We start from the raw sequence: 51,970 nt of genomic DNA, 5'->3' as shown, positions 1-51,970 counted from the left end.
TAGGGGCAGGAAGACCACTGGAACAACAGCAATAACAAAGGAGGCCAGAACAGACCTCTGTGCCTATGGAAACTTCGTACGTGGTGGAGGATGCATTGCCATTTGGTGAGGAAGGGGTGGACCATCTAAAAAGAATGCTGGAAGATGATGATCAGTACGCGCACTGTGGCAGGCAGTCTTCGAGGTGGCCACCATGATTCCTGTCTCCCGGTATTCACGCCCTTGTATGATCCCCTTCCCTTGAGTGTAGGCGGGACCTGTGACCTGCTTCTATCCAATAAAACATGGCAAAGGGAATGGCTGTCACTGCATTTATTATGTTACATTATTATAGTCTGTTTTTTTTCTGTTGATCTTTATTTTCTCATTACTAGTTTTAAAGAAATAAACTTTCATGGATCATACAGCTGCAAGGGAATGAACTCTGTGAACAAGCTGAGGAGCTTGAAAGAGGATCCTTCCCTAGTCAAGCCTCTGATGAGAACCCAGCTCCAGCCAACACCTTGATTGTTGCATTGTGACACCATAAGCGAGGCTCCAGCTAAGCTGTGCCAGGCTCCTGACCCACAGAAACTGGGATAATAAACGTGTGTGTGTTGTTTTAATCCACCAATTATGGTAATTTGCCATCAGCATAGACAACTAATGATTACTGGCCATTTGGATGTTCTCTTTCAGGAACTGTCTGTCTGGTTATGCTCATTGCTTATTTGCCTACTGGGAAGTTAGTGTCTTACCGATTTGCCAGAGCTCTTTACATATTATGGATTCAATCCTGTCTCAGTTTTATGTGTTCAGATATCTTTTTCTAGTCTTGCCTTACATTACATAAACAATACCTTTTTCTAGTCTTGCCTTATATTATATAAACAATATTATGTTAGATTCCAAATTCATACAGCACACATACACACAAACAAATAGTCTCAAGATTCATTAAAGATCTAAATACAAAAAGGAAAACTTGGAAAGTTCTATATGGAAATATAGGATGTCTTTATAACCCTGGGGTAAGAGAAGTTTCCTTATTCATAGTACAAAAAAAAATTAAAGAAAAATATTGACACATTGACTACCTTAAAATTAAAACCTTATTTTCAAAGTAACTCATCCTGAATAAGTTAAAAGAGAAGGCAAGACTCAGAAAAGATACCTGAACACATATAACTGAAAAAGGATTGAATCCATAATATGTAAAGAGCTCTGACAAATCAATGACACTAACTTCCGAATAGGCAAATAGGAAATGAGCATGACCAGACAGTTCTCAAAAGAGAAAATTCACATGGCCAATAATTATGAAAGATGTTTAAATTCACTGATAAACGGGGAACGCAAATGAAAACAACCACACCATCCTACCCATCTGTTTGACAGAAATTTAAAACTTGAGAATACCAAGCATCAATGAGCCTGTGGGGAAGCAGGGCCTCTTCTCTGGCATTGGTTGGAGGGTATATTGGCACAGCCATGTTGTAGAGCCATCTTGGGGCAGCTAGTAAAGTTAAAGCTGTGCAACCTGACACAGCAATTCTATTTCTTGGTGAATAGGTTTCAGAAATGTTAACCCATTGCTCTAAGTGACATGTTCAAAGATGTTCACTGCAGCATTAAGTAACACAAGTTCCCCAATAGAAGGAGGAGAGATACACTGAAACATGCTCTTATAGTAGAATATTACACGATGGTGAAAATGAGCTAGTTCTGTGTTAATTGGGAAAACAAAGCTTAGCCAAAAAGAAAAAAATTGCAAAATGATGCATAAAATAGGTTACTATGCATGTAAGTTACTAAAATGTGAAAAATAATACTATATATTGCTTGTGGACACATTCTTACCTAGTAACAGTATACAAACATGAGTGGAAAAGATAAAGACCAACTTTAAGATAGTAATTACATCAGTAGAGAAAAAAAAAGGAAACAGGTCTGTAAGGTTTTGTTACTTTAAAAATCCTGAAACCTATATGACAAAGTGTAGATATTTGATAATGCTAGTGGGTGTTGGGGATCCACAGACCCACTGTATAATCCTTTAGAGCCATACATGGCTACTTAAATCTAGATATAAATTCATTAAAATTAAATAACATTACAAATCTGGTTCCTCCAGCCTGGACAACATGGTGAAACCCCATCTCTACAAAAAAAATACAAAAATTACCCAGGTGTGGTGCGTATGCGTGTGGTTCCACCTACCTGGGAGGGTGAGGTAGGAGGATCACCTGAGCCCAGGAGGTCCGGGCTGCAGTGAGTCCTGATTGTATCACTGCACTCCAACCTGGATGGCAGAGCAAGGCTGGGTCTCAAAAAAAAAAAAAAAAAAAAAAAAAAAGGGAGGCTGAGCCTGATGTATCACGAGGTCAGGAGATCGAGAGCATCCTGGCTAACATGGTGAAACCCCGTCTCTACTAAAAATACAAAAAAAATTAGCCGGGCATGGTGGCAGGCTCCTGTAGTCCCAGCTACTCGGGAAGCTGAGGCAGGAGAATTGCTTGAACCCGGGAGGTGGAGCTTGCAGTGAGCCGAGATCGCGCCACTGTACTCCAGCCTGGGCAACAGAGTGAGACTCCGTCTCAAAAAAAAAAAAAAAAAAAAATTCTGATTCCTCAGTTGTACTAGCCACATTTCAAGAGCTCAAAAGCCACATGCAGTTGGCAGTTTCTGTATTGGACAATGCAGACATAGAATGTTTCCATGACTGCAGAAAGTTTTTTTGGGTGTTGCTGTTCTAGAGCATCCTGGATGCTGCTTTTAAATTTTTTTTTTTTTTTGAGATGGAGTTTCACCCTTGTCACCCAGGCTGGAGTGCAATGGTGTGATCTTGGCTCACTGCAACCTCTGCCTCCCAGGTTCAAGCAATTCTCCTGCCTCAGCCTCCTGAGTAGCTGGGATTACAGGCACCAGCTACCACACCCTGCTAATTTTTGTATTTTTAATAGAGACAGGGTTTCACCATGTTGGCCAGGCTGGTCTCGAACTCCTGACCTCAGGTTATTCCCTCCCGCCTTGGCCTCCAAAAGTACTGGGATTACAGGTGTGAGCCACCGCGCCCAGCCACTTTTAATTTTTTGTAATGATTTTTAAAAAGCAGAGACTGGAAGATGAGCAAAGGAGGTAGGGAGGGAAAAGAGTTCTTTTGAAGAGTTTGGCTATGGAGGGAAGGAGGAAGATGGCAGAATGGCTGGGGATGAGGGGGTCCAGGAAGGAGCAGGGGGACAGGGCATCCTGGGAGGTCTCTATTTGTCATGGTGGGAGATGTCTCAGAATGCCGATGGGAACGGTCAGTAGAGGGGGAAGTTGAAGGTGGAGGAGAGGAGACAGGGGAAGTTGAAGGTGGAGGAGACAGGGGAAGATGGAAGGCAGGAGGCCCGAGCAGGAAAGGGGCCCCAGAGGAGGACACGGTCCCCTGAGGCCCCAAGGCCCCTACCTGCCGCCCCTCTCTAAGTGACTCCCACCCCTCACCCTTTCAGGCTCTCGAGGGAGGAGATCAGTAATTCCTGCCACGCCTGTCACAGATATTTGAAAAACATATTAATCACTTTAATAAATATTAGCTCAGAACAGCAATAAACAGTCTCCAGCATCTCCTCTCTGCGGCTGTATTACAATGACAAATATGCTAATATGGGTGTCTAATTGATTGTGTTTGAGTAACTTCCTGTATGACAGTAAGTGTTTGAGGCGGCATCACTCAGAGTCAAAGCCGACATCTCCCAAACTCTGGAACGACTCCCTCCTCCTTTCCTGCAGGATTACCCTTTCCAGGGAGTGGAATCTCTCCAAACAAAGAAATGGTAGCTCTCTTGGCTGCCAACCTGCGGAGACTTTTTGGGGACCCAATGCGGAGCTGCCTTTCGTGCCCTGGCTCCTATGGGCCGGCATCTCACATGCGATGTCTCCTTTCATCTTTGAAGCAGTTCTACAAGGTTTGGATTGTGGTCCCATTTCCAGGAAGGGAAAACTGAGGCTGTGAGGGGTAAAGAGACTCACCCAGGGTTCCTGAGTGGTGCAGCCAGGACTGTCCTGCAGGCTTGAATCCGAAACCTGTGTGTGCCCTCTCCATCTCCAAGCCAGGAGACCTCATGACAGAAACTCTGGAAACATTGGCATTGCCATTCATCCCTCATGGACAACTCACAGTTCAGTTCCACAGACAACTGGACGAGGCGATCCTCAAATTTCCTGGGTACTTCCCTTCCGATGCCAAACAGATTCTGACCATGCAGATTCTTCTCTCATCTCATCCATCACCTCCTGCAATCCACAATATTGCTTCCTCTCACTTCGCTCCTTGCCTTGGTTAAATGTATGTTCCAGACCCTCGCACCATGCACAGGCAAGATAATTTCTGCGGTGATGGAGGCTAATCAGTGTATAATCCCTGGCTCTTGCACCCTCCTCTCCTTGCACTGGAACACTCGTCAGCTGCTCACAGCTGCTGGTGTGACCCTAAGTCTAGTTCAAGTCTGTTCTCTCTTCTCCATCCTCCTGCCTTACCTGTAGCATCTCCCTCCTGGACTCCTCTGCAGCCTGTGACAGCCCCTACCACAGGCCTTGGAGGCAGAAGACGCAGGGTCCCGTTGAAGCTCCCGCCTCTGAATGGGACAGCTTCCAGGTTCCTTCCCAACCCTCTGAGAGATGATGCTTTAGGTCATGGGTTGGCAAACATTTTCTGTGAATGGCCAGGAAGTAAATATTTTCAGCTTTGCAGGCTGCGGGGTCTCTCCCGCAGCTTCTCGATTCCGCTGCTGCAGCAAGAACTGGGCCGTAGATAATACACAAATGAAGAACGTGCCTGCGTGCCAAGAAAACGTTATTTATGGACACTGAGATTTGAATTTGATAAAATGTTTATGTGTCCTGATCTATTCTTCTTTTGATTTTTTTTCCCAATCATTTAAAAAATGACTATAATTTTTAGCATGTGGGCCACACGTAAAAGGACTGCAAAATGGATTTGGCCCGTGGGGAATAGTTTGGGGACCCTTGTCCTTACTGATTTATTTTTCCTTTAAAAAAATCAAAACATTTTAGTTTTTCAGTTTCCTGGCATATGGTTTGGGCGGCACTGACATGGTCTATGCAGACAGGGGAATTTGGAAAGGGAAGGGGGATTTTAGTGAACAAAAAAGACTGACAATAGATCAAGTTTATGTTGGGAGGGGAGTGACAAGCAGGCTTCAGGGACTGGGGACCTTCCCGTCTTGATCCAAGTGCTGGTTTCATGGAGGCGTGGATGCTGTGAAAATCCAGCGAGCTGGGCTCTGATGACAGGCGCACTTTTTTGTATGTATATTTCCCTTCAGTGAAAAGTAAAAGGCCAGGTGTGATGGCTCATGCCTGTAATCCCAGTACTTTGGGAGGCTGAGGCAGACAGAACACCTGAGGTCAGGAGCTCCAGACAAGGCTGGCCAACATTGCAAAAGCCCATCTCTACTGAAAATACAAAAATTAGCCCGGCGTGGTGGTGCTTGCCTCTAGTCCCAGCTACTTGGAAGGGTAAGGCTGAAGAATCGCTGGAACCCAGGAGGCGGAGGCTGCAGGTGAGCTGAGATCATGCCACTGCATCCAGTCTGGGTGACAGAGCAAGACTCTGTCTCAAAAAGAAAGTAAAGAAAAATGAAAGAGCTGATGCTATCCTATTAGTGAGATCATGGGCATACAGGCACTCCCGGGCCATGCTGGGGACGGATAATCGAGGCCACCCCCATGGAAGACAATTTGCTTGTGTTTGTCACATGCAAAAACAAAAACACACCTCCCAAGACCCAGTGATACCACTGGTAAGAATGTGCTCGCAGCACACACTCACACGCATGTGCAAATACTTGTGTGCAGAAGATGGGGAACACCTGAGATGTAGACTAGCTGAGTAAAAGATGGCACATCCAGAGACGGAAGACGATGTAGTTCCTAGAAGGAGGATGCTGTCATCGTACTGCTATAGAATAATCTTCCGAGGGCTTCGTGCAGTGAAAGACGGGAGTGGATACGGAAAGTCACCATTTCTTGACCTCCTGGGACCACATATATTGGCCCTGCTTGGTGGGGTCTCCCCTGTCGCAGTAAAATCTATTTAAATCTTAAGGAAAAAAGAAAGTCGCCATTTATATGTAAAAAAGAAGCACACTCACACACGTGTTCATTTTCATATATAAGCATAAAAACTTTCTGGAAAGACACACAAGAGGCATGGACATGGCTGCTGGGCTCAGGGTGGGCAGAGGAGTACAACCATACCCTTGGGGCTGTTTCATCCTTTTTATGCATATGCCTGGTGACTTTACAACCAAGGACAAAAGACTCCTTTAAAAAGTCTAGGGGATGATTTCCCATACGCTGAGTGCCTACTAAGCTCCCAATATTTTCCATATCCCCTCTGCCTCCGCCCCAATGAATCCTCTGGTTTATCCCAGGGGGCCCCCCGGAGAACCTGAGACAGCCCAGCTGCTCTGCAGACCCAGCGTGCCCCGTGCTGGTCTGAGGGGCACAGCAAGGCTGGCTGCAAGTGCAAACAATGGGCAGGACAAAGAACCCTTTGTGCTTTTCCTCCAGCCTCAGCAGAGCCTCAGGACTGGGCCTCTCCAGTTACAGCACCCGAGGGCTTTCCCACTCGGCAGACGGAGCCCTAGGGTAAATATTCCTCCCAGGATCACCTGTCAGGCATGGGGGAGGGTCTCCTTGGAGCAGGAGTCGCCACAGGCCCAGTGGTTCATCCCAGCCTCCCAAACAGCGGCCCCACTGGGGATGGAGGGATGGCCCCAGTGGCGTGGTTGGAAGCAGGGCAGCTGATCGGGATCCTGGAACACCAACCGGCCAAGTGACCCAGGCAAGCAGCCTTGTGTCTCTCAGCCTCAGTTTATCTGGAAGATGAGGTGATGGTCATGCCTAGATATCCCGTGGGTAGACTGTGGTGAGGATTCAAAGAGATGATGCCCATGAGTGCCTGGCTCAATATACGGTACTTTTGAAAAGTAGGGGAGAGTGGGAATAAAAAAGGTCCAGCCACTTTGGAAAACAGTGGGGCAGATCCTCAAAGGAATAAACATGCGGTTACCCTGTGACCAGGCAATTCCACTCCTAGGTATCTACTCAAGAGAAGTGAGAACACATGGCCACACAGAGACTTGTACAGGAATGTTCACAGCAGCGTTATTCATAAGAGCCAAAGTGTGGACGTAACCCAAATGTTCATCAATAGTCAAAGTATGGTCCACCCATACAATGGGGTATTATTCAGCCTCAAGAAGGAATGTCACATTGACACATGCCACAACATGGATGAACCTTGAAGACATTATTCTAAGTGAAGGAAGCCAGACACAAAACATCATGTACTATATGATTCCATTTCTATGAAACATTCAGATCAGTGCAATCCATAGAGACAGAAGGTAGATTTGTGGTTTTCAGGGGCTGGGGGTGTGGTGGGAGGATGGGGTGATAGCTGAGAGGAACTGAGTTTCTTTGTGGGGTGGTGGAAGTGTTCTAAGCCTGACTGTGGTGACGGTTTCGCTCATATTGTGAATAGACTAAAAATGATTGAATTGTGTGCTGTAAACGGGCAAATTAAATAGTAAGTGAATTATATCTCAGTAAAGCTGTTTTTCTTTTTCTTTTCTTTTTTTTTAAAAAAGCTTTTAAAAAGCTGTTATTTAAAAATAAAAACTTAAGAAGAGGCTCCTGGCAGAGCCAAGACCAGAAGAGTATAAGCGGAACGAGAAAGGAAAAAGGAGGTTAGGAAGAGAGGGAGGAGATAGAGAAACGTCAGGATGGTGACAGGGGGCTGGGGAGTCAGGCCCCATTTCTCTGTGGGCCCAGCCCCTGTGCCTGTCTCCTGGGGGGCAGACAGACTCCCAGTACCGCTGCTGCCAGGGGAGTTCAGTAGTTCCTGCAAGGAGGGAGTCGGGGGGACTCCGCAAGGATGGCTCGGCCACCTGCTTGGTGTGGGCCTCTGGTTAAGCGCCTGAAACACACTCAGCCTCAGCTCCTCACCTGGAAACGGGGGCTTGTGACCACTGCTTCACACAATAATGGTGAGGCTTGAAAGAGGTGGAGGGGGTCAGTGTGCCTGACATGTAGTAAGTGCTCATTAAATGATGGGGGGAGGGAGAGGGAGAGAGAGAGAATTTTATTGACTTTATTTCAGCAGCATCAATTATCTTTTCCCGTACGTTCCACCCAAAGTCTAAAGAAGCAATGAGGATAAAAGGCTGAGAATTAGGGAACCTAAATTCCTGGCTGTCACCTTACGGCCTTGGGCCTCAGTTTGCCTCCCTGCTGTTTTCTTCTTCCTTCTTCCTCCCTCTCCTCCTCCCCACCGTCCTCCTCCTGGTCCATTGTGCCATGCACTTGGCAGTCAATACCAGGTTCTCGCCCTCCCCTCTGCCTTCCTGGGTGTTGCTCCAGGTGTGTCACAGGTGCTTAGACATAGTCATATGAGGCCCTGGACTCAAGTCAGGAGGACCTCCCCAGTCAGGGAGACACCTGGCCTCCGAGCAGTGCCCTTGTCTTCAACTTGGCATCTGTCAGGGGCTGGGACCATCCTATCCCTGGAAAATCTACCCACCCTCTAGGCAGAGTTCCCCAAGTAGAGGAATCCCCATTGCCTTCCTTTCTGGACCCCCTGATACAGCTGCAAAAAAAAAAAAAAAAAAAAATTTCCCATCCAAACCAATCCAAACCAAACCAATCCAAACCAAACCAAACCAAACCAAACCAATCCAAACCAAACCAAACCAAACCAAACCAAACCAAACCAAACCAAACCAAACCAATCCAAACCAAACCAAACCAATGCAAACCAAACCAAACCAAACCAAACCAACCCAAACCAAACCAAACCAATCCAAACCAAACCAAACCAAACCAATCCAAACCAAACCAATCCAAACCAAACCAAACCAAACCAAACCCATCCAAACCAAACCAATCCAAACCAAACCAAACCACACCAAACCAAACCAATCCAAACCAAACCAAACCAAACCAAACCAAACCAAACCAAACCAAACCAATCCAAACCAAACCAAACCAAACCAATCTGAACCAAACCGAACCGAACTGAACCAAACCAAACCAAAATGGCCCAACACCAAAAAAACAGTGACTGTTGCTTTGAATGCTGCCATTGTGTTGTGTATTTTGAAGCCACCTCTCAAGTGTTGTCTTCTTCTTTGCTGGAGCCACATTCCGACTTGGGACACTCCAACCATCCCCTGTTGATCTGAATGAGATGGAGTCTCACTCTGTTGCCCAGGCTGGACTGCAGTGGTGCGATCTCGGCTCACTGCAACCTCCACCTCCTGGGTTCAAGTGATTCTCCTGCCTCAGCCTTTCGAGTAGCTGGGATTACAGGCATGTGCCACCACGCCCGGCTGATTTTTTTTTTTTTTTGTATTTTTAGTAGAGATGGGGTTTCACTGTGTTAGCGAGGATGGTCTTGATCTCCTGACCTCGTGATCCACCCGCCTCGGCCTCCCAAAGTGCTGGGATTACAGGCATGAGAGACCGTGCCCGGCTGCTTGTGAGTTTAAAACTCATCCCTGCCCACAGGCAAGAGAGGGCACAGAGAGGCAGATGAAGCCCTTTGAGGATCAGGTCAAGGAGAAAGTGGCTCCTGGCATTGAATTCAACCCCAGGGGCTGGGTGGGTGTGTTTTCAAAAAAGCTCCTTCCCAGCACTCTTTATCTATATTTTTACCTGGCTTAGATTCAGCGCCTGGACCTTTGAGTTTTTCCCGATAGGTGCTGGGTCTCAGAGCTTCCCCCGGAGGGGCACTGTCTGCTGATGGAAGAAATGTGTGGAGCCCAGGTTAGCCATGATGTTGCCGAGGGCGGTGGACAGGCCTGAGGGCCATGGTCGCAGCTCTGAAGGGCAGCAGGGGTGGGACCACAGGGGGAGCTTTGGATGTGGGGACAGCCTGGGCTAGGATGGCAAAGACTGGTATGTCCAGGAGTCACACACCGGAGGTCCTGGGATGGCTGGACTCAGCCCCAGCCTCCCATTCAGAGGCCATCCTTGGCTCCTCTGGCTGCCTCATGAAAGACAGCCCCCAGCCCAGGCAGCATCTCCTCTCCCCTTCCCCCACCCCTAATTCCCCTGCCCCAGGTCAGCCGTTGTCTTTGCTCATCTCTGTTTTAAGAGGTGGCCTTCTAAGTGACCCTCCTGGGCCAGCTTCTGCCTTGCATCCACACGGCAGTGGAGGAAGTTTCAGAAACCTGATCCCACCACCCCTAGCTTACAGCCCTCCGGACTGTGTCTGTCGTCCCTGCTTCTGTCTGCTGTCTCTGACCTTCCCACGGGACAACGCCATGGGGCCTCGCCCCACCTCCCGTCTCAGGTGATTCACTGCTGACTTGGATGTGGCCAGCCTGACTCACATGCAGCCACAACCATGGAACATTCAGAGGCTCTGAAAATGTTCACTGAATTGAACAGAGGACTGGCCCAAAGTCCCAGAGGGACTTGGTGGCAGAATGAGGCCGAGAAGAGGGTGGGAGGGGAATGATTATGGAGCACATAAAGTGTGCTAGGCCCGGTCCACAACACGTGTGCACGCATTATCTTGTATCTTCGCATCAGCCTTGCGAGGGGGGACGATCCTGTCCCCACTTTGCGGAGGAAAACAATGAGGCTAAAAGGAAGTGAAATCTACAGCCCAGAAAAATAAAGCCGAGAGGAGGCAGGCGAGGGTTTGGACTCTGGGCCTGAGATCACACAGAGCAGGTTCTCTTAGATATAGATGCCAAAGACCTGGATCTCTGACCCTCTCTGCCTTTATCAGTGAGGCACTTACGTAAGCGAGGCCTCAACTGCCTCATTTGTAAGATGGGGGTAGCACTGGTGTGTGCAGGTCATGCTGCTAGCATACATGAGCATATGAACTACCCCCATATGCAAATGAGAATATTTGTACCCCCATATTACACATGTGAATGTAGCAGAGGCTGTTGGTGCCCACCCATTCCTCCTGGGCTCTCACCATCCCCATGTGGGCCCACTCCATGGCTTCCAACACAATGAAGTGCCAGGGAGTTAATGCCCCGGGCAGTACCCCTCAGCCCATGGCAGAGCCTACGGGGGCTGCAGGATAAACACCCCAGCTCCTTTGATCCTTGGGTGAGACAACTCCCAGCCATGTCCCATGTTGGCTCCCAGAGGAGAGACAGGGTTTCACTGTGTTAGCCAGGATGGTTTTGATCTCCTGACCTCGTGATTGGCCCACCTCCACCTCCTAAAGTGCCAGGATTACAGGTGTGAGCTGCTGTGCCGGGCCGCTTGTGAGTTTAAAACTCATTCCTGCTCGCAGGCGAGAGAGGGCACAGAGAGGCAGATGAAGCCCTTTGAGGAACAGGTCAAGGAGAAAGGGGTTCCTGGCATTCAATTCAACCCCAGGAACTGGGACATAGTCATATGAGGCCCTGGACTCAGGTGCCCCAGCTGCCCACATTGGAACCTTGCTTGCTAATGAAGCTTCCCTTCCGGGCTTCACTCCCTCACCCTCTCACCTCCCCACACACTGCAGTTCTTTTTGCAGGATGTGCTTTGGGGCAACCCACACCCCAATCAGGAAGGGAATTCTCCTTGAAGAATCCTTGAAACATGAAGCAAAGTTGTTCCTTCCTATATAACCCCTGTCCTTCCCCCCATCAGGGCGGGAAGTAGTTTGCATTTATCACCTCGAGGAGGGAATAATCAACTTCAAAAAGCAGAAGCTTGGATATAAACAACAGGCGGGGAAGAACCGGGGATGAGAGACCCCTCTCCCACCTCTGAACCAGAGACAGACTTCCCAGGAGGGGCAGGCAGAGGAAGGCACAGAAGGAGGCTGCGTGTCACAGTCGCTCTAAGAGGCCAGGTGAACGGCAGGTGGGATCAGAACTTAGCTAGTGAGGCTACGGTGCTGCAAGTTCAGTTACAGGAAACTAACATTCATGTCCTGCATACTTGAGTTCGGGCCAATAGATTCTTGGTATTATCCGGAGAGAGGCTTCTTTTTCTGACTCATTTACAAAGAACTCCCTCCATCTGCGCCCCCAGCCTCCTTCTCCCTGAGCTTCTCCCACCTGGCCCTGAGTCATCTCACTCCTTCCAGCCTGAAGCCCTGAGGATATTTTCCATCGGAGGAGCCCAGCCCACTTAGGGAAGAGATACCTGAGGGAGCACCTGGCTTGGGGGTTGGTGTTGTCTGCAGACAGGAAGAGGCACCCCGTGTTGGGACTGGCCCCAGGTGAAGAGGAGGGGGGAGAGGGCTGGGCAGGTAAAGCAGGCCCCAATGCCTGGGAGTTAGAGACAGGCTGCAAGGGAGCTGAAGGAAGCACTCTTTTCTGGAGCCTGTCCCATCACACCCTGCTGTGTGTCCCTGGGGAAGTCACGTGGCCTCTCTGGGCTCCATCTCTGCAGAGTGAAGGGCTTCAAGCTGGTCTTGAGTCTCCCATTTTGAACACTCTTTGATGCTGGAGTAGCTGGGCTTTCCAGCATCATCAGGAGACTTGTGGTTTTTCAGCTGGGCACAGTGGCTCATGCTTGTAATCCCAGCACTTTGGGAGGCCAAGGTGGGTGGATCACCTGAGGTCACGAGTTTCAGACCAGCCTGGCCAACATGGTGAAACCCTGTCTCTACTAAAAATAAAAAATTAGCCGGGTGTGGTGGCACACGTCTGTAGTCCCAGCTACTCAGGAGGGTGAGACAGGAGAATCACTTGAACCTGGGAGACAGAGGATGCAGAGCGCCAAGATCCGCACCATTGCACTCCAGCCTGGGCGAGACAGAGTGAGACTCCGTCTCAAGAAAAAAAAAAAAAAGAGAGAGACTTGTGGTTTTTCTCTTTGTCTCTCCCTTCCTCTGCCCTCCCTCCTGCTGTTCGTTCATTCATTCCTTCCCACTCCATGTCTAGCCTTGCACAGTATGCTACGGACACAATGATGAGCAAACCCATCCCTACCTTAGAAGCCTAGTCTGGCAGAAGACAGACGTTTCACAGCCAGTTACAACAGAAGGCAGTGACGGGCATGTTATTCACAGCTAGCATCTCTTCTGGAGCCCCACCTTTGTGCCAGCCCCGGGCATACCTGACTCCACTGAATTCCCAGAACCTTCCAAGGCCCAGGTTCCTTAGTCATCTTCATTTTCCAGGTGAAGAAACTGAGAAGCGGGAGGTGAGGGCCAGGGGCCCATAGCTAGGAAGAAACAGATGGGTTTGCCAGACTCAAGGCCCATTCTTAGAATCACCCAGTTTACTTCATCTCAGAACAGTAGCAAGCCAAGGGGGAATTCCAGGAGCTGAGAGAGAGAGGGCATGTAACCCAACCTTGCTGGAAAAGGCAAGATCTGTCCAAGGAACCCAAATCTCTCCTAGTCCATCATTTCACCCTCTCCCTACCAAGACCCGGCTGTGGGTGGGGGATGGAGTTAACATTTGCCACAATAATGGAGCAGTAACACTAGCTAATATTCATTGATGATTAATCTCATTAGCTGTGACTGGTTGGTTTCAGTCAAGGGCTTGATTCTGACCAATCATTGTAGCCGGAGGAATGGACTCAGCTGATTGGCCAGTTGTAGGGGCTGTGCCTAACTAAGTCCCTGAGCTGGTGGGTGGGTCCCGTGCCACCCAATCCACATTAAGAGCCAGGGAGGGCAGTGCAAGTCAAGGTGCTCTTAGCAGAGGAGGTAAGAATAGCAGATATCCCTTAATCCAGCATTTAGGCAAATCAACCCATTAATCCCCCCAGCAACCCTGAGGCACAGAGAAGCTAAGAGACTCACCCAAGGGTCACACAGCTTGTGAACCACAGTGCTGAACCCTGAAAGTCTGGCTTCTAAGTCCATACTTTTTATCTGCAGTACTACACTGCCTCTTAGAATAATGCCTGAAGATGAAATCAATAGATCCTGTTTGGAGTTGAAATGAGGGAGGAAGGGGAGAGGAAGAGGAAGTGATGATGTTTTACATTCACCAACCTCCTCCTATGATTTAGACAGCTCCCCCTAACCTGACTGTTGACATTAGACAGCAAAGATGGCTAAGCCAGGCTGACACCTGAAGTTCGACGTTGTTTCTGTAGTTACCAGTGGTGACGTCACCATGGAGGCTGCAGAAACCTCATCATCACACCAACTGCAGCCCCAGCTGCCTCTTGTCACTTCCACACGGGGGACCCATTTTGGGCAATGTCTGTGGCAAGTTTAAGTGCCTTCTTTTTTAAATTAATTATTTTTATTTATAATTGACACTTTCAAGTGTCTTCCTGAGGACACTTCTTAGGGAAGGACCTTGGGGTCAACAGCCCAGGCTTCTTGACGAGGCCTGTGTGTGGGTGCGGTGGGGGTGGTGGTTTAGAATCTACCAATCTGCCATCATTATCACTCTTTATCCTCCTGAGAAGGTTTCTCTCTCTTTAATGTTTCTAATTTCATTGTTGCTCAAATATCCAGTAAGATGTCCCCAAGCTAGCACTTCTACATCAAAATATTATTTCGGTGGCCTTGGTTAAGCACATTCTGGAAATAAATCCCGAGCCAAACTTTCTTGTTCCTTTCCCTTCCTGCATTTCTTCTCTCCCTCTCCTTCCAACCATCTGGCCTTAAACAAGTCTGTATTATACATTTAACTGTTTGTCAGGCCCCATGTTAACATCCCAGGGAAACTGAATGAATAGGACTTATCTCTGCCTTCAAGAAGCTGCCCGTCTTTTTTTTGTTTGTTTGTTTTTTAAAAAAGACATGGTCTCACTCTGTCGCCTCTATCACCCAGACTAGAGTGAGGTGGCACGATCATAGCTCACTTCAGCTTCAAACTCCCAGGTTCAAATGATCCTCCTGCCTCACCCTCCCAAGTAGCTGGTATTACAGGCATGCACCACCATGGCCAGCTAATTTCTTCATTTTTTGTAGAGATGGGGTCTCACTGTGTTGCCCAGCTGGTCTTGAACTCCTGGGCTCAAGCGATCCTCCCACCTGAGCCTCCCAAAGTGGCTCATTACATGTGTGAGCCACTGCATCTGGCTGAAGCTTTCCATCTTTTAGGGGATATAGATGAACACTTATTATGTAGTGGGGGCCCTGGAGGGCCGGAGGAGGAGGATGTCATCCCTGCTTGGGGGAGTTTTCCAGGCAGATGTCCAGAGGTGGAGGGAGGGAGGAGAAGGCATCCTAGGCAGAGGGCACAATATAGGCAAAGGCAGAGAGGCATGGAGTAGTCTAAGTTCATGAACGATTGTGGTTTGGTTGTGCATATGGGGAGCTGTAGAGGATGAGACAGGAGGCATAGCCAGGGCTCAGGCAGACCACTGAGAGCTTTGTCATGGTAGAGGAAGGGCACATGAATGGTCCAGGGCCAAGAGAGCACTGGACTAGGAGTCCGGAGACAAGGTCTAGGCTCTGCCATTGTTTTGAAGTTGACTTGGTGAGTCATGGCTCCTCTCTCAGTCTTGGTCTTTTCATCTGTAAAAGCAGAGGCTTCTTCTCTTGGTCTTTGAGGTGCTTTTTGATTCACACATCTGATGCATTTCTGGGATGTTATTTTTCTTGTCCTTCCCAGAATCTCTCCCCAAATCCACAATCCTGCAAAGATCTTGACCACCCAACCCCCCAGACGTCACCCGATTCAGAGCTAAAAGGATCTTTCTGTTCCTGGTCGGTCTGTTTGTCATAGCTTTGAGGGGGCGCTCCTGGGGTGTCACTGCACACTACCTCATTGATTTCGATTTTATTTTAACAGCCTTGGTGTAATTATGAAAGCCTGCTGTAATTATCAAAACACAACTCCAAGTATTTCATTGTTAAAATACCCCTATGGTCTATTATTAATTCATTAGATAAATTTGGATTATATCACTCAATAATTAATGTGCAGACCTGAATCCGGGGAATTTGGCCACTGTGAGTCACATGGTAACTGTGGGAAGCAATGGGAGCCTGAGAGATTAGGAGGCAGAGGTGGAGAGAATGGAAACAGGGAAGAAAACAGGTGGTCATGAAAGGTTGATGACCAGCTGCTCTGTGACATTCATTTAACCATTAATTCAATAAACACTTATTGCTGGCCTACTACATGCTAGGAATTTTGAGCACCTTAACATCCAAATATTAACTACTCAAGGTGGTTCCTGGGGTTCTCTCTTATCTATCTATATGTTCATCATTCATCACCCATCTGTCTACCCATCCATATAGCCATACAGCCACCTACACACCCATCGATCCGCCATCTCATCCGTCCATTCATCCATCCATCTACCCGCCCATTCATTCATCCATTATCCACTCAGTTTATCCATTCATCCACCCACCCATTTACCTGCTTACCTACCCACCCATCTACCCTTCCACCCATCAATCTCTCCCTCCATCCACCCAACCACCCATCCATCAACTCATCCATCCATTCATTCATTCACCCATTCATCCATCATATCTTCGTCCACCCATCTACACAGCCATCCTTCTATCTATTCATTCATCCACCCATCCATCCATTTATCTATCCATCCATCTATTTATTCATCTAACGATCTACCCATCCATCCACACATCTATACATTTATCCACCTATCTATCTACCCACCCATCCATCAACCCATCCACCATCCCATGCATCCATTCATCTACTCATCCACCTATCCGTCATTCATCCATCTTCTCCTCAATTTATCCATCCATCCATCCATCCATCCATCCACCATCTCATCCACCCATCCATCCACCCATCCACAATCCCATGCATCCATTCATCTACTCATTCACCTATCCTTCATTCATCCATCTTCTCCTCAGTTTATCTATCCATCCACCCATTCATTCATCCACCTACCCATCTACCTGTCTACCTACCCATCAATCTATCCATCTATCCATCCATCCATCATCCATCCATCCATCCACCCATCCATCCATCTATCCATCCACCCATCCACCCACCATCTCATCCATCCATTAATCCACCCATCCACCTATCCATCATTCATCCATCATCCCCTTTATTCATCTATCCACCCACCCACCCATGCATTCATCCACTCATCCATCTACTCATTCATCCATTATTTATCCTTCCACCCATCCATCTACCCATTCATTCATTTATTCATCCACTCATTCATCTATCCACCCACTCATCCATCCACTCACCCATTCACCTGTTATCTATCCATCCACTATCCAGCATGCATCCATCTGTCTATTTATTGAGCACTCCCTATGTTCCAAGCATGGAAAGTAACTTGAGGAACAGACTATGGCCTCTGCTCTCAGGAAGTCACCCTCCGTGTGGAGGACAGGTTGCAGCCATGCAGACCAGTGCTTGCAATAGTGTGATATGTGTTTTTACGGGGAAGGACAGGGGACTATGGGAGCCCAGGAGAAGCCTGACTTTGCTGAGGGAAGGAACTGTGCTCAGGGAAAGCTTCCTGGAAGAAGAGCTATTTAGCTGAGGCAGAAGGGGGAGAGCAGCAAGCCAGGAAGAAGGGTTCATGGGGAGCCAGAGTTCTGAGGTGGTCCAGCCTCATGTGGGGTGTCTGGGGGTATGGGGACATGGCCAACAAGGTCAGCAGGGCTTGGATGTGGTGGCCTTGTTGGCTTTTGAGATTCATTTTGAGAATGATGGGCATTCAGCAGATACTGAAATGGTTAGAAATGATTTGTGTTTTAAAAATATTTCTCCAGCTGCAGTTTGGAGAGTTGAACTGCAGGGGCATGAGTGGAGGTGGAGAAGCTGGGGAGAAGGTAGTACAGGAATCTGTGTGAACAATCGTGGTGGTTCTTGATAGAGGGCTGGCAAGGGATAGAGAAGGAGGCATCTTGGAGGGAAGTGGAAGGATTAGCATCCTGGCTATGGGGGTGAAGGGGCTCCAAAAGAACAGTTTACCTAAGTCCAGCAACCTATCCAATTCTTTCCTATAATACCCATGAGCCAAACACTGTTTAGGGAACCAGTGGTTCCTAACCTGGCAATTCAAGAAGCAGCCTTTTTGTGCAGAGATCTAACTGCAGGTAGTCTGGAGAGCAAGAGCACCAAGTGCCAGGAGTTCAGGCAGGCACCGAGGCTGCAGAGGCGTGCCGAGGTGATGTCACTGAGGGTCTCAATGGTCAGGCTAAGAAGGTTAGATACTTCTGTAGAGCACTGGGAGCCATAGGAGGATTTGCGGCCAGAAAATGGCATGACAGGAGGTCAGGTAAAGGGAGATGGATGGTTCTGGTCACCATGTCATGAATGGGCTGGAAGGAGTTAGCCTGGAGGCCAAGACCTGTTGAGAAAGTTACTGCTGGCCCCTGGGGTGAGATCCAATGGGCCTCTCTGGAAAGCATGGCTCCTTCGTTTGCTTGCTGTGTGACCTTAAGCAAACTACCCAACCTCTCTGTGCCTTTGGAAAACAAGGATCACAATATTTCCCATCTCATGAGGCTTAGATGAAGTAACACAGAAGTGCCTGGAGCAGAGTGAAGTGCACAACAGCTTGTATTGCCACCATGGGCACAGTGAGGGTCTTTCACCTCTTCGGACTTAGTTTCCTCATCTGTAAAATGAAGGTCACAACAATGCCTACCTCAAAGGGTTGTCTTGGATTAAATGACTTGAAGCACACAGCACACTAGAGACTGGCCAGTATCACTGCAGAATCTGTGGGGCCAGTTGCAAAACGAACGCTCGGGGCGTCTTGTTCACAAATAATTAAGAATTTCAAGACAGCAACGGCCGAGCATGAAACCAAGTACGGGTCCCTTCATGTCAGCTCGACAGGCTGACAAAGGGGAAATTCCAGGCAAGGGGAACAGCTTGTACAAAGGCTTACAAGGAGCCTGGAACAGAAAATTTGAAACAGGAATTGTCTCTGAAAATCCAAACACGTGACTGCTGTGGCCCCAGAGCATCTGCAGGATGCCTCAGGCACAGGGCCTCTGCACCCCTTCTCCATTCTCAATTTTGGGTAGGGGCTTATTTGGCTCAAAATATGTCCTTCTCTGGGCCAGAGACCTCTGCTGACTTTTCTAGGGACACATAGTCTTTTAGAGACAGGGACAGATCCCAAGCTGGTGTTCAAGTCTCTCCACCAAGGATTCTATCAACTCCCCAGATGACGAGAACAGAAATAATTTTAAAAGATTTTTTTTTTTAAATACCAAGCTGACCAGTCGTTTTTGTCACTGTCATGCTTCACGAAGTAACTACCGGGGGTGATTAGAGGAGAGTGAGTCTATAAAATGTGGCGTTTCCCCGTTAGCTTTAAAAACTTTTGCAAACATATTTGATGTGTGTTTATAGAAAAAAAATCCCCAACCCAAATTGATTGAAAAAATGTGTTGTTATTGAAAGGGCCGAGTTGAACTCTTTACAGAGCACGGCGCTCAGCAAGACTTGGAAGGCGAAGATTTCATATAAATAGTTGTGCCGAGTTGTTATGGCAACTGAAATTTGAAAAGTAAATAGGTTTTGGGGAAATATTTTTCCTTGTCTTTGGAAGGATTTTCTGTCGGGGATCATTTGCAAAAAGGAAGAGTTAATCCAATGCCCAGTGGGCTTGGTGTATGTTCTGGAGGGTCCGAAATGGGGTCCCAGTGCTGAAGATCTTGACGTCAATGGAACAAGTTCTTTGCTTTCTCTGAATAGGGATGAAGAACGGGATGGCGTGGGCTGGGTCCTGCATGCTGTGTGGCCATAGACCAATGACCTGCCCTCTCTGGGCCTCAGCTATTCTGTCTATAAAATGGTTCGATTGAAATTAATCATCATGACGTATTGTCTTGAGCACAGGCACACAGGCATCTGCTTGTGGATTTGATTCTCACAACAGCCCACTGAGGTTGGCCTGCTTGTCTCCATTGGAGAGATGAGGAAACTGAGGCCCAGGGTAGAATGGAGGCTTGCTGGAGATAACACAGGAGTGGATGATAACATCAGGGATCCACCTGAGTTTCTGGTTCAGAGGGTAGTCCCCTACTGCATTCTTGCACACTCTTGCTCATGTGTGCTGGCAGCCATCCTATGCAGTGAAATCCCGCTGGCCACCACCCCAACCCTCCATGAGAAATTAAGGCCCCAGGGGCCAGAGGCCAGAGCTAGTCACCTGCAGGAGGGCAGCCGGGCCTTGTGAGGGCTGGAGACCCTCATGGGTTGGGACAGGGCAGCTGTCACCAGGCCTCATTCTAGCATGCCAGGTTATGGAGCTCTCTATCAAAAGAGAGGCCTCTGTAGCTGCATCTGTCCCCTGCTTCTCCCCTCCCCAAGGCAGGAACACCCTGCACTAGACAGGGAGGGGCCCACGGCTTTGGAGGAGGCCATAATGAAGAATAATTACTCTCACGTGTTCTGCCTCTTCGGGGAAGAGCTGTACATGCCCAGTGGCATTTAAGCCTCATAGTGTCAGACACCAGCATATGATGTCCCTGTTTTCAGATGGGGAGACCAGGACTTGGAGGGGAACAGCCACGTACCTATGCGCTCACATCTAACAAGTGGCAAAGCTTAGACTCGAATCCAGGTCTGACTGATTCTTGAACCTGACCTCTTCCCTACCTGCTCTTTTGAAGCCAGCCAAAGCTTTAACATGGACACACTGGCCACATTCATTGCTCCTCTGGGCCTCAGAGTGGTTGGTGGTGGGTACTATGGCCCTGCTCATGGTTATGTAAACTGAGGCACAGAGAGGTGAAGAGGCTTTCTTTTAAGCCACATGGCTAGCAAGAGAGGATCCATCATCAGTTGGACAACAGTTGGGGGCCACCTGGCACTAGGGTTGGTTTTAGAAATGTAACGAGCTTCCCATCCCTGGGTGCATTCCAGCTCACAGGCTGGACTCAGAAGGAAGTTCTGTAGGGTGGAGGCTGAGCTGGGTGATTGCAAAATACCCCAAAGAGTCCTCCATGGAGGTCTGAAGAGCTGAGGTCAGATCAAAGATTCAGAGCTGGGGGACTGACCCTTGTTCTGGGCTCTTGGCTTTCCTCTACCTTTGATTGAGTCTTCAATGTGGGATCACAGAATGGAATATCTGTGGAAACCGTCCCCCAACCTGGGGCCAAAGCAACTGTATGTCCCTGCCTGAGAGCAGGCACACATGTGTGCGTGTGTGAGCACCCATGTATGCATGTGTGTGCATTCATGCTTGTGTCCATGTGTACACCTGTGTGTGCATGTGCACGCATACGTTTGCCTTCTTGTGACCATGCATGTGTATATGTGTGTCATATGCCCATCCACATGCCTGTGTGTACATGTGTGTATGCATGGCCTTGGTGCCTGGTTGTATTCGTGTGCAAATTACCCCTCTCCTACCACTTTTGTCTGCATCATTTGGACTTTCGCTGGAATCTCAGCTCACTATGGATTTAAGAACCCAGCAGCTCCCTGGGATGGGGCTGGAATGGGACCGTGAGGACACTGACCTCCGGAGTTGCCCTGGTTCAAATCCTGGTTTCACCACTTTCTGCCAGGAAGGCTGAGACTCGATCATGGTGGCCCCTAAGCCTCAGTTTCTCCCTAGTGAAATGGGTCTGTCTCAGCACATGCCTGCCTGGCAATTACAAAGGTGCGGTGATGTCTGTCTACAGGGGCCACTCTCCCCCTCTCCACACTGGGGTCTTAAAGACATTTGCTTTCACAGGCCCTGATAGAGGAAGCTCCTGACTCCCCAGCTGTAGGGAAGGCACCAGGTGCTCAGGGCACTTTCAGACACGCTCCTCAAAGCCCAGAGACATCTGGCTCCCAGGACCTCCTAGCAGAGGCCCCTGTGTGATGCCAAGCTCCCCGGGCCCATCTCCCCATTTACATGAGAGCAGCAGGGATGGGGAGAGACACCATGGATGGGAGCCCTAGCAGGGAAGGAGGAAGCAGAGGTGCCTGCGTTTATCAGGAGCACCCTATTTGAGAAAGGGTAAGCCTTGGCAAATTGAAATTCAAAATTCTTTTTGGTGGGGGAAGGCAGAAAGAAGGGAGAGACAGAGATGAAGATAGAGATACAGATATACACAAGTATATATATACATACACACATATGTCTGGCTGTCTATCTATCCATCCATCTATCTGTCAAGAGAAAGACAGAGACAGGGAAACAGGGAGAAACAGAGACAAGAGAGACAGAGAAACAGAAAGGAAATGAACATATTCTCAACAGCTCAAGGCACATTATGTTGAAAAGTGGCCTGAGCTTGGCCTCCCAGGAGCCAGCCCTGTCCCTGGCCAGAGGGTGATCTTGAAGAGACTCTCTCTTTCTTGGAACCTGGGTCCCCTCATTACCAACTCGTACTTCCCAGCACAGTCTGAAGATAAAGGGATGAGAGTGTGCTTGGCATGCTGTGAAGTGCCACCTGAATGCCTGTGGTGGCTCCTCCTTACTGGTCCTCTCTGGGACCCTTCAAAGAGAATTCTCCAGTAGGTGAGTCCTAGACTGCTTTGGGAGACCACCCTCCAAATGATAAGGGCAGCAGAGACTGAGTTTTCCACCTCAAATCTGTTTTCTTCTTCCCAGTGTTATAGTTCTCAACCTCCCTTGTAGCTCAGTGTGGCCAGGTGACTTACAATTTTGGTCAATGAGGTGCAGGCAGAGTGATATAGAACAGTGTCAAGGAAACCTCTTTGAAGCACAGTTGGTGGACACCCTTTTGCCTCTTCTTCCTTGCCTCCTTCCTCCTGTCTGGGATGTGAATGGAATGGCTGATGCTGAAGCAGCCGTGTTGTACCATGAGGAAAGAAGCTCCATCCAGAGGGTGGACTGCCTGCCTCTGGAATTCTGTGACAGGAGTGAGAAATAACCTTCTATCTTATTGAAGCCACTGATATTTAGCTTTTCTCTAAGTTAATCTGCATCCTAATGGATAAAGCAGGGAGAAGGTATTTATCTGGTTTTCCCTTCTAGAAGAAGGAAATTCAGTTGGCTTAGTGTTGGCAGATACATGGGGGAAGTCTAGATTTTCTGAAGGGGTTAGTCTGGCAGAAAAATACTATCAGTAGCAATAAGAATACTGTCATGATAATAAGGACAATAACAGCAGCCCTGAACTCTGGCAACTTTGGCACCTATCTGCCTCCCCTATTAGACTCTCCACTCATTAGGGGTGACCAGAAGCTCCTGTTTACATCTGTTTCCAGCTCAGCACCTGGCACCCTCCACAGTCCCCCAGGCAGGAGAAGCCACAACCCCGGCAGGAGGTGGGGACACAGGGAAGGCAGGCGTTCCCCCTGCACAGAGACAGAGAGACACCACAGTCTATACGGGACACCACTTGGCCTGTGGGAGAGAGGCTGAGAACAGCCTCAGCCCCTGAAAATCCTGTCTCTTTCAAGGCCTTGCTGTATTCCTTGGGTTATCTGTGGGTTTCAGAAAGAGACTGGTGTCCCTTTCTACAAAGCTCCTTCAATTCCTGTACAACACGGTGGTCAAGAGTGTGGACTCTGACCTTGGGCACAAACCCTGGCTCTGCTGCTCCTGGCCCATGACCTTGGGCAACTGACCTCTCTATGAGCTTGTTTCCTCGTTTGGCAGATGGACATGGTGCCTTATATGCAAAAGACAGCAAGCTTTCCATTTACACAGACCAGGACTTCTCAGACAGGCACACACGCCGATTGCTGGGGAATTTGTTAAATGCTAGCTCTGACACAGTAGGTCTGGGGCAGTGCCTGGGGTTCTGCATTTCAAACAAGTGCCTGGGGACACCGAGGCTCCAAGTTTGGGGACCGCATCTTGAGTAGTTGAGGCTTAGCCTAGATCAGTGGTTGGCAAACTTCAGCCCGTGGGCCTGCCATCTTCTTTTGTACATCAAGTTCTATTGGAACATGGCCACACGCTTATTTACATATTGTCTGCGACGTTTTTCGTGTTACAGTGAGAGAGTTGGGCAGTTGTGACAGAGGCCGTGTGGCATGTAAAGCTGAACATATTTACTATCTGGCCCTTTACAGCATGAGTTTGCCAACCCCTGAAGCGATGTTGAAAGAATGAAACAAGAAGACGGATTTGAGGCCACTTGGCCCAGAAAAAGGGCTGGGTTCACAGCCCTGGTCGCGGAGCTGACTCAGTAGGCATCTATGTCTTCCTCAACCAGGAAGGTCCCTTTTCTAACACTGAGCACGGGAGATGGAGGACAGGCTGGGGAAGAAGTGACAGAAATAAAAAGGTGCAAGAGAAAGTCACTCTGGAAATCCCTCCCCTTCCTGGGTCTTGCTTCACCCTCCCTGCCTCAGCCTCTGCTGGATGTGCCTGGTGAAATTGGGGGCTCTGGGTTCCCCAAGGAGTTGGCACAGCCCCTAAGGCTTCTTGCAGCCTCCCCCAGCCTCCCTGGAAACCCCTCAACCTCTGACGACGAGGCCCAGCAGTCGCCCTTGCCGTCCCTGCACATGGAAGCTCATCAGAGGAGCACCACCGGGGTGCATCCAATTCCGCCGGATCCTCATCAAAATGAGAAATCTGCGGTCTGGGCAGCCATGGAGCGCTGATAACACTCTTGCAGGTGAACCTCCTCACTTATCACTGCCGGAGTCACCTCTGTCTCAAAAGATTTGTTTTCCCTAAAAAAAAAAAATCTCTTGGATGTGTGATGGGCTTGGCTGTGATTAAAAAAAAAAGAAAAGAAAGAAAGAAAAGAAGAAGAGCTAGAGGAACATTTTATTTTTCCAGAAGCAGGAGTTCTGCACCCTTACCTTCCTGCCCCCTCCTGCGCAGGGGCTGCACATCTCACCTCCTCCCCAGCTCCTGCCTGCCAAGACCAGGAACCAGGAGGAACAGGGAAAAACGTGGAATCATTTAGATCTGGTTTTCTTTCCACATGGCAACAGTTGCCACACAAAAGAGATCCCAGCCCAGACTCAGCCTGGTTTTGTTTGGCCAACAAAGCCAGTGTTTGTTCAGGAATCAATAGCGAGGGTGATGAGATGGAACAGTGACGAGGGGTGTCCGCAAGCCCGGTCCCCTGTGCCCTGGCCCTCCTGGCCAGGCTGTCCTCTGGATCCTCTCTGCCTCTGAGCCCAGCTCGTCTCTCTTGCAGTCTTGGCTTCTGGGTCGTCTCTGTCCCCCTGGGTTTCTTTCCCTCTGTCTCCCTGTCTGTCTCTCTCCCTCTTTCTGTTTCTGTCCTTTGTCCCTGTGCATGGCCCTCTCCATCTGTCCCCTCTATACCCTTCCCCTTTCCAACTCATTCTCTCCCTCTTCCACCTGTGGGTTTCTACCTGCATATCTCTCTCTCTCTCCCTCTTTCTCCTTGTCTCTGTCCCTGTCTCTCCTGTGACATTTGTCTCTTCCTTCTGCGTCTCTGTCTTTCTCAACATTTCTGTCTTGTGTTGGTCCCTGTGTGTGTCTCCTTCAATGTGTCTCCTTCTCCCTGCTTTCTGCCCCTGCATCTCTGCCTCAACATCCCCACTCAATTAGAAGAAGCCATCTTGGCCATCAGCTTCTGGGCCCTGTACACACCAGTGTGAACTTTCTCTTCAATGTTCTGGGTCCTGGCTTGTGCACTGATGGGTCAGAGGAATGGCTTAAGGTTTCAGAGCTGCTCACATCACGACACACCTCCCCCAGCTCCTCCAAGGACTCTGCTTGAGGAAGAGGCAAGTGTGACAAATGAGACCAGAAGCCCTGGGAGTCAGCGTGGTTCCCAGGGCTGGGAGGAGAGACTCAGAGTTAAACAATGCCTGCTGCATAGCAGGCATTCCAACCTCATTCTCCAGGAGCTCACAGTCCTACAGAGTACACCCATCCCCAAATATCAACCACCCAGGCAAGGTGGCCAGGACCCTGATTGCTGAGGGCAGACCGGTTTTAAGCCAGACTTGAGCCAGAGCAGGGTTCAAATACTGTTGGTGCCACTTACTAACTGGGTAACCCTGGGCAAGTCACTTAACCTCTGAGTCTCAATGTCCTCATCGGCAAATAGAGGTAATGGCGACACCTGCCTCGTGGGTCAATGTGAGGATCAAATTATTTAAATTATGTAAGGCACTTAGAACAATGACTGGCACATAGTAGGCATTCCAGTAATATTAGCTTTTATTATTACTATGAGAATCATAAGACAAATGAACTACTATTATACTTCCTACCTGGGTTCGGGGGAAAGGATATTTTGGTTGGGGTTTTGAGGAATGAGTAGGAGTTTGTCAAGCTTACAGAGGAACTTCCTTCCAAGGTTGGTGGTACAACATGAGTCAATGTCATTTTATAGATGAGAAAATAGAAGTCCAGAGAGGGGAAGTGGACCTTAGTCATAATTACAAATCCCAAAGAAGAGTGTGGCAAACCTATAGGTTTATGTCAATGGTCACTCTGATCCTGGCCCTGCGACCTCAGGAACAAAAGGGTTAATGGATTGTTTCATTCTTGTGGGAACACAATGGTCTCTGCTTCTCTTGCTTCTATTCAATGTGTCCCTGTTCCCTAAGCTGTGAGCACAGAGTCAGCCATCCCAAAGACTGGGATAAGGATGGACCTGGAGTTGCAGGGACAGCCAGCCACTGGCAAATCTACACAGCCCTTTCTCCAACTGAAGCATTCTTGGCCCGAAAGCAGCTTGCAGATGCTGGAAGAAATGAGGAAAATGTTCCTCGGATCAGCTGATTGGTATTTAGATCTCTCCAGATCCAAAAGTCGCAGCCTCTTGGCAGCCCAAGTGACTCCGAGATGCTGCCAGTTTGCTTGGTCTTTGAGGCTTCTTGGAAGAGTTGGTAGTTTTCTATTTTCTTTCTTTCTTTTTTTGCTTTCTTTTTTCAGTCTTTGAGGCTGCTTGGAGAAAGCTGGTAGCTTCCTATATTCTTTTTACGTTTTTTAAAAAATCTTCTGTTCTTTCCTTTCCATTATTTCCATGCAATGAGGAAAGCTCAGGTAGTAGGAAATGGCTTTTTCGTTCTCTTTCAGCGTAGGGTACCCTCTTCAACCCTTGAGGTCTGTCCACACTCCCTTATGTCAGAGAGACTCTGTGGCGTTGAGAAAGACCACACTGCCTGGGTTCAGATCCTTAGTAATGATTGTGGCAGGCAGGTTCTGATGTGGCTGTCAATGGTCCCACGTGCTGGTATTCACATCATGGTATTCCCTCCCTTTAACTGTGAGCTGGACCTGGTGACTTCCTCCTAAAGAATAGAATACTGCATAAGTGCTGACATGTTAATTCCGAGATTAAGCTAAAAAAGACCATGAATTCCTTCTTGTTCTCTCTGTCTCTGCCTCTGTCTCTCTCTCTCTGTCACCTGCACACTTGGAAGAAGGAAGCTGCTACATTGGAGATGCCTGTGTGACCAGGAACTGTCCCAGTTCCTGCAGGACCCTCAGTCCTACAATCTGCAAGAAATCGAATTCTGCCAGCAAGCAAGTGAGTGAGTTTAAGTCATGTCCTGTTCCAGCCAAGCCTATTAGGATGATACTGCAGCCCCAGACCTTAATGGTAGACTCTGAGAGACCCTAAAACAGAGGAGCCAGGTAAACCTCGATGGCTGACCTACAGAAATCATGAGATACCCGTGCTGTTGTTTCAAGCATCTCTGCTTTGAGGTAATTTGTTACTTGGCATAGATAGTGAATACAGTGACCTTGGGGGAAGTGAGTTCTACCTCCCCATCTGTAAAGTGGGTGCAATGATGTCTGAAAAGTCAGCAGGAAATAGGTGCGGGGTCTGGTGCCCAGGAAGAGTTCAACACAAGAATATTTTATGTCTTAGTTAACAAATATTTCCTAGACCAACCCTGGGTCCTGTGTCAGGTGCTGGGGGCTTGGGGGATGACACAACAATGGTAGCCCTGCCCACATGGACTCAAAGTCCAGTGCAAGGGAGTCATGCAAAATTAAGTAGGAAGTTTCATGAGTTCCTGAGAGCAAATGCCAGGGAGACCTGGCCAAGGCAGGAAGGGCTTCCAGAACAAATGGTTTACATGGAAACTGAAAACGATAAGCTGCTTTTAAATGGCTGGAGAGCCAGCCATAAGCCAGTCCTGCACCCAGGATGTGTGCTGTCTAAATATGGGCTTCCCTAAAACAGACCCCAAGACAGGGATGTGAAGGCAAGTGGCATTTTAGGGGGATAATCCAGGAAGCACTGGTGGGGAAGGAAGGGAGTGAGACAGAGAAGGGAAAGAGCCTATCCAGGGTGCACTAATGAGCAGGTTATCACGTTGAGCAGCTGGAACTCAATCCCACTGGGGAAGTCTGAGAACCAGTGTAAAACACACACCTCAGTTATCTACCCAGGGAGCGAGGGAGCTGAGATATTTATCCTCCAACTCCTGTCCATCACTGGAAGGGTGCTTTTGGAGCATTAACTCCTGGTGCTTCTGACCTTGCCCTCATGCACATCATCTGAGCAAAAGTGCTGGTAGGGAGTTGCAGGTGCTTGCTGTCATGTGCATTCAGCATGCACTGGGATGGTAAGTTTGGGGTATATGCCCACAGAGGCACTGTTTGCATCTGTACCACGTGCAAATCCACAGCAGGGTGAGATGAACAGAACCTCTACTCTGACAATGATAAGCTTTAGCATGATTCCTCCCTGCAGGCTCAGCCCTTCCCAGAGTCCCCACGCCACCTTGGACAGGCATTAAAGGTCATTCCTCAGCTCCTTCCCACAGCCTGACCTTGGCCTCCAATCCTCTCAGAGCCTTGGTCTGACCACAGGACTCTTGTTTACTACCAGAGCTTGTCCCTATTTTGCCCCCCATCCCCATCACTGATGGTTATCTTGGTTACCTGCCTGATGCCTCTTACACTGGGCCCCACATGACACCCCTGGAAATCCCCTCCAGAGTGTTTTCAACCAGATCCAGGATCCTGAACTTCAAAGTATCATCCAGATTCATATCCTGTCATCACCAGGATACATTATCCAAGTACCCTTAGGAGCCTCTCACCTCTCTGAGCCTCCCTGTTTACCCAGAACTGAGGATGGTGAGAGGACCAACGAGCTCATTCCCTTCTAGAATCAATCTTTAACACCAAACTGTGCAGCACTTCATGGATGCCATAGGTACAGCATGGACCAGAGTAGAAATGGGCACTGCCTCATGGAGCTCAGGTCCAGTGGGATGATGGTGAATGGGTCCAGAAAGCTGTGAGCACCAGAGACAGAGTCCACTCCAGCTTGCTGAAGCACACAGGGAACTTGCTGAGGCTGGTCACTGGGAAAGACCCCTGGGAGTGGCCCCACGGAACTACAGGAAAAGCTGCAGACCCAGGCTCCCCACAGTCTCTGCTTATCTGTTCCCCATCACTGCTCATCTCCACTTGGCATCCCTCTGCAGACCAGCTCACTCCAGGTGGTGGGAGCTCCAGGTTGTGGGATCTCCAGGTGGTGGGATGGTGGCTGCTCAGGCTTCCAACATCACATTCTTTCAGCTCAGCACCCTGTCTGAGTCTTCCATGGCTGTATAACTAACCACCCCAAAGTGGAGTGTCTTAAACTACACCGTTTATTTTGTTCATAAATCTGCAATTGGGCAGAACCCAGTGGGACAGCTTGTGTCAGCTCCATGTGACATCAGCTTCAGGGACTCAAAGGCTGGGGGGTTGGAATCACCAAAAGCTCATTTATTCACATGTCTGACAGTTCATGCTGCCTATTGGATGGAATCTCAGAGGGCGCTATCAGCTGGAACACTGAACATTGGCCTTCCCACGTGGCTGGAGCTTCCTTACAACATGGCGACGAGTTCCAACAGTGAGCGTGCTGAGGCAGAGCCCGGTGAAAGCTTCACTGCCTTTTGTAACCTAGCCTTAGAGCTCATGCAGAGTCCCTTCCACCACCCTGCCTCTATTCACTGAGGCAGTCACAAAGACTGTCCATATTCAAGGGGTAGGGGACTGGATTCCACCGTTTGTAGGGAGCAGTGCCAAAGAATTTGCGGACATGTTTCAAAACATACAGCCCCTGCTCTGTGGACACTGATTATCCTTGTTCTGGTCCCATGTATACTCTGTGGGCTACTCCTTTTTACTGGGGGATGGGAGGTTGGGATTTTTCAGTCCTGAGTCAAACCTCCCTTCCTGGGGCCAGTGTGAATATATGGGGAGAAGGCTGAGACTGTGAACTCACAGCCAGACCAGAACTGTGTACAATGAGAGACTGAGGTTTCTCCAAACAAGGGACGGCAGGCAGACAAAAACATATGTCCTTTCTGAATAATAAATAAATAAACACACAAGTACATAATGATCCACGGTGAAAAGTGCTCTGTTGGCAAAAGACAGGATGCTTGTAAGAGTGACTCAGGTGGGGTGGGCAGTGGAGATGGAGCCTTGGACTGAGTAATCAGGGACTATCTTCAGAGGAGGTGATTTATACCGAGGCTTGAAGAGTGAGAAGGGATCAGCCGGGGGAAAGACTGGGCTTCAGGCAGAGTTTAACCCACGCAGAGGCCCTGAGATGTGAAAGCGTGGCATATTCAAAGACTTAAGTGGCCACGTGGCTGGAGCAGCCTGAAGAAATTGGGGCATGGCAGAGATGAGGCTTGACCACACAGTGTCTTGAAGGCCATGATAAGAGTTGGGATTTAAGCCTGTGAGCAAAAAGCAAGACCCAATTTAAGTTTACACGTATTGTACCCCAAATGCCTGGCATGGAGTTATTTTACATGTGCACATTTTTAAAATCTGTTAGTTCTTTTCCCCACTATTTTTTTTTTTTGAGATGGAGTCTCGCTCTGTCGCCAGACTGTTGTGCAGTGGCGCAGTCTCCACTCACTGCAACCTCCGCCTCTGGGGTTCAAGCAATTCTTCTGCCTCAGCCTCCCCAGTAGCTGGGACCACCGGCGCGCACCACCATGCCCAGCTAATTTTTTTTTGTATTTTTAGTAGAGACAGGGTTTCACCATGTTGGCCTGGATGCTCTCGATCTCCTGACTTCATGATCTGCCCACCTCAGCCTCCCAAAGTATTGGGATTACAGGTGTGAGCCACCGCACTCAGCCCCTTTCCCCATTTTTTTGGGTCCTTCATCCTTCCAAAATCACTACCAGCTTGGTGATCTTTGCCCCCATCTGGTACACCCCCTTAATCTTTCCCTCAACTGCCTTTTACCCCAGCTTCCTGCAGCTGCTCTGCCCACTCTGTTGGGGCAAATATCGCCAGCTTCAACTCCCTGCTCCATCCACCATAAGCCACCAGGGCATGCCCCGTTGAGCCTGAGACATGCGTGATGTCAACAAATGGCAGCGTGAAGGTGACATTTTCTTCACCCAGCCACCACCTGTGCTGCCAGCCCATCCATCGCTCCTCAGTGCACCCAATCCATCCAATTTAAATAAACAAATCCCCCAAACAGGGCCCAGTAATGGAAACGCTGACAGACCCTTATCTACGGCATCTCTGGGTGTACACAGGTCTATAATGATTTGGGCCTCACTGAGGCGGAGGAGTTATTGCAATTGTGCCACACCTATGACAGTTTAATCAGATCTTGAAAATCAGGGGCATTACATCGTGCACCTGCTCATGAGGACAAAAAGGGAAAAAAATGGCTGGTAGAGTTTTCTATCATGGGCTCTTTTTTTTTCCTTTTTTAATACCCAAGTAGGACTTTCAGAGTACATAATTCATTGCATGTGTGTGGGGGAGGGTAGGCAGCGGGGGATGTGGGAAGTAGAATTACACTGAGTGGTGACTAGAGAAGAATGAGGGAAGATGTCCACAAAGGGGCTTATTTTGTCTACACAGGCTATATCTTGAAGGATGTGACCATGTCTGGGCAGTGGAGAAAAACAGACCTGGGTTCAAGACCTGCATCCTTCTCTCCTTTTCTTTCCTTCCCTCCCTTCTTCCTATGAATATTAGTTAACTTCCAACTTTATCTCTGGCCCACTGCTAGGCACCAGGAGGCTATAATAACCCAAGTGTGTCCAGGTTCTGCCCTCCAGGAGTCAGAATATATGATTAGTGAGAAACAGCTGGCTCACAGAGTATCTTAGTTTTCACCTCCTCAAAAGCAGGAGACCGGGGACAAGGATCTCAGATATGCAAAAGACTTGGGGGCAGGGAGTGTATTTGGAAGTGTTCCCAGGTAGCAGGACTGGGGAGCAGGGGGAGAGACAGGAAAGAGAAGAAAATTCCAGTGAAAGGCATGCTGTTGATCTGGTCATCACTGTGGGTAACTGGGGCTTAACACTGCTAGAGACCTTCTGAGGAACAGTGTAGAATGGGCCACAGCTTTGAAAACCCTGAGGCAGGAAAGCAGGGAGACACCCACTTACGGGACGCTGGCCACATGCAAGGTCATGTCCACCACTGATGGGCTGGAATCAGTGGGTCAAGAGGGTGTGGCTGGTGGCACCATGGACAGCTCCCACATTGGTACAGTGGGGAGCCGGGGTCAGCTGGGTGATCAAGGTGGCCTTCCTGGAGGAAGTTGAAACTGAGAAGGAGTTAAATGGGGTGGGATGTGGAGGAAAGAGCATTCTAGGAAGGGGGAATAGTGTATGCAAATAAGGTTCAGAGGCAGAAGGAGTGTGGTGCTTTTGAGGACTGACAGGGCCCAGGTGGTTAGAACAAAGAGAATGAGGTGTAAAGAAACAGCACATGGGACAGGAGGGGGCTGAACCCAACTCAGACCATGTGGGACTCAAGGCCTCTGGTGGAGAGGGAGTCATCAAAGAACCAGGGACAAGGACATCAGATATGCAACTTTAAAAGCTCATCCTGGCTTCTGTGTAGAGAATGGGTGTGCATGGCAGGTGGGGCGAGGATGCACAGAGCAGAGACCATGCTGCTAAGGTTGTCCAGGTGGGAGATGAGGCTGGGCTGGCACCATCAACTCTCTGTATCACCTGGATCAAGTGACATCCCTCGCCAGATCTTGGTTTCCTCACTGCCCAATTGAGTTCATGGTCAACCCTGCCCTCCGCGTTCCCCAGAGCTGTTACGAGAAGAAAGATGGTTGCATCTGCAGTGGTGGCTAACACAGAGACTTATGTATGGCGGGCACTTGGAAACCCTTTATTTCTTCCTTCCTTCTCCTCTGTTTCTGCCTTCTGACTTCAGAGGTCTGCCCTGCTGAGGCCAAGTGAGGAAATGGGCCTCATGCATGTATTATTGATTTATTTATTGGGGGCAATAGAAAGAGGAATGTTACCTGGCCTTGGCCTCAGGACAGTTCCCTCTCTGCAGGATGAGATGTAGTTGTCTGCCCAGTGACACTGTGCAAACTGTTGAGTCCTCTGCATAGAAGAAAGAGCTGAAGACATCTGTGCCGGACATGGTATACTCCAGACTCTCCTATGTCAGGCTGTTATGCAAAGTGGACTTTTCAGGCTCTCTCCCTCATCATGACACCCCCACTGAGATCTTGTCTCAAGTTTTTTCTTAATTAGGCTTTTGAGTCGGAAACTGAAGGCAGGCTTTGCCAGAGAAGCCCTGGGGTTAAGCAGCTTTTACTTGCAACGGAAAACACCCCAGGGGTTAGAAGTACATAGTCGTTCACACTTTGGTGTGAATTGGGTTGAAAGACTGGGCATGTGCTAAATGCTAAGGGCAAGTGGCCAGGTTAGTGAGTCCTGATGGGCCTCATGAGCTGGGCCACCTTCCTGCTAGTCCCTGCTAGGCTGGGGGGCAGAGAGGATGGGAGCACCAGAGATCACATTCCTTTCTTCTCTCTGGCAATCTCTGTTCCAATTTGTCTAATTGACGAGTTATGAGTCCCTAAGGCCTTGCCATTTTGGGGTGCCAAATGGTATTTTTATGATACCCAGAACATAGCAGGCACCAAATAAACACCAAAAAATAATGGCTGGCTGGGTGGATGAACAGATGAATGTACAGATGAACGAATGGGTATTGATTAAGTGAAGGAGCCAGTGTTTGGATAAGCAGCTGCACCTGAGCATCACTGAGCAGGCTCTGGTGAAGCCTATTTGGGCTGGTGGTTTGCATCCTGGAACTCAGGGCTGGCTGTTTGTGTTTGAAGACTGTTTCCAAAGAGGGCTCCCCAACCCCAGATTCTGTAGAACACCTCATTTTGCCTCTGAAGTGGCTGGGAGAATCCCAGTCAGATGGTCCTCTACTCCAGGCTACTGGGTTTTAAGTGGCGGTGACATCTACGTTCAGGACCTGTGTCCTCAGGCACAGGGGATATCACAGGAACATCCTGTCCTGTGAGGTAGCAGGTATGATGTGAAAAACAAGCAAGAAACTAGGCTTATTTACTTAACAAATTTTTTAGAGACAGTCTCTGTCACCCAGGCTGGATTGCAGTCATGCAAGCATAGCTCGCTGCAGCCTCAAATTCCTGGGCTCAAGCAATCCTCCCACGTCAACCTCCTGAGTAGCTGGGATTATAGGCATGCAGCATCACTCCCAGCTAATTTTTTAAAAATGTATGGAGATGGAGGTCTCACTTTGTTGTCCAGGCTAGTCTCAAACTCCTGGCTTCAAGTGATCCTCCTGCCTTGGCCTCCCAAAGTGCTGGAATTACAGGTGTCAGCCACCATGTCTGGCCCTTATTCACTCTCATGCCATCTGTAGAATCCCGCAGAGCAGTGCCAGGCTCTGAAGATATTGTTTGGAGGGATCTGGAGGGAAGATGCAGAAGTTCTCTGCCACCAGCAAATCTTGGGGATTTTATTTGTTATTTTGCTGTTTCTTTGTTTGATGTCCTTTCTAACCATTCACCCACTCACATATTTAGTTTTTACTTACCCATCATCTAGCCATCTATTTATCCAACCGTTCATCTACTCATTCTCCTAACTCCTCCCTCAACTACCCATCTACTCACCCATCCACCACTCATTCACCAGCCTATCCATCTACCCATCCATCCATCTACCCACTCACCTACCCATCCATCCATCCATCCATCCATCCATCCATCCATCCATCCATCCACTTATTTATCCGTGCATCCACACATCTATCCTTTCGCTCATCCATCCATCCCTCCATCCACCCATCCATCCATCTATCCATCCACCCACCCAGCTATCTACCGGAAACACTCATCCACCCATTTATTTATCTACATATCCATCCATCCACCCATCCATTCACTCCTCATCCATCCATCCATCCATTCATCCACTCACCCACCCACCCAGCCATCTACTCATCCATCCATCCATCCATCCATCCACCCATTTATCTACTGGTCGTCCATCCATCCATCCATCCATCCATCCATCCACTTATTTACCCATCCATCTGCTTACTTATCCATCCACCCAGCCACTCATCTATTTACTTCTCCACACACCCATTCACCCACCCATCCATTTACTCATCCATCCATCCATCCATCCACCCATCCATCCATCCATCCATCCACCCACACATCCAACCACCTGTCCATCCATTCATCCATCCATCCCAAACCCTCATACCCCCATTAACCTAATCAGTCTACCATCTAGTCTGTGCCAGGATTTGTTCCATATATTGGGCACAACAGTGAGGCTGTGATAGGGCCAATGCATTAACAGAGTCTCCAGTAATGGAGATGTTCACAATACAGACAATTATAGCCTAGACAGATCAGCACTGTGATCAGAGCAGCACAGAGAACTCTGGGTGCCCAGAGGAGGACCATGCTGCCTCAGTTTCCTTGGAGCCTTCACAGATGCTGTTCCTCTGGCTGGAACACTCTTCCCTCCCCTTGTCATCTGGATCACTCCCACTTATCACTTAAGTTGAAGCCTGGTGCACCTCATGAGAGAGCTGTCTCCAATCGTCCTTACTCTTTTCTCTGGATTGCAATTTTCCACCAACTTTTGGAGTTGGGTCTATGTCTTATTCCTTCCTCGCCTGGCCCATAGTAGGTGTGCTACAAATGTTTGAGGAACAGATGAATGCAGATGGCTAGACCAAGAAGAGGGAGAAAATGACAGAGTATATGAGAATGGCAGCGATGTCCAGGCCAGACCCTCAGTCAAGATTAAGGGCCTATGCAGCTAGACAGTGATGGACACGATACTCTGAAACCAGGTGGGCCCAAATCCCAGGCCCAACACGTGAAGATAACTCATGAAGCCCTCTTCCCCTGAAGTTCAGTATCCTCATCTATAAAATATGAATTGTCACTGCCCTCTGAGGTTTTGTACAGCATTAAAAGGTGCATTAATTCATGTCCTCTGTATGAGTTTTCCATTGCTGCTCTAACAAATTACCACAATCTTAGTGACTTAAAACCATACAATTTTTTTTTTTAGTTCTGGAGGACATAAGTCCAAATGCATCTTAGAGGCTAAGACTGAGGTGTCAGCAGAGCTGCATTCCTCTGTTTCTTCCCTAAGAGAGAATCTGCTCCTGGTCTTTTCTTGTACCTTGAAACCACTTTCATTCTTTGGTTCATGGTCCCTTCCACCCCCTTTAAAGGGCATCAACTTCTGCTTCTGTTATCACAACTCCTTTCTCTTGTCCTGATCCTCTTGTCTCCCCCTTATAAGGACTCTCATGTTGAGATGGGGGCTGCCTTCATCATCCAGGGTAATCTCCCCGTATTGAAATCCTTAACTACATATTTGCAAAGTCCCTTCTGCCATGGAAGGTAATACATTCACAGGTTCTGGGGATTAGGGTGTAGATATCTTTGGGGGACCCCTATTCTGTCAATCACATCCTCTCAGAAACAGAAGGTAAGATGGGAATAGCAAGAGGAGGGTGCTGAAGGAGGAAGTGGGGATGGCTGCCAGGCAGTGATGCTGGTCTGACTCCTGTGCCAGGAGAGGGGGAAGGAAGGAGAGGAAGTCAAGGAAGAGTCTCAGGTGGCCACACAGTTCTAAGAAAAAGTTTCAGCCAGATCAGTGGGGACTCCTTGAGCCAAAGTCACACAACAGAGGAGTCTGTCTCTTGCAAAACTGGGCCTACCTCAGTATACCCATCAGACTCATTCTCTGTCTGAGAGTAGCTCATGGGAAGCCTGGCCTTGGTGCAAACATGGTGGAAGAGTCAGTGCTGTTAATTAGATCTGGGTGGTGCATTTTCATGGCAGGTAGAGACGGTTCTAGCACAGGTATAGGCCAAGGATTGCTGTAGGAAAGGGAGTAGCTCTAGTATCAGGTTGAAGTCAGAGAAGGGAAGGGTGCAGGGTGTGAGTACTGTCTTTGGGTTGTGGAGATGGGAAAATTCCAAGGGCTCTGAAGAGGACAGGTAGCCCCCAACCTAGGGAAATCCCAGTGGGGTCTCAGGAGTTCTTTGATATTTTTGAGGGAAGCTACACATCCTCAACCTGGAGGAAACGTCATTAGATTGTAAATTCCATGCCACTTAGTGATCACTTGCAGGGATATGTAAGGTACTCTCATTTAGGTAGTCTTATAAAAGGGACCTGAATTAGAATTTTCCTCTCTAAACCTGAGATGGATAATATAAGTTAAGGTTGTCTTATTTTTAAAAAACCTTATTTCCCACCTCTCTCTTTCTCTTTTTCATGGTGTCATTCCCACGGCTCTCTTTTAAGGAAGTGAAATCAGACTGATAGAATATTTACCTGTGAGGATAGATACCTGTGTCAACGTTTCCCAGAGTGGGCTCTGATTCTGGGATTAAGGAAGGCAGCTGCATGACATTGGTCCTCCTACTCGTCTTTCTATGATCTCTGCAGACATTGCTAAGTGATCACAGAATTATTCCCACTAAGCTGGACACAGCCTCAAAATAGGGTGACCATGTAATTTACTATGCAAACCAGGACACTTTTGAAAGTTAAAAAGGGGAAATAATTTTGATTCATAATGATGTCTGAACAACAGGCATAAACTGGATGGCCCTCCGAAGACCAGGGTGTTTGGACATCCTACTTTAAAATCCGCCCAACCTAGTGTTCCTGGTAGCCATTACCAATCTATCACCAAACTTGGAGCATGAGATCCACATTATTTGCCTTTCCAGGTGTGATCATGTGTGGCTGCGGAGGAAGGTATGTCCCTCCAAGGACACACAATCCAAACCATCTGTTCTGCCACATCTGGGATCAGAAACCAGGGCTAGCTAGTTTCAGTCTTCTTCATCCCCTCCCATGCCTGGGCAGCCAGCCACACCATCTTCAGGGAGCGACCCACTCCTCTGTATTTCTGAGACTCCAGGACAGCAGGTCTCTGCATGGCATCCTTCACAAGGAAGGCTGCAGGCCTCACATCTCACAAGATGTTCTCAGAAACAGCATGCAAGTATCTGACTCAGAAAATTGGCTTTAGAAGACCTTGCTGGCTCCTTGAAGAACTGAATGGGGTAGGCCCTTGTTATGTAGGGGTTGAGAGTCTGGAAGCAGTGGAGTCTACAGAGGGGCTCCACTATCAGGGTAACGGCCTTCCTTGGTTCAACTGCATTTTCTGACACCTTCACATTTAGAGTGGCTAGAAGGGGGCTGCCAATGGCACCCCCAAATCTCTTGCTGGCTAATTTATCTGAGGATTCCTAGTGGCTGGCCCAGGGCCTGGTACTCAGTGGATGGCCACAGAGTAAAATGAAGGGGGAACGAAGGATTTTTCTCTTGCGTGGAAATGCTCATGGCTGACAACCTCCACCTCTTCAGTTCACAGATGTGGAAACTGAGGATCAGAGGGGATCTCTGGTCCTCAAGGTCACCCAACGAATTCATGGCAGGGCTGGGATTCCCAAGCCTGGAGCTCCTGACCTATTTCCCCTGCTTTGGCACCATCTGAAACATCTGTGAAATGGGCACAATCAAAGGTGGCTATCTGTGAATAAAGTCATTGTCCCCATCCAACAGAAGGTGATACGTTTCTTTAAGAATGAATAAAAAGCCAGACCCTAGCGTGAAGGGATGAAAATAAACATTCATCCAGCTCCTACTGAATACCAGGATGATTCTTATGTTAATTTAATACTAACTTGTTCTTCTGTATGTTCCCCAAATTCTACAAGGCGGGGATGATCTTTTCATTTCACAGACAGGGAAGCAGACCCAGAGAGGTTAATGGAGTCCACAATTATGGCGAGTGGCGGAGCTGGCACTTGAGCCTGAACCTGTCCTGATTTGAGGATCCCCTCTCGCCATCGCTCCTTTCTGCTCCATGCTAATGGGGCACATTTAGTGTTCTTTCAAACCCTGCTCAGTCTGCAGATGAGGTGCATTATCAGTACAATTGACCCCCAAACAATGCAGGGGTTAAGGGTGCTGAGCCCCCAGCTGTGCACAGACACAAATCTGCATATAACTTTTTACTCCCGAAAGCTTAACAACCAAGAGCCTAAAGTTGACCAGAACCCTTACTGAGAGCATAAACTGTGGGATAACACATATTTTGGATTATATATATACATTCTTACAATAAAGTAAGCTAGGGAAAAGAGAATGTTATTAAGAAAACCACAAGGAAGAGAAAATATATTTACTATTGATTAAATGAAGTGGATCATCATAAAGGTCATCAACCTGGTCACCTTCAAGGTGAGTAGGCTGAGGGGAGAAGAGGAGGGGCTGGTCTTGCTGTCTCAGAGGTTGCAGAGGTGGAAGAAAATCCACGTAATTCAAACCCACCTCCTGTTTCTTGAGCACTGACCACGGGCCTGGCACAACCAGAGCTATTGCACCAATCCTTACTGGGGCCTCCATTTTACCGATGAGGAGACTGAGGCTCAGAGAAGAATGGCCACACAGAGAGGAGAAGCATAGCCAGGATCTGAACACTCTCTCCTAAGCCGTAGTGTGTCTCCCGGACAGGCTCAGTGGAGGATGCCTCGTCCTGGCCTGGACTGTCCCAGGCTCCCCAGGGCCAGTAAAGAACAGCACCTGCCTTGTCCCTAATTCCTCCCTTACATCCGTGGTATCTGGGTGGGCCACAGGGGAGACAGCTGGAAAGTGATGTGGCTCCCAGACTGATGAGTACCATTATCGTCTCTTCACGGTGCTAATAACCGTGCAGGCACGTGGAGCAGGCCTGGAAGATGGATAGTGTCTCTGACCTCCCCCACCACGCCCACCTCTGTCTCCTGCCTTCTTCCTCAGGGAATGTGGCCTTTGCCAAGAGGCCACCTTTGGCTCCTCTTCCGTATCAGGAGAGGGCATAGAGGGAGGCGCTGAGGCATGCCGACCTTGGCCAAAGCATTCTTCCTATTTTACAGTGGAGGAAACTGAGTCCAGACTACATTGGAACAGCCTGATCAGAGGGCAAGGACTAGCTCAGAGACACCTTTATATCCCAGCAGTCAGCCCAGGGCAGAGCCTGGCACTTACATAAAACAACAGTGATAACAAAAATTATAGTAATGATAATGACCTTCACTGTTTACCCAGAGCCCTGAACTCTAACAGTCAGTGCCTTGCTTATCAGGCAATCTTTTATTTATTTATATATATATTTACTGATTTAGAGACAGGGTCACACTCTGTCACCCAAGCTGGAGTGCAGTGGCTTGATTTCGGCTCACTGCAACCTCAATCTCCAGAGCTCAAGCAATCCTCCCAACTCAGCCTCCTGAGTAGCTGGGACTACAGGCGCCTGCCACTAGAAGCATGGATAATTTTTGTATTTTTAGTAGAGATGGGGTTTCTCCATGTTGCCCAGGCTGGTGTCGAACTCCTGGGCTCCTGTGATCCTCCTGCCTTGGCCTCCCAAAGTGCTGGGATTACAGGCATGACCCCGAGCCCAGCTATCAGATAATCTTATGATGGAGGCACCATCCCCATCTTACAGATGAGAAAGTCGAGTCTCAGTCCTGTAGGGAATTTGCCCGAGGATATAAGATTTTGACGGATAGAAACATGATTTGAACCCAGGATCAGCAGAGCTCAAGCCCTTGTGCTTTCATTTCCCACACCATGCTGCCTCTCTTGTCATGGTTGCATCTCCAGTAGAGTGTTTTCCCTTGACCTTGGACTCTCTGTGCTAGAAGTGGAGCTTGGAGCATGCGTGGTAGGGTGCATGCAAGGAGTCTTTCTAGGTAAAAATGGTAATATTGGCAATGACCATTTACTGAGCACTTAATCTCTGTCAGCTCAGCATACTCTGAATCTGTGGGTAGGGTCTTATGGTCCCCATATTGCAAGAGAAGGAACCGAGGCTCCCTGAGATGAGGTGACCCCTCGCCCCCGCACTGAGGCCACATCGCTAGTGACAGGGTCGACCCCACCAGAAAAGCACATGTACGGTTTTTCCTGTGTTCACTTACATTTTCTTCCTTTCTGTGTAAGCAGATCCTGGCCTGGAGCCTCCTGGGGAAGATGAGACAGAGGCGTTCTCAAGGGGCCTCCCTCCCCATGGCCTGTCTGTAGCTCCGGAAACCAGCAGCCAGATGTTTGGTGTCCGAAGAGCAGGCTCCAGCTGTGGTCCCGGACACCCAGGGCCTCCTTGGCTGACCCCGTGGGGCTGAGAGGGACACCCTCAGCTGCAGGGTTCAGCCCAAGGTCGGGCGTGGGCTGGGGAAGCACCTGTGTAGGCATGAGGGCTTGCAGGAACCTTCTGGATCCATCCCCCGGGCTGAGGAGGTCCCACTGACCCTGCCCTTTAGTGCCTCCCACCCCAACACCCACAAATGTTAGGGTTACCTTGGGGCTGGCTACTGTAGGCCAAGCAGGAGGTTCCAAATGACTGGCTGTGTAACCTGGGCAGGTCACTCACCCTCTCTGGGCCTTATTCTCCTCAACTGTAAGAAGGAGTCAGACAGGCTAGATCATCTCCCATAGTTTCTCTGGCCCTCAAAGAACCCAGATAGCAGCCCAGAAAGACAACACTGCCTCCCATCAGGGCTTTCACAAAGGATTTTCCCTCTGGGCTCCACAGTGTCCCTATCTGTAAAATGGGTCTCATTATAATGCCTACCTCATGGTTAATGTGATGATCTTAGCGGGGCTCTACCCAGGATCCACACTGAAGAAGTAGGAGATGTTATTATTATTATTATTATTATTATTATTATTATTATTATTAGTTTGAGACAGAGTCTCACTCTGTCACCAGGCTGGAGTACAGTGGCATGATCTCGGCTCACTGCAACCTCCGCCTCCCAGGTTTAAGCAATTCTCAGCCTCCGAAGTAGCTGAGACTACAGGCACCTGCTGCGACACCCAGCCAATTTTTTTTATTCTTAGTAGAGACAGGGTTTCACCATGTTGGCCAGGATGGTCTCGATTTCTTGACCTTGTGATCCACCCACCTCGGCCTCCCAAAGTGCTGGGATTATAGGCCTGAACCACCTCACCTGGCCGAGATGTTACTATTAAAATGAAAAAGCAGCATAATCAGAAAACCCTCCAATGAGGGGGTTAAACACCATATTTTAGCTGGTGGGGACAGCCAGGTGTGAGGTCAAGTCCCTGCTGTGCCAATTTCCATCCAGGTGAACCTTAGTTTCCTCCTTCGTGGAGTGGGATTTGAATAACTCATAGATTCTGTGAGGATGGAGAAAGAGGAATAAAGGGACAAAGTTTATAAATCACACTCCACTTTCTTTCTCCTCTCTTCCCGTTCTTCCTTCCTTTTCTTCTTCTTCTTTCTTTTTCTTTTCTTTTTTTTTTTTTTTTTTTTTTGAGATGGAGTCTCGCTCTGTTGCCCAGGCTGGAGTGCACTGGCGTGATCTCCTCTCACTGCAAGCTCTGCCTCCCGGGTTCACGCTATTCTTCTGCCTCAGCCTCCCGAGTAGCTGGGACTACAGGCACCCGCCACCACACCCAGCTAATTTTTTCTATTTTTAGTAGAGACGGGGTTTCACCGTGTTAGCCAGGATGGTCTCGATCTCCTGACCTCGTGATCTGCCCACCTCGGCCTCCCAAAGTGCTTCTTTTTTTTTTTTTAAATAAAGCTGGGGTCTCCTCTGTTGCCCAGGCTGGAGTGCAGTGGTGGGTTTATAGCTTGCTATAACCTCAAATTCCTAGGCTCAAGTGATGCTTTGGCCTCAACCTTCCAAGTAGTTGTGATCACAGGCACGTGCTGCCACATCTGGCTAATTTTTTTATTTTTAGTAGAGATGGGGTCTCACTATGTTGCCCAGGCTGGTCCCAAACTCCTGGCCTCAAGTGATCTTCCTTCCTTGGCCTCCCAAAGTGTTGGGATTACAGGAGTGAGCCACTGCGCCCGGCTTCCTCTTCCTCTTTCCTCCTTCCTCTCCCCACTCCGCTTCCTCCTCCTCTATCTCCTTTTTCAATCCTCCCTCCCCAACAGTAGCGCCCAACAGGGACAAGGGAGGGGTGATGCCAGCAGTTTCTCCTCCTGTGGGTGGTCTGCCCTATGCAGGGGGCTTCTAAGGAAAGGAGCCCAAGATACCCTCCCCTCAAGCTCCCCGAGTTGGAGGAGAGGAGTATGAGGGGCAGGACACGTCCCGCTGCCTACAAGCACCTTTTCACAGGCAGAGTCACCTTCACCCTGGGATGGTGATGCACCTGTCACCTCAGGCTTCACTGTGGAGACTCAGGACGTCTGGGGTCAGATCTTTGGTCCGTTCCTTTACTGCTCTGAGCCTCTATTTTTCACCCGAGAGATGGGGATAGTGAAATTTGCATTGGGGATTTGCCTTGTTACAATGAGGGAATGAGATAAAGTCTGCTTTGGGGGGTTCCTGGGGATGCCGGGCCTCAAGGTGGGGTCCCCAGGGGTATCTCCGCATGGGGGGGTGGTCATTAGAGATGGAGGACAGGGCTAAGTTAGAAAATGCTGGGGGTGAGAGTGACATTCTGGGGGTTAGGGTGCCATAGAGTGACGGCCTTTTCACTTCTAAAGTCTTCTCCAGCGTGAAACCCCTAAATAAAACTCATCGGGAGGCAAACTTGAAATTTCCCAAAGCCGCAGAATCTCTGGCCTGCCCTAAGACTGAGGGCAAGGACAATCATGACCCCGCCTGCCCCCTGGGGTGGGTCTCAGAGCCAGCTGGCTCTCTCCTTGAGGAGGGAGGGTGGGAGGCCTCTGTTGGTTCCATTGTGATTTCTGGATGATGACAACCCTGGCTGGCCCTCCTCGTTGGGGGATGGTATGTGGGATTTTAAATCAGTCGCTTCCCAAACTTCAATGGGCCCTGGGAATCACTTGGAGCTCCTGTCAAAATACAGATTTGGATTCAACAGATCTGGGCACTCAATTTGCAGGGCCCAGTGCAAAATGACAATGCGGGCCCCTTGTTAAAAAATTGTTTGAAGGAATTTCAAGATGGCAACAGCGGAGCATGAAGCCAAGGGTGGGGCCCTTCCCACTCGGGGCTGCTTGTGTGTGTCTTTGCAGGTCGAGTGCCTGTGAAGCTGGCCTAAGACTCTGCATTTTAATTAGCTCCAGGTGAAACTGATGCTGCTGGTCCCGGCCACGCTTTGAGGAGCTGGAGTTTAAATGGTAGCCAGGGAAGCATTAAATGCTCAGCCGGTGTCAGGAGACTCGGGTTCTAGCCTTGTGAACTTGGACCACGACCTTGGCCTCTCTGGGACTCGGTCTCCCCAAATGGAAGGGGAGAGGGTCAGCCGTGATGGCCTCTAAGCCACCTCCCCTCTGGCACCCTGTCTTCCCATGTCATCTCCAACCCGTGGCCTTTAAACCACCAGCCAGGATCAAATTGCCAAAGTCGCCTCCGCCATCCTGCCCAGCTGGGAATGATTTTTAAACAAAGCCCACGTTCCTGGTGAGCCTATTGATTTCTGGGTTCCCAAGCCCACCACCACACTGCAGTGTCCTTGCCAAGCCAACAGTGAGGCGTAAACAGACAGCAAAACTCCGGCAAGCGAATAAATAAACAAATCACCACTGCAACCCCACCACGTTCCTCTTCGCCCCGGTGTCTTTTCAAGAACAAGTGTCTTGGTGACAATGTCCAGACATCAGCGGCCCTGCCGGGGAAGAGGGTAGGGCTGGGGCGCTGGCGAGGACAATTGGAATAAAACGGAGGTCAGACCCCCAAGAAGGACCGGCCAACTTCAATCCCATAATGGAAGTCTTGTGGGGGCCGGATTTTGCCTTCGAAGGCTCCCAGTGGACTCTTGTGAAGACAGCAAGCACTGTGCAGGGATAAAGTGGCTTTTAGAACTATTAGAAAGTGGGTGTGCTGGGAATGGGGGGGAAAGGGGGGCCAGGATGGGAACATTAAAATTCTGCTCCTGCCCAGGGTTTCTGGGCTCCAGCTCGCCATGCGAGCATCGATCTGTTCCAGCATTTGACTTTCAACCATGACAAAACTGTGGGCAAATTAATTGTTCTCCAGGATATTAAACATCAGACTCCATTAATCCTTTCTGAGCGAGATGCTTGCTGAATACTAATCGGAAGGGTTCCAGGCTGCCAGGGGGCATTTATCCTGCCACAGAGGCCCCAGTGGGTCCCACCCCTTCTCTCTCCCTTGGGCAGGGGTGCCGAGGGCTGAGCACCCTTCTCCACACCATGTGTTACCTTTATTTCCCTTTGTGGCCGGGGACAGAGGGGGAACAGGTGGACGCGACCTGAAACCTTCCCCACCCCCACCTGGGCGTCTTCTTCCCAGGAAGCCGTGGGACTGGTAGCAAGATTGTTTTATGCAAATTCCAATATCTGTATGCAGCCACGGCCGTGAGGATGAACACAAGAAATAATTGCCAAATTATGCACGTTGAGTTGGTTTTCCTGAGTCTCGAGCCCTTAAAAGATAAAGAAGAAACACAGCGACGAGAGTGTCTAAAACAGACAAACAACCTCTTGGCTCTGGTCGCCCAAGGTGGGTGGGCCACCGCGTTGGCTGAGGACAGAACAGAACGGAATCTTTGTGGGTTTTGAGGGGGATGGAGTGGTAGGCCCTGCATGGGAGTCAGGGGGTCTGAGCTCCAGGCTGCCACCAAATTGCAAGGTGTCTTTGAGCAAGTCACTTCCCTTCTTGCAGCCTCAGTTTCCCATTTGCAGAAGGGGAAGATAGCCAAAGCCTGACAATGCTGTCATTTGAAATGTGGATGGGGCGTAGCGGGGGGATCCCACTGGGCTCGAGGCAGGGCTGACCAAATGGGCACAGCAGGGGTCTGTGGGGACAGGGAAGATCTCTGGGGCTTCAGCTTGCTCTGCAAATCGCGCTTGTCTCTTTTTCTATGGCAACAACTCTTTTATCCATAGGGTTTTGGTGCAATCAACTCATGTCAGGGAGGCTGGTTGAGAACATGATCCCATTTCACAGAGTGCAGCTCACAGCAGCAGAGGGTCAAGCCAAAGCTATGTCCTGTAGGAGGCAGAACAAGGATTAGACTGCCTATCTGTACTGTCATCCTGGGACAATTCTATCCTCTTCGCACCCCAAGCTACCTCTCCTGGTTAGGTGCTTCCTTCCCATATGGGGAGCTCAGTACTGCCCAGAAAAGAATGCGGTTCTTGCTTCCCATAATCCCAAAGTATCCCCTACACCAGCCCTCACCTGGGCTCTCATCCCAATTTAGCGAAATCCAGGTCTGTCACAGGACCCCTAAATTACCACTCCCACCGCGACCCCCATCATCCCATACATTATAAAGCACTTTGCACTAAGCTCCTTCCATGCCTCATCCCACTGACTGCTCACAACCACTTTTTAAGGGGAGGGTCCTATTATGATTCTTGCTTTCTGAGGCTCAGAGAAGCCAAGCCACTTGTCCAAGATCACACAGTAAGTCAGTGACTGTGCTGGGATTCAAACTTGCATCTGTCTGACTTCAAAGCCCACTGGCTATACTATGTATGTATCTCATCTTTAATTCTTCTTTCCTCCTGGTCTGGAGGGTGGCAGAGGCTTTCCTCACCCTTCGCACTCCTTCCTGTTTCCACCACTTCCCATTTCTCTCAATCTATGTTTTTGGACTGCTGTGGGCAGAGAGAAAACAGTGCCAGCAACTCACTAACTGTGAGGATATTTATGCCTCTGCAAACACCACACAAGCCTTTTGCATGATTTGGGGCTAAATGCAGTGTTACTTAATTAATGCACATGTAACACTCGAGAATATTACACCTATTAGAACTCATGGACAATTAACACTCAACGGGCTGCTGCCACAACCACGTCACATAGACAAAGGCTCCAGAAGCGCCTCGGTGCTGAATCAATTGCCCAGGGAAAATGCCTCCTCCCTCCTGCACTTTGTCTACTTTTGCCACCTTGACCTCAGTGTCTTCCTCTTCCCCTTTCATCTTTAACTTTTCTGTATTTAGCCTTTTAGCTTGGACAATTTGGCATCATGACGTATTAAAATGATGACATATAAAACCTCGTATTATACTTTATATTACATATAATACATTTCTGCTTTGGGAGTGTTTTGTGCAAACAAGTCTCTAGGCTCTGTGCTGCCAGGGCTTCTGGGTCATCAAATATTTTGAATTTCCTGCTTTCCCAAAGAGACTGATTTTCTTTCTCATTTTAATATTTATAATAGGAAAAGAAGAGTCACCTTCTCCAGGAAGCATCCCGTGATTTCTTCAGCACTTTCTCATACTTCTCATACTTCTCTCTACTGATACCCTCCAGTGCTTAAGACATCATAGACTCTATGTGGCCTGGATCCCCGTTGTCTCCCCGCCTGATGGGGGCGTATCCCAGAGGGCCCCAATTCTCACAGCTGTGAAATGAAACCCAGAAAACCTTTCCATCCACTCTCTGGGGCTGCAGGGAGAGCGGAGTAAGATTTGGTGCTATGCAAACCCACAGCTGAGTTTGATGCAGCATCTTCTCGGTACATTCACCTTTCCAATCTGTCAAATGGGTGTGCTGATCCCATCCTTGAAAGCTTGGCTGAGTGTTAAAGGAACCATCATCACATGTAAGGAGCCTAGCCTACTGCCAAGCACTGTGGTAAGCGACGCAGAGCCTGAATTACATAAATCAGGAGTCCCCACCCCCATTCCAAAAATAGTTGTTGAGTGCCTACTGTGTGCAAGGGCTGCAATGCAGATTAAGATACACATGACCCCCTGCTTCAGGAGGCGTCCAGTCTAGTGGGAGTGATAGGCAGTAAACCCACAAACAAGTAAGTAAATGGATAATCCTGGCACATGCTATATGTTCGGAAGGAAATATCTGAATGACAAGATGGTAATGGATAAGATTTTTCCTGGGGTGGTCAAGGAGGGCTTCCTGGAGGAGGTGTCTTTTGGGCAGAGGCTAAAGAAAGAGAAAGAGTTGACAGGTGACAAGGAGGATAAATAGCTTCAAGTGGTTGGTGCTCTGCCCATATCCTCCTGTCACTCACCACTCGCCTGCAAGGTGGGGAGATGTCTGCAGGCGCCTGCTTGGCCCCAGTGTAGAAGGAAGAGGAGTGTAGGGAATAAATGCCCCTTCCTGGGGGAAGCAGCCCTCCACCAATGACAGATGGGAGCTGGAGTATAAATACCCTGGTTTCCTTGCTCCTTGGGCGGATGACTCTGAGGTGAGTGTTCTTGCAAAAGGTCCTCAGCACAACTGAGCCCCAGTCACCCACAGCAAAAACTGGCTGCTTAATGGCAGCCAGACTTGACCACCTCCCCTCTTTGCCTCAAGTCCCCATCCCCTGTTGATACATCCTGGGATCCCCCTCCCAGATAAACTAGCCCTGCAGTGCTTATCTCGAAGTCTGCTGGTGACACCTCCCAAGCAGACACCTCAGGGGTCAGTGAGTGGCAGATCGCCCTGGGCTCCCAGGTTGAGGTTCCTCTAGAATCCTCCCAAGAGGCCTCACTCAGTCTCCACCCCAAGGCCCCGCCTGCCCAGGCCTGGGGGATTAGCAGAGTCCCCAGGGCTGGCCTTCAGATCCATCCCCAGACACTATTTCCAAAAAGGATTAAATAAATACGTCCAGCGGGAGGGGGAGCTCCGGCTTTCACTGCCCGCTGGCGGGAAATTAAATAATGTTCGTTTCTGCTGCTGTGAGCCGGAACAAGGCTGGCCGAGCTGCAGGGCTGGGCCAGGAGGCGGCCGCGATTGGCAGCTTGTGGTAAGCCCTAAATCAAAGGAGCCGATGAGATTTCTAATAGCAGGAGCGCGACTGGCATCGGCGTATAAATAAAGCTCCCCTCTTGAAAGACAGCTTATTCTAGCCTTGCCGCCAAGGATATTAAGCCTGGAGGACTGGTGGCTGTGGCCAGGCTGGACCCCCGCCAGAAGCCAGCTGGGCTGGGGAGGCTCGAGTCCTTCCCCAGCTGCTGCCCTGGCTGCCCCTGAAACAGTCCCCAGGGTTCAGCTCCTGGCCATGCCCAGCCCCTAGCTGGGTGGATGTGTGTGGTGTGTGTTTGCAGGGCAGATTTTATCATTCCCATTGCCCAGATGAGCACACCAAGATTCTGGGGGTAGGTGTTCTGCCAGAGGTCACACAGAACGTCAGCGGTCCCTTTCTAGGTGAAGGGCAGGGAAGGGGAGATTCAGAGTCATGTCTGATTCCACATCTCACAGTGGTCAAATGGGCGCAAACTGTCCCATGGAGGATCTGGAGCCACTTCTCAGGCTGGCCAGCCCCTGCCTCTCTGTTCTGCATCCCAGGCTGCTCCTTGCAGAAATGAGCCAGCCCCGGCACTTACTCCCAGGTACCTGCTGTCCCAGGCGGGCAGAAGGAAACATGTCTTCAAACAACCCTCATGATCCCCTCCTGTGGGCTCCAGTCTAGTCTGGTGGCTGGGCCCATAAGCTCTGGAACCAGACTGCCTGGGATTGGATTTTGTCTCCACTGCCCTGGCTGTGTGGCCTTTTACAAGTTGCCTAACTTCTCTGGGCCTCAGCTTCCTCATCTGTGAAGTGGGGATAATAACAGCACCTGCCTTCTGGTGTTGATGTGGGAATTAAATAAGATGATTCATGTAGAGGACTCAGCTCAGACGTACACCAATAAGTGTCCTATAAGTTCGTGCTTTCATTTATCACCATTCATTCATTCATTCATTCACTCATTCACTGCTGTGACTGCAGGGCCTCACGCATGACTGGTGTTCTATAAGTATTTAATATCTTATAATAATAATAGTTACTATACATTTATATAATAAAAATAAATAGTTTATTATTATTATTCATTAGAGACAGGACCTGACTCTGTCACCCCAACTGGAGTGCAGTAGTACAATCGTAGCTCACTGAAGCCTCAACCTCCTGGGCTCAAGTGATCCTCCCACCTCAGCCTCCGTAGTAGCCAGGACTACAGGCATGTGCCACCACACCTGGCTAATTTGTTTTTATTTTTTATTTTTATTTATGTAGAGACGGGGTTTCACTATGTTGCCCAGGCTGGTCTTGAACTCTTGGCCTTGAGGGATCCTCCTGTCTCAGCCTCCCAAAGTGGATTTCCTGTGATTAGACATGCAATCGTAGTGCTGGGTGCTGCGGGCTTCAGCAGGGGCAAAGGGGACCATGGCAGGTTCGGGCCTGTCACGGAGCCTAGGGTCCAAAAATCCCCAGGAAGATATTGAATGAGGCTTCCTAGAGGTAATAGGTGTCATAAAAAGGATGTGCAGGGCTACACGAGTGAAATCCTATCTGCTGGGGTCAGAGAGGCCTTTTCCAGGAGGGGTCATCTCCCAAGGGGCCTTTGGGTCAGAGGAAGAGTGTTCCAGGCAGGGGGTGTGCATGGGCAAAGGCCATGAAACAGGGAGGAGCAGTGGTGCCCTGTCCCGTGAGTCCCTCTGTGAGTCAGGCTCTAGGGCAGGTCAGGAAACTAGCAGGACGCAGGAGGGCTCAGTGTCCTGTGTGCGCATTTTGCAGATGGGCAAACTGAGCCTGAGATAACCCAACAGGCAAAGCCAGAATGGATCGGGGTTTGTTGCCTTCTGCTCCAGCACTCTTCTCCAGGGAGGACAAGCTCACGACAGCTAGGAGAGGTTCAAGCCATGAGCTGACGGGTGTGCAAGTCTCAGCTCAGCGAATTTCTCTGAAGCCCCAGGAATGAGGCACAGGAGCCCCGTTTAACAGAGGGGGAAGCTGATACTTGGTAAGTTCTATCACTGCAGTCAGCAAAGGAGTTTGGATTCAAACCCACAGTCAAATGCTGGAACCTGGCCTCATACCCCTGGGCTGTCTGTCCTACCTGGGGAGGAGGGATTGCAGAGCTGAGCCAGACCCTCAGGCAGTGGTTTCTTTTCTGTCCTTCCTGGGCCATGAACACCTCTCCAGCCCTGGCCGCAGCCGCTGAGGACAGACACTAGGGTCTTTCTCCCTCCCTCTTTCTTCCTCCTTCCATTGTCTCCAGATTCTGGTTCCATTTCAGAATCTGACTTCACAGGGTCTGACCCTTTTGTGCAAATTCCAAAGCCCTTTTCTTTGTGATTATAATTTTTTTTTTTTTTTTTTTTTTGGAATCCAACATCTCTTGACAGGAAAATCGGTGCTTGAGGTTGGAGAAGTTTGCTGCATTCTCCATGTGAAAGCCATTACGGGCCTGTCCGGGACGGAGCCCACGCATGTGTGCACACACACGGTCTGACTGCCTTCCTTGCGCCCTGGAAAAGTGCGTCCAGCTGTCAGCCTGGAGCCCGCCCGGCCGGATGTAATGCAAACCAGGCAGCCGGGAAGAAGTGCGTGCTTTAATCAGGGCTCACAGCTGCTCGGCCCCAGCCCCGCTTCCATCAGGTGTCTGTTCTCACTCTGGGTGGGGGGCTCCTCTGTGGCTGCAAATACAGCCGGGGTTGGGGCCTGGTGGTCCCGGGTGGGGGCTTCCTAGCTGGTTTAGGACCCTCTAGGTGGCATGTGCTTTGGAGCTAAAGGTAGGGGATCTGGCAAAGGCGATGCTGGTGGAGGCAGGGAGGCAGAGGGCAGCCCCCAAATTAGGTGAGTGTGTGAAGGGCATGAGTAGGCCTGCAAGAAAGGTGCAGAAGAGAGGGGAAGGGCTTTAGGAGCAAAAGGGAGGACAAGGAGACAATTGAGGTAAGGGAGAGAGAATGATGGAGATGGTGTGGGAGGGAAAAGGAGGTAGAGAAATGAAGAAAGAGAGAGTGAGCCCCTGAGAAAGAGACAGAGAGAGAGTCTTAGGAGTAGGGGCAAGGAGAGGAAGGATTAAGGAGAGAATTTTTTTAAATGGAGAGAGACAAACAGAGAAGAGCAAGTAAGGGCCAGAAAAAAAAGAAAACCGAAAAAGATCCTGAGATGATTTTCCGGAATCCTAACAGGAGGAGGTCGGAATCCCCGGCCTGGCCTCAGACAGGCCTGAGTTTGATTCACTTCCTGGCCCCAGGTGACCTTGGGCAAGTTCTGTCTCCCT

The 51,970-nt window shown here is 49.3% G+C and overlaps 1 long non-coding RNA gene across 1 annotated transcript, besides 6 other annotated features; it reads right to left on the bottom strand.

The window, feature by feature from the left end:
• Positions 11,395–12,117: an enhancer, noted in NCBI's record as "H3K27ac-H3K4me1 hESC enhancer chr22:27871096-27871818 (GRCh37/hg19 assembly coordinates)". NCBI's record gives its function as "activates a minimal SCP1, AML or CMV promoter by ChIP-STARR-seq in naive H9 embryonic stem cells {active_cell/tissue: H9 hESC(naive)}" and the evidence as "EXISTENCE:reporter gene assay evidence [ECO:0000049][PMID:30033119]".
• Positions 11,395–12,839: a biological region, named in NCBI's record as "P300/CBP strongly-dependent group 1 enhancer GRCh37_chr22:27870511-27871710".
• Positions 11,503–12,702: an enhancer, noted in NCBI's record as "P300/CBP strongly-dependent group 1 enhancer chr22:27870511-27871710 (GRCh37/hg19 assembly coordinates)". NCBI's record gives its function as "activates an origin of replication core promoter dependent on BRD2, BRD4, P300/CBP, MED14 and CDK7 cofactors, with strong dependence on P300/CBP, by STARR-seq in HCT116 cells {active_cell/tissue: HCT116}" and the evidence as "EXISTENCE:reporter gene assay evidence [ECO:0000049][PMID:35650434]".
• Positions 12,118–12,839: an enhancer, noted in NCBI's record as "H3K27ac-H3K4me1 hESC enhancer chr22:27870374-27871095 (GRCh37/hg19 assembly coordinates)". NCBI's record gives its function as "activates a minimal SCP1, AML or CMV promoter by ChIP-STARR-seq in naive H9 embryonic stem cells {active_cell/tissue: H9 hESC(naive)}" and the evidence as "EXISTENCE:reporter gene assay evidence [ECO:0000049][PMID:30033119]".
• Positions 25,117–25,891: an enhancer, noted in NCBI's record as "OCT4-NANOG-H3K27ac-H3K4me1 hESC enhancer chr22:27857322-27858096 (GRCh37/hg19 assembly coordinates)". NCBI's record gives its function as "activates a minimal SCP1, AML or CMV promoter by ChIP-STARR-seq in primed H9 embryonic stem cells {active_cell/tissue: H9 hESC(primed)}" and the evidence as "EXISTENCE:reporter gene assay evidence [ECO:0000049][PMID:30033119]".
• Positions 45,318–50,960, bottom strand: LOC105372980 (uncharacterized). The gene is made up of 3 exons (XR_938123.4): positions 50,801–50,960; positions 47,207–47,374; positions 45,318–46,005 (listed from the first exon to the last, which is right to left on the bottom strand). It is a non-coding gene; the product is annotated as an uncharacterized LOC105372980 (long non-coding RNA).
• Positions 48,755–49,418: an enhancer, noted in NCBI's record as "H3K4me1 hESC enhancer chr22:27833795-27834458 (GRCh37/hg19 assembly coordinates)". NCBI's record gives its function as "activates a minimal SCP1, AML or CMV promoter by ChIP-STARR-seq in primed H9 embryonic stem cells {active_cell/tissue: H9 hESC(primed)}" and the evidence as "EXISTENCE:reporter gene assay evidence [ECO:0000049][PMID:30033119]".
• Positions 50,961–51,970: the final 1,010 nt, after the last annotated feature.

Source organism: Homo sapiens, chromosome 22 (assembly GCF_000001405.40).
Source record: "Homo sapiens chromosome 22, GRCh38.p14 Primary Assembly".
Lineage (NCBI taxonomy): Eukaryota > Metazoa > Chordata > Mammalia > Primates > Hominidae > Homo > Homo sapiens.
The sequence above is the reverse complement of the archived record's forward strand: the minus strand, read 5'-3'. Positions and strand labels throughout refer to the sequence as shown.